Genomic DNA, 69,710 nt, shown 5'->3' on the forward strand with positions numbered 1-69,710 from the left:
ACTTTTAGGTTACCGTCTCTGAGGTGCTATGGCCCTCGGAAACTCGTTTCCTTGGCACTAGCTTCCAGGCGGCTGTTGGCTCCACGCGATCAGGTACGGAATTTATTGTTTAGCCGCCTACAGGCGGCGGTATCTTCTACGCGATCAAGTACTGTAGTATGTACTCTGTATCTTGTGGCTGATTGATTTTAGCCGCTACCCAGCGCAACCTGTCTCCATGCTAACAGTGGCTGGATGCTGTGAATCACGTGGGTCGTCTAAGAAGGTCTTTCTCTAAATAGTTCCTTTTTTGTTACATGTACCTGTTTATGATTTGTTGTACAATGAGATTCTGGACCGCGCGGCGGTCTTTTTGGTGTATAGCTTCTCTAGGAAGCTATTTGTTGTAAAAAATTGTTCAAACTAATCTAACCTGTGCAGAGGTCCGCGCTGCGGTCTGCTCTGCACCTAATTTACTGTGCTCTTGGCTGCGCTACCGGAGCTGCAGGCGGGGCTCTATTCTAGAATGGTAGCCCGGCTGACAATCTTTATTATTATGTATGTAGTTATTAATTGTTCTTATTCTGTGCGCGGCGCTCCGCGCCGCAGCTAAGACTTTCCAAGAAAGAAGTTTTATTCTTGTATGTGGCGCTCTGCGCCGCTATTAGTACATACAATTTTTGTAATGTTACAATAGTTAGCCGGGCTCTAACTTATTATATTAGCCCGGCTGACAAAATCTATCTTTCTTAGCCCACAAGCAATCAAATAGATTCTTCCAGTGTTTCTTTGAACTCCTGAATGACTTCAAAGCCATTGGAACCGAAGTAGCTCTTCAAATTAGGACATCTTAGCCGGCCAGAAACCGTCACTGCACTTGACAATATCAGTAAAGTGAATAGTTCTTCCCCTCTGTCCAACCTATTCTAACATTACAACACTTTATCCTCACAAGCAGGTCTGAATTATCCCTTCTAGCAGGTCGCAATTACTCTTTTTTTAGCTGTTTGCAACCATCCTTCCAACCAGTTCGCCATCCAAAGGTTTTGCTATTCTTTTGTTGCCCTCTGAACAATAAAAAAGTATCTGCTTGTTTTTTTGAAAGCAATAGAAGCTAACCTCAAAAGCATGACTGCATGACTCAATCACATGTTTTTTCATCAGTCGATTTGGGTCCGCTTGTCAGCCTTAGAGTCATCACAGCTGACCTAAAAGCTGCCTGTTCTACCTTTGTTACATATAAATTACTTTATATCTTTTTCATCTTAAGAGATAACCTTGTTTTGACTTCATATTCTGTTTCCTCATGCAATTTTAACCCTAGTTACAACTTATAAATTCCTTGTAACTATACTCCTTCCCTGAGTTACTGAGTTATGGCGCCCTTGCGCAGTTGTGACGTGTCAGCGCTACCAGGCGCGCCAAACCACATGTACATATGTAAATTACATAAGCAAACTGTGAAAATTTTCGTAGTCAGGATCCCCCTTGCCTGAGGCGGATCTACAGACTTCAGCACACCAGAACCACCACCCAGATAACTCCAGGATCACCACCAAAGAGCCTACTATACTCCCAGTATACCTACCGTCACAGGCGCCTAGGATATTGACAGTAAGTAACCTCTTTCACTGAACCTTGTTTATCTCAGAGGTACAACTCTGTGTCTTGCTTGATCTGCTCTTTCTTCTGGTTTTGCCTCCTTCTTGATCACAGGGCTGTCCCTCCAAATCTACAGGCCTTTGCCTCTATCTTGATCACAGGGCTGTCCCTTATTATCACTTGGCCTTCGCCACAAATCTAGGTTTCAGGGCTGTCCCTCAGGTTTCCCATTAAGAACCTTGACTGTCCAGAGAGAAGTCTAAAAAACTGTGGCTGGTTTAAACTTATCTAATCCAGATACCCTCCTGAGAGGAAGCTGTAGCACTTCTAGCACAGATAAGCAGCACTCTTCAGAAGAGTAGCATTGCCAGTGGATGTGCATTCCCACTAGAATAACCTAGTACTTCTCTTCTTCCTTATCCTGCTTGGTTTCCCTTTCTCTTTCTCTTTTTCTCTTATAGTTGTAGTTTCTTTATCCCAAGAAATCCAACCATTGCCCCCCCATTTCTTGTGTCCTGAGGTCACTATAGAGACCCAGGCTCACACCGCTGGGCACACTCCTTCAAGCTCCCCTCCAAACAACCACTGCTTGCAACTGTAATTCAATCAACATACTTGCCTATCTCTACACTCACATTCAATGTCAGCTGCACTTTCTAACAGCTAACTCCTCCTTTTATAATCTGTTTAAGGTACCTTCAAGTTTTGCTTTGCATTGTTTTGATAGCAAATGAGGATTCAATTTATTAAACAACAAGAACTGCTTCTGATGTACAAAAAAACTATCATGATCTCTTCTGCTTTTGATCCGCTGCTGATTGCTATGCAACAATACTTTTTATTTTATATTTTAACTTTGTGAAGAAAATCTCAAACCCAAACAACCCACCTAGACCAGGATGGCAAGGTCCCAGAGCAAGCATTATGATTTGATTTTCTCTACTAACTTCAACAAATTGCTGATTTAGCTTCTCCTTTTTTTCTTCTATGCCTTTGACTGATTCTCTTCCATTCTTTTACATAATATTATGCTACTGAGTGCTATGCTGGATTTTGGTACTTGAAAATCATGCGGGTGACCGGCATAACACAAAGGAACCATAATGCTTTGAAAATACTGTCAAAGGATTGGAACAAGGAATAGAAGAAAGCTGAGGAGCATGCATTTTTCCAACAGGAAGCTACAGGTCTCAATACACCTGATGTGAAGCCCCCGCGCTCCGCGGGGTTTCACATGAAGTGTCACAAGGACAAACCTCGCTCAAGTATATCATGTTTCCCTTCTTCCACCTCCCTAGCCGGTAGAGATCCCTGCCCCCATATCTCTCCCGGCTAGGTAAGCCTTTTCCTCTCCTTTCCTTCTCCCAGTTGCTTCCTTCTCCTCTCCTACTGTTTGTGTACTTACTGAGAGATCCCTGCCCCCATATCTCTCCCGGCTAGACTGTTCCCCCTTTTGCAATATATAGCCCGTGAACTAGAATCTCGACTCAAGGTTCCCCCCTCTGTGTCCCCACTCGACGGACAGTGAAGGACTCCCCTACTGGAGTCCTTACACCTGATCAACTCCACAAGTTGTTTTGATGGCAGCAAGTCAAGTTTGAGCTGCTCAATCTCTATCTGTCAATTCCACTGGACAAAAAAATAATCCAACTTGTCCACCCACCAATGCAAACCCGCTAAACTACGCTGAAATCCCGCTACACTAACACTAACAGGCCCTCTAAAGTAATAATTAGTGTAGCCAAAAAATACTGTGCAGATTTGTAGTGTAGTTGATCACTGTGCTACACTGAAATTTAGTGTAGCTCATCCATCCGCTAACATCTCTACCAAACCTCTATCCATGAAAACTGGTAGTTGTAGTCCTCTTAGTTTGGGCTAAACTAACACTACGCTACCAAGTTTTTTCCGCCAATTTTTTTTTTGTTAGTTGCTAGTTGGCAAAAATTAGCGCTTAAAGTTCCTGTAGATTAGCGTAAAAATAGGGTCAGCCTAAATGCACTCCAAACTTTTACTTCATGCACTCCACACTTTTGGCTTTGGGGAGCCAGCACTCCAAAAAAGTTGGAGTGCCTTGATTTTGTACTCCCAAAACATGGAGTCCCCAGATGGGCACTCCATGTTTTTTGGAGTACACAACTGGGTACTCCAAAATTGACCAAAATAGGGGAGTGCAGCTAGATGCACTCCAAAAAAAATGGAGTGCAAGCCCAAGCACTCCACCTTTTCAGTGAAGGATTTTGGCTTTGCACTCCAGCTAGCAAATACCAAATGGAGTGCATTGGGGTGCACTCCAAGTCTCCTTTTTTTTGGAGTGCCCACAGCAATCACACCTCTTGATGACCGGTCTGGACCGGTCATTGAGGGGACTCACACGACTGGTCATCCAGAGGACTCATACCTCTCAATGACCGGCGCGGACCGGTCATCAGTCACACCTCTCGATGACCGGTGTGTACCGGTCAGCGAGGGGAGGTGCTACTCTCAATGACCGGTCTTTACCGGTCATTGAGGGGACTCCCACCTCTTGATGACCGGCGCGGACCAATCATCAGTCACACCTCCCGATGACCGGTCACCACCGGTCATTGAGAAGACTCACACCTCTTGATGATCGGTCAGACCGGTCATTGAGGGGACTCACACCTCTCAATGACCGGTCATCACCGGTCATCGAGGTGAGTCGCATTTCTTGATGACCGGTCAGACCAGTCATCCAGGGTAATAACACCTCTTGATGACCGGTGTGTACCAGTCATTGAGGGGAGGTGCTACTCTTGATGACCGGTTGGTCTGACCGGTCATCGAGAGGAGATGTTACTCCCCTTGATGACCGGCACAGACCGGTCATTGAGAGATGTGACTCACCTCAATGACCGGTCATCACCGGTCATTGAGTGTTATTTGTCAGAATATCTGTCTCTCTGTCCGCTCACATTCCCCTACCATCCCCAGTCCCCAGTAAATTTTCCAGTGCCCAGTCCCCAGTAAAGTATTCTGTCTTCAGTCCCCAGTACCCAGTCCCCAGTAAATTATTCAGTCCCCAGTACCCAGTCCCCAGTAAATTATCTAGTCCCCAGTCCCCAGTCCCCAGTAAAGTATTCTTTCCCAGTCTCCAGTAAAGTTCCCTGTTCCTGTCCTGTCCTCTGTCCAGTTCCAGTTCCTGTCCCTGTCCCCTATCCCAGTTCCTGTCCTGTCCCTGTCACTGACTTGTTATTACAGATGTTAGTTTATTTTGTCTTGTATGTTACATGCTGTTAGGCCCCCTCTGGATCTTGTGCAGGGGGCTCTCTAGTTGTGTATACATGTCCGCTCCTCGAGTATGAAATAAAATCATCGAGTCAGAGCCCAACAACAAGAGACCCACTTTTGCCCAACCTGAGTCAAGCTCCTCTTTCAAAAACCCCCACTACTCGCCTCCCATATTCTCAGTCAACAAGCGTAACCTCAACATTATTACCCTCGATGACCGGTCTGACCGGTCATCGAGTGGTGTGAGCGGTGTGAGCCCTCTCGATGACCGACCGGTCATCGGGAGCATCGAGAGGTGTGAGTCCCTTCAATGACCGGTCTGTGCCGGTCATCAAGGGGAGCAGCACCTCCTCTCGATGACCGGTCAGACCAACCGTTCATTGAGAGTAGCACCTCCCCTCGATGACTGGTACACACTGGTCATCCAGAGGAGGTGTTATTCCCCTTGATGACCGGTCTGACTGGTCATTGAGGGATGTGACTCACCTCGATGACCGGTCATCACTGGTCATCAAGAGGTGTTATTACCCTCAATGACCGGTCTGACCGGTCATCGAGAGATGTGACTTGCCTCGATGACCGGTCATCAAGAGGAGGTTTTATTAGCCTCGATGACCGGTGTGACCGATTATTGAGGTGTGAGTCCCCTCAATGACCGGTCTGTGCCTGTCATCGGGAGGTGTGACCAGTCCGTGCCGGTCATCGAGAGGTGTGAGTCCCCTCGGTGACCGGCACAGACCGGTCATCAAGAGGAGATGTTACTCCCCTTGATGACCGGCACAGACCGGTCATCAAGAGGTGTGATTTCTGTGATTTGCCTCAATGACCGGCGGTCCGGTACAGACTGGTCATTGAGAGGAGATGTTAATCCGCTCAATGCCGGTCTGTACCGGTCATGGATATCAGGAGGATCAAGTGGGGTGTGTTTGTACATAGCCCAGTTGAAGTTGTAGGCACTCCAGCTCTGGCTGGAGTGCACAGTACTGCACTCCCCTTTTGAGGAGGAGAAATATCAGGAATGGAGTGCTGGGGGAATGCACTCCAATCTGATGGAGTGAGACTCATGGGCACTCATTACATTTCCTGGCCACTGGAGTTCTTTGTGGTGCACTCCAAAGAGTCTTGAGTCCCCAGTTCTGCACTCCAATTGACTTGGAGTACTCTAGTCTGTACTCCAACAATCATTGGAGTGCACACTCCATACACTCACTTTTGGAGTGCTTTTGGGATTTTTTTGGAGTGCATTTAGGCTGACCCTAAAAATACTACTCTAAACTATGCTAAAATCTAAAGGTAGCGTAGCGGCCCATTGTTGGGACTTGTGTTAAGTTAGAGCTGCCCCGTGACCAAAGAATACCGGCGCACTCGCTGAGTGCAGGACCCAATGGCTGCCAGCCTCCGCCAGCACACCCTTGCCAAACAACAAAAGAAGCCAGGGATGACTACAGATTTACATTGTCCACTCCCTGGCTGGGCGTTCGCTGGTTTGACCTGTGTGGTCACCGCCGGGCCCCCTTTGGGGCGGCGTTCTCCCTTTGTGGGGCTTCCAGACTACTTCAGGTCTGTGTGGGTAGTCCCGGGAGCTACTCTGGTAGGTCCCCAAGGCTAACCCGTACGGGCTGAGTGTGAGGAGGGTCTTTCCTTCTCCTCCTTTTCCCTGTACTCAGGAGTGGGGAGGGAGAAGCTGTTTTGGGAAGCGGTGCTTCCCTCTTACAGTGAGACCTGCCTCTTTAGGCGGTTGATCTCACGCGTTGGCGTGGATCACTCTTGAAAAGGCCGGAGCCCGCACCCATAACTCAGGGGGGGAAATCCTGAGCCTGGCTCCGCGCCTATGCCCATCCCTCAGCGGTTGGACCTGCCTGTCCGCTTTGTCTTACGCCAGTCAGACTGTATAGCTTGTCATTGTGCCCTTAATCATAAATTTTAATGTTAGACTTGAACTATAAGCTCCTCTAGGTCGCGTGGGACCTCTATGAGGAGTTGATCCTGCGCCCTGTGACCGTCGCGCCGTCCTCTGGAGAGCGCATCTGCGCGTTTTTTGGCGGATACTACCCGTTTGGCTACCAAGTTTATCTGGTGTTTAATTAGTATCTTCTGAATTATCTTCCATTCGGAATTCACGAAGCGGTCGCCGGATTTCCTTTGGAGGATGACTGATTCCGTGGTCGAGTTGTCGGTCCACACAATGAACATCTTGCTCCCCTGAGCGCCCAGCTTGATGAGCATCAGCAGACCCAGTCGTACGGCAATAGTTTCTAGCCTTGCAATGCGCTCCTTTTCCGAGTCCAAGGTTAGGCCCTTCGCCAGCAGTTCTGCCAAGCGCAATCTGAACTGTGCCCACTTTTGGCCAATCAGAACTCCTATCCCAAATTTTGTAGATGCGTCTCCTACCCAACCGACTTCTGTTGGGTCTGGGTTCGCAATGAGCCTGGTTGCTTGGAATTCCTTCAGGGATGTGAGCCATTCGTGTAAGTCTTCATTGACGTCTCGTGGTACTGGTCGGTGCGACTGTCTGTCCTGCCACTCAATCATCCATTTGTACAGACTACAGATGTAACAGCGTAGTTGCGGTAGCGCGTAAGCTACATGATTCAACCGACCTGCTAATATCTCAACTTCCCCGTAGCCAAACTTTGCCCCTTGTTCAAGGAAGGCTTGAATCTGGTTGATCCTCTTGCTGAGCTTATCTGCCGGTAGTCGGACCGTCTTGTGCCGGCCATTCCATATGAACCCAAGGTATTTCTGCTCCTCCAAGAATGGAGAGAATTTTTCTTTGTTTGTCTTCACGCCTAGTTGGTCCGAGTGTTTCACAATGTCGATCATCTCCAGGTCTGAATGTGCGCTTTTGACAAACAAGTTGTTGTCCACCCACCAAAAGATGGCGAGGACCTTGAATTCCTTCAGCATTATTGACTTCCATGTGTCCGCTGGCCGGCCGAACGACCCGCATCCAGCGACTCCACCAAAAGTTATCCTTGTATCTAGCATGAATTTGTCGTCAAAGGTCCTTACCATAAGGTACGGCCATTCGTCCGGCGCCGTTGGAATTTGGCGGTATGCCTTTTCCCAATCAAAGATGGCAAGGAGGACTGGTTCTTCCAGTTCCCGGATGAACTTGGCCACGGTATTGAAGTCGTCCCAGGTGGTTGGGAAGTTGTTTGAGTCCACGAACGAGTTAACTGAGGGTATGCCCTGCCGTCCGTGGGGGAAAGATAAGTCGTTTATGGGGCGCAGTGAGCCGTCACCGTTTATAACGGCGCCAAGCGGACTTGTCCGGAAGAACTTGAAATGTCGTGATACCTCTTCTTTTTTGAAAGGCCCAAACATCCTCCCTGCCGCTACCTTTGGTACTTGCTTCTCTGGAACGACTGTACACCTTAGATCCTCGCTTGAACATGAATAGATCCTAATCTAGAGCTTGTAGCATCTCAACAAGCAACACCCCAGCCTGAAAAAAACTTATTTTCTCATGCCCATAGCGTGTCGAAAAGAGGCTCCTCTCCTCCCGCCCGGAAACTGTGGCCCAGGAGGCCGTGGTAGCCGGCCGCCGAGAAAACCAAGTTTGGCGCGTTCATCACAGCGCGTTGGGTTAGAAGTTGTTGTGTGTTGCCTTTGTTGTAGCCAAAAAGAGACGTGTTAGCGCTCCCAACCTCTTTCAACCTACATTTTAAAGCACCCATAGGACATAAACGTGTTTGGTTGTTCTGTCAGGATCAGGAACTGTGGGGTGCCTAGAGCCACTGTCTTTGCTGATCGCAACAATATGGTCACCTCCGGCCCGAACAAGGCGTCTGAGGAGAAAACAACATTGGACGTGAGCAGTGGCAAAAGTAATTACCAATAAAGATAAAGAGGGTGGGTAGGAAAATGAGCAAGATAAATAATATTGGTCAGTAATCTAACGGGGATTAATCAGCCAACGGGCAAAACAGAGAAGGAAAAAGGCCTTATGTATGTACATATAAATAGGGAGTTGAAAAATCGACTCCCAGAAATTAAATTATCAACTCCCAAATGGCATTTACGTTGCACGGACCGGTTCACAACGTCCACCCCTGCTCCGCGGGACAAAAAGTTGACCCGCGCGGATTTGGGAGTCGGAAAATTAATTCCTCCCTTGAGAATGGGAGTCAAAAATTTAATTTTACAAAAATTCCACAAATATACAAATAAATTCATATCTCCTCAGTGGAGCACCTAAACCCCCCAAAAATTTTACAGTGGGCAGAATACCCTCTTAAAGCATATGACGAGCTTCAAGGCATTAGCACACCCCATAATATGCATGTGCGGTTGGGGGTCAAATTTGGCTGATTTCCTACTAAGGAAATCCACCAAAGCCTTAGATACAGTGCCCCAAAGTGCACCAAACTTTTACAGTGGGCAGAATACCCTCTTAAAGGTACTAGAGGCCAAGGCGGCTTTGCCGCTGCAAACTTCAAAGTTTTCTCCACCCACTTCACCTCCTTGGCCCTCACCTTCTCCTAAACTTCATGGCAAAGTCACACACACTTGCAAACTTCATGAAATCCTGATAGAGCATAACATTGGTTGCTGGTTATACCCATCTTCTGGGAGAATCTTGAGCCCCTATTAAAACTATTGACATACAATTTGATGCAAACAAGAAAAATTATCCGGCACCTAAAATAATTCAGCAACAACCAACCCAGAAAATCTGGCACATCAGCCTAAATTTACTGTGAGAGATGTTTGCCCGCCAGTAATATATTACGCGCTGAATTCATCCTTTATCCTACCAGAACTTTTATTTATTTAACCCTTCTTCAATACTATCAATAGCATTAACCCCCAGGACACCTCCCATTTTCATTCTGCAAATTTTCCTCTCATTTACTGTGGCTAGCCCCAACACCAGAAGGACAGTCTACCAGATCACTCATAGGAACTCCAGTTTTGGTTCACCCTTTGTTGGTAACTTGACAATCAGATTGCCAACAAAAAAGAGCATATCAGTATTACTGAATGTCATTGGCAAACTGTTACAAGGAGCTTTAGGTACTTCTCCCAGAAATACTTTGTTTTGATACATCAGATTAACCTGTTTCCAGCAACCAGTAAGGGCCTTGGTTCAAATGACAACTTCAATCAACTTTGCTTCTTGCCTAGCTGTAGCAGCAGGTTGGACTTCTACTTGGTATCTCCACCAAAATAACTTCATATGTACATTGCCATAATTCTGCATTACTCCTCTTGCAAGAGTTTGCAACCTAAAGCTGGTGAGGTGTGTGAAACAGACAAGGCAAGGGACGCCAGGGAGGTCAGCATTGATTTTCTGGAGAGGGCAAGTAGGGGGAGAGCAAGGGCAAGGTCAAAGAGAAGTGGCGAGTGCCCTCTCCTGAGGGGACCCCATTGACCCCGCTGAGGAAGAGAGGACTGTGTAGCTGACTATCAGAGTTGTAGGTCCAACGAGCCGTATCCAGACAGACAACAGGATTTTCAGCTCGATAACCCCGGAGATGAGACTGAAGCGGAAAAGATTGTAAGCGAGGGGGTGCGGGGCTATAGGAGCGGTCGCCGGGCGCAAGAGGCGGATGCTTGTGTGAGACAATCTAATGAAAGGGACGCTGGCGTCAGCGGGGGGTTCAAAGACGAGCAGACAATTGGGCAAGCAGTTGATGACAATTTTTACGGTTGTAGATGGTCACTGTGTGGCCGGCCCGGTTGAACTGGTCTGCACACGCTAGTCCTGCTGGGCCGGATCCAATGATTGCTGCCTTCTTGCCCATTCGCTCCACTGGAGGCCGGGGGACTCTCCATCAAAGAACGAATGATTCTGGTCGTTCTCGAGGTGCAGTATGCTTCTGATAAGGTGCATCCAAAGTTGTTCCTGATGATGGATTATAGGAAGGTCGAGGTACGTTGCTGGCGGGGGCGATGGGGCCGGCAATAGCCGTGGGTCTTTTCGTCAATCTTGTCCTGGATGATTGAAGCCGGCTCTTGTGGTTTCCATGGAGCAAATTTGTAGGGGGGTTGAGGTAGATGGTGGCGGGTTTTGTGGAGGCGGAGACGAATGTGGATGCAAGGGCAGAGGGGTGCAAGGAGGAGTGGGGCCTGTCGATGGTTGACGGGGAGCACGACAAGCGAGGGGATTCCTGGGGCGGAGGTTGGCAACTGTTACTTAGTAGGTCCTAGCGGTTGTCTTGGCAAGGGGGTGGTTGGCCGGGAAATAAGCGCTTGCCACACAGGTCAGAGGTACGGAAGGGGTGTGGCGGTGGTGTGTTTGTCAAGGCAGGATGTAAGTGCCAGTCGAGTCTGGTGGATATTGAGGGCTGTGCCAGGTGGTGCTGAATTTTCTACAAAACAGGGTGTTCAATTGCATGTTTTTGTCCCCCAGGGTGTCCTCTGCCGCTGTAATTCCAGCGTGCGGTTCATCCTCAACCCCCTCCGCTGTTGCACTTGCACAGTCTGAGGGGCTCTACTCGGTGTCCCCCCTTTGCATAATGCCTTCAATGCGGCGCGCTGGGGGCCATCCACCCACTATTTTAAACCCTACTAGACAGGGATGGATAGTGGGTTCAGTTTGTAGTGTTTGGATTTTGTCTTAAGAAGGCTTGTTTTTGTGATTTGTTTTTTTGAAACGGGGAACCCTTGTATTTTTTTTTGTAATTTGGTTAATTTGTAGGGGGAACCTTTGATCTTTGTTTCTGTGTTTCTCTGTCTTTAATAAACTTGGATATGATGAGCTTCACGGCATTAGCACACCCCATCATAGGCATGTGCGGTTTGGGGTCAAATTTGGCCAATTTCCTGCTCAAGAAATCCACCAAAACCTTAGCTACAGTGCCCCAAAGTGCACCAAAATTTTAGCTCATCAATTTTATTACTCTCCACTCAAACTTTTAGCATAAAGGCAGTAACTCAAGCACATGAAATAAATTAGAGGCAGCTGGGGACTTTTGGCCCCGCCGCAGGCAATAGTCCCTCCACCACAGATAATAGTGCAATCGCCACAGTTAATAGTGCTTCCAACAAATTCTCCACAGTTTTTAGTCCCTTTGAAACAGTTAATATTGCCTACACCTCAGTTATTAGTTCCCCCGCCACAGTTATAGTCCCCCCGCCACAGTTAAGAATCCCTCCGCCGCCACAGATAATAGTGCGACCGCCACTGCTAATAGTGTGTCCGCCAAATTTGCCACAGTTTTTAGTCCCTTTGACACATTCAATAGTGCCTACACCTCAGTTTTTAGTCCCTCCGTCACAATGACCATAATTTTCTATGTGATGTTTTCCTCAAACGGTTTTGCAAGTTATGTTTTCAAATGGCAAATCTCTCATGTTATGTTTTCCTTGAAGCTCATCATATGCTTAAAAGAGGTTATTCTTCCCACTGTAAAATTTTGGTGCACTTTGGGGCACTGTAGCTAAGGCTTTGGTGGATTTCCTTAGACCCCCAACCTCACATGCCTATTATGGGGTGTGCTAATTCCGTGAAGCTCATCATATGATTTTAAGAGGGTATTCTTCCCACTGTAAAAGTTTGGTGCAATTTGGGGCACTATATCTAAGGCTTTGGTGGATTTCCTTAGTAGGAAATGAGCTGAATTTGACCCCAAACCGCACATGCCTATTATGGGGTGTGCTAATGCCGTGAAGCTCATCATATACCTTTAAGAGGGTATTCTGCCCACTGTAATAGTTTGGAGAACTTTGGGGCACTGTATCTAAGGCTTTGGTGGATTTCCTTAGTAGGAAATCAGCCAAATTTGACCCCCAACCGCACATGCATATTATGGGGTGTGCTAATGCCGTGAAGCTTGTCATATGCTTTAAGAGGGTATTCTGCCCACTGTAAAATTTTTGGGGGGTTTGGGTGCCCCACTGAGGAGATATGAATTTATTTGTATATTTGTGATATTTTTGTAAAATTAAATTTTTGACTCCCATTCTCAAGGGAGGAATTAATTTTCCAACTTGCAAAATCCGCATGGGTCAACTTTTGGTCCCGCAGACCGGGGGTGGACGTTGTGACCCGGTCCGTGCAATGTAAATGCCATTTGGGAGTTGATAATTTAATTTCTGCACTGCCAGCATAATTGGATGGGTTGAGGTTATCCCAGTTAAACTGGGATGAACTCAACCAATTTAAACTTGGTTGATCTCAACTGATTAAATATAAATTCAAGGTACCCCCCTTGGGTTTATATTTCATTGGATGAGATCAACCCATTTTAAATTGGTTGAGTGCATCCTAGTTAAACTGGGATGTCTTCATCCCAGCCAAATATGCTGGCAGTGCTGGGAGTCAATTTTTCAACTCCCTATAAATATGTGGGTGGAAATCCAGCGTGATCGAGGTGTTGAGGCGTGTAAAATTTGTGTATCTTTATGAATTGGTTTACTTTTCCGGGCGAATACAGCATTGTAAAACAAGGCTCACAATCTGTATCCCGTAAAAATACATTTCTGAGTTCGAATGATGAAATTCCAAAGGTGGTTTCACAAGGTTTGTGAAACATCCAGTGTAATATTATGTAAGCCCTCTGTACACAGTATATTTACATTGTATGTATTACAATGTATAATTTACAAGGGCCGAGACAAGTCCGAAAGCCCTGGAAAAATACATATTACCCCATACATCCCATAAAATTCCAACGCATACCTTTCACAAGGGTTATGCCTTGTGAAATAAGTTTTGTAAAATTCACGGACCCGGTAAAAAATGCGATTTTGTAAGACGTTGATGTTTTTCTGGTTCGTAAGAGCCGTGAAGAAATGACGTGTTGGTGCGCTGCTGATGCGGAATAATTTTTGAGAGCTAAGGTAGAAGGTAACACTGTCTGGTGGCCGATTTGATTGGGTAGGTTAATACTGCGAATGAACGGGAAGTGACCTTTCATCAACAGGCCGACGGGTTTGTGCTACGAAGAATAGAAAGCGTGTTAAGTTCGTGTCTTCAGCGGGGCACCGAAGGACCCACTTACAGCAAAATCCCGCCATCTACGTTCATTACTAAACCGTCGCAGTATTGACCACCTTTACCGCAAAGCTATGAACACTCGGGGGGAATGTTGAGAGCGCTTGAAATACCCAGCTCTGCTAACAAAGCAGAGAGCGAGACACTCACGTAGATAATGGATGCCGCCATCTCCTCTAGCTTCCCCGGACGCCCTGCTGGAATTTTGTATTTCGAAGCATCAAAAGACTCCGAGATATCGCTTTTGCCTCGGCTAAAAAAATAATTTCATCGTGAGATGCAGAGATTCGATCCGAATGAAGCATCGAGTCAGACAGAACGCAGCCAGCAACAATCAAGTGAAGGCTGATTTTACTCAACTCATCGCTCTCGCGTTTGGCCGTCTGATTAATAAAGTTCGGGCTCAAATACGAATCAGCGGTTCTCCAAATCTGGTATCTCATACATTTCTTGAATTCTCGCATACCATTTCAGAGGGGAAAACGCCGGGCGCGATAGAATTGAAGCGGATCTTACTATTTGCGAGCTCGCATGCCATCATTCTAATTGAAACCAGAGGCACGGTCAGAAACATACACAGAGTCGAGCGATGCACTTTGGATTATCACAAGTTCACAACGGAAGGCTTACTTGGTGAGATGAATAGCAGCTGCTTTACTAGCATTGTAAGCAAAATGATTTTGTGATATTTTGACCATTCCGCTCTATGGAAATGGTATTGTATTTAAATCTCAAAGCTAACCCATGTACCAATCGTTTATCAAACTCACAATTGAGGTGATGTTAACTACTCCACTTCGGTACTTCATGTTATTATTACCCCCCTTTTCCAGCAACGGCAAGAAGGCGACGGTGGTGAAAAACACGCCGGAAACGTTGGTCCTCCAGACTGAATCCCATTGGTCAAAACTTTCATTCTTGAGGAACTTTTGAGAAGCCTCTTCAATCGAATGTCCGTTACTAAAAGCCTCGGTCTTTGGACCAGAGATTCCGGCGTTGTTTACCTGGAAGTTGAGGACGAATCTAATTGAGCATCAGTCTCGTGCAGCTTTGGACCAATAATCTCCACTCAATCATGCTACGTGGCAGTGGCACGGTTATTCCAATCTACCACAAACCAAAATTTGTATGCCGTTAGGCTCCTTCTCCGAGATATCCTTTATGATTTTCTCTAAATCAGATTTATCGGTAACGTCTGCCTGAAGTCTTTGGTGGGACACAAAATATCAAAACATCCTCGATTTAAATTTCAGACAATACGAGTTGGACTGAGGGGAAAAGGAGACCAATTTCCCTCGACTCACCCGATTATTTCGCCTTGGGCGTGTTGGTGGTAATTATCAACCGCTTGCTTCAATACTTCCTCTCTCCTGCCTGTGATGTAGACTTTGGAAACAAAAACAGCCGATTATCTTTGAGAATATAGTCTTTCTTAACTGATAAGGTGAAAAAAGGGAGGGAAAAGCGCAAGATATAGGAGAATTCCGGAATCTTTTTCCCAAGGAAAGGAAATTAGTTTTGCGATCGTACCTCGAGCACCATGAGCTGCCAAGGCTTGGGTGCACATCAAACCGATTCTGTTTGTTGTTTTCGAGCAGCAACGCAGTTCAATCAGTACTTCTTAATTGATAGGGTGGCGAGCCCAGGTGAAAATCCTTTGGCGTCAAGGGGTGGAGTATATCTACGCAATTCATGGCAGAAAGAAGAGGATAGGGGAAGATTAAAAAAAAACAGTTGACCCACCCGGTTCCGCCACCTGTGACGACAGCGACAAGACCTTTGAGACCAAAAAGGGTTTCGAGGGAAAGGGCTTTTTTCAGCTCGTCGGAGGCACCATTTGCTGCAGCATCAGACATGGTCGCAGATATCAATCAAAGACTATTCTTCGGATTTTCTTATTCTGTTTGCTCGTGAATTGGCACTAGCAAAAATTATGGCTGGATGGTTTTTTGAAGTTGGGAAAGGACAAAGGCTGGAGGATGGGTGGAAGATGGCGGATGGTCAACGAGACTCGAAGGTGGAAGTCAAGAAGGGCTGGTGAGCTTGAACCGTTTGGAGGAAATCAGCTTGAAGCTTCGGTGATCAGCGACTTGAGGATCATGACGTCATCGGTGGATTTCCTTGATTGCGAAGATCGTAGCCATTTGAATCGGCTTTCGTAATCCAACAAATGACTGAATCGGTTCGAGCGGAAGACAAGACAAGGCCCAGATGGGTGAGTCAACCCGGCTTGTTGCTGGAGAACTGCCGGGATGTAAAGCATTGCGGAGGAAAAGGTCATGTTCCAGCCTTTGGAGAAGGTCGAAGAGAGGGCATTGGGCTCAGTGTCAACTACCTTAATAGATGATCAAATTCAAAAGCCCTATGGATAATGTGAGTGAGTCCATAGTTTGTAGATAAATATGTCAACTTTTGAGATGTGCGGCTCAAGAGGAGACCCCATCCGCCTGTTATGAGCGGAACTGCAAATTTGATCAAAAGATTTATGATTATGAAACCGGCAAGAAAGAGCAGCGAAATGAAGCAAAGGCCGGGAAAATGGTTCAAAAAAAGACAATGTTTAATCTAAAAAGCAAGATGCTTTCCATTCTAATCAATGTTGTATATCTAGAAAAACAAAAAGTAGAGTCAAAAATGAGGACTCAGAATAAATTAATCGTGTTGGTATCACAAGGAAGACACATCAAAATCATCAATTTCATAGGTCTAGAACTCATCAGGGTTAAGAGGCTTTGAGATCTGCTCAAATAAATGTCTTTGGTTGCGGTTGAAATAATTCATATGGAATTTTTCGCAGCTGAAAAGCGATGAATGGGAGATTGATGACATTAAGCATCCCAAATAGAGCCCTGCATGAGAGTAATTTTTTTAGTTGGTATCAGTTTGGCTCTCATTTAATCAGAAGAAGAAAACTGCGACGTTTCAAGGGAAAGATTATATATAGTGAAAAGCTCACGAAAACGGGTATTCCGCGTGCTCTTGATGTCCTCAAGACACTTTTGTTTAGAGCAGGACTTCCAATAAACAGCGCAACTGTGATCAGTCAAAAAAGGAGAGAATGTGGGCAATCCTATGTGGAGTCGAGTCCTTCGTTTGGAAGAAGCATACCTTGAGCGCCCCATTGTTTGTAAACTCTTGCTAATTCAACGTTGACATCTGGCCTTCCCAGTGGTCCTCTGGTATCCCAAATCAAAAGTCGCTCGGGCTGGATCTTACTCTTGATAAAATTCATAAATTCGATCCCATAAGTCCTTTCTAAGTCAGCTCCAATCCAGACGAGGAACCAGTTATCGTGCTGAATACATGTTGATCCAACAGCTCCGATACCCGATCCCGTACAAATCGCCACTCCCCTGTCGAAGAGTCTAGAAAAATAAGGCAATCCGCATGGCTTTTGATTTTTTTTTTTTTGAAAAGGATAGTCGAATAAGCAACTTGATCCAGGATATCATGCTTAGCTTTCATAACCGTTATACTTACCTTCCATGTTTTGGTGTACAGAGTTTCTGGTTGTTCTTCATTCATAGCTCGTGTAAAGCCCCCTTGAACTGCCATGACGATGTAATGACAATCCGCATGTTTTCCTTCACTATTTTGAAAAGAACCAAAGAACAAAATGAGAAACATAACTCTCCCAGCAATTTCTTATCACTTGACTTCCATTGCTCACCTAACTGCACCAAAGATATGCCATTCTCTTAATCCACCCCGGGATACTCGAGTGTGGAGACCAGACGTCAAACCACCAGGTACTCGGATTACCGAAGCTTTATTAGAAGGCTTTCGGACATTAAGCAGAAAAACCGTGAAGTCAATCCATCATTCCATGAAGCCGACTTTCTGCGATGGATATGACTCACCGCCTGCACTGTCACCGGTACATTACGGACAGTGACCCATTGGCCTACGACTCTTTAAATGATTTAAAAATCATTGTTTACCCTACATTGGGCAGTCTTGATGTCGAATAAACGGAAAACTTACAAGGGTATTATGGCAATCATAAACCAAAACTCCTCTTGCCGTACTAAGTATCTTCCAGATGCTCGCCACGATTGCGTGTTGACGTCCCACCAACTTGAAGCGATGACAAAAATCAAACCAGTAATTATTCCCAGCCTAAAGGTTTTCATGGAAATGTATCGTCAAACAAGGTTTATAGTCTATCGAAATCAGAGCAGTAGCTTACCATCCCAAAAACCGATGGGTTATCTCGAAGGTGCTAAATAAAAGGAAGTTCAAAAAACTCCGTAAGAAACAATTTCAGTGGCTTGGAAGCAAAGAAATAATGCATACTTGTGGTGCAATCCTCTGATCAGTGGTGTTGCAAAAAAGCAGGTTGCAACAGTAACGAGCATAGAGAGAAACAATGACACGAGGACCAGATAATGGTAAAGATTTTTGTTCATGATGTGATAAGCCCAAGACAGAATGAGCCATAGCATTGCAGAGATGCCGCATCCACTATGCAAACCACCTGAAGCGGTTTATAGTGTTGTTTTCGGGTCAATGTCCATAAGCTTTCTGACTAAACGAATAATGACGCTTACCAATGTGATACAAGATTGCAACAACGGCAACTCTAAATTTCAAGGGAGTCCATCCCCTGAACGACTTGATGGAGATCCAGTAAATCAATCGCATCACCCATTCGGATCGGATCGCAATAGCCACCAACATATTTCCGGTGACGAACGCGGAAGAATGGGTTCTGACAAAGTGCCATCCACCCAACAGATTAATCAGGACCAAGCAGGCTTGAAATATGATCACAAGGAATAACATCTGTCGATAAGGGCTGAACCATGTCCAGAACTTAATTGAAATGCTGACCGTAACTGGAGCAGGCTTAGGGGCTGGCCTTGAATTAGGAGGCAAAATTATACTTTTTTCAAATGTTTCTCGAGAAGATAGACTTCCCTTTTCATCACCATTGTAATCATGACTTGGATAACTTGTTCTTGAGGAGGATGAAAATGATTGGGATGAGAAATTTTGTCCGGTAATGAGCAAGGATAACGGGACATTTTGATTGGTCTGCGTCTTGTCAGAATCTCGACTATTAGCCGCTTTCATAATGATCTCAGACCGGTGATTAATAGGTTTATAAATTGTGAAGGGATTGAGTTGGTGCTAACAGACGGTTAAAATATTATTACTATTGAGTCTCCTTTTCTAATTCTATAAGCCTTCGGAAATTTAGTCGGATATGCCTGTCTGGAGAATGTGATGTTCAATTAAAAACGATGCGGGATAGGTTATAAGACTTCTGAAAGCACCGAGAGCGTGAATTAATTTGAGTGAAAGAGACTAGAACAAGTCAATGACCAACCAAGAACGCAATCTTCCCAAGCAAAATGATCCGTGGTGGGTAATGATAGGCAAATGAAGGTCCAAGACTGGTTGATTGTAAGCAAAGGAACAGGGTTATCCTACTCCACATTTCGATCACAACGTTGGGGCCCACCATCAGCATTTTCTCTCTTTAAGGACCAGGCTCTTCTCGCCCTGTTTCAAAAAAAGAGCGATTTGAGAATTGTTGAATCGCTCAAGTTCAAAGAGGTCACCCATCACTTCCGTCTAGTTCCAGGCCTGCTGAAGACTCTGCCGAACACCTGAATCAGGATTTAGGTCGGTCGACTTGCTGAGATGGCTATCATTATGTCACCTCGGTCGGAGGAGTTGATTAGGAAAGGGCATGGGTTGCGGAACAGCCTGCACCACATCCCGTTGTTGTGTAATTTCTGGGTATGACGTGCGGAGCCGTGCATTGCCAAAGTTGTGGAGGCGCGGACGATAGACTGGGGATTCTCCAACGCAAATTGGCACGGGTTTCCAGTCCGTTCGGCTCATCTTCTATCTGGGGTTTGATTTGAAGTTCAACGATGGTCAAAAATGAATGATCAGGACTAAAATCTTATCAAGTCCTTCCGATACCAGTGGCCACCACAAAACGGACAAGTGTTCCGGAACCCGCATTCACGCCGAACCAGGCAGTCTTCGAAATTCATAAGGCGCCGTTAAATTCGGTGATAAATTGTGTGATACATATATAGCAGGGGGTAACACCTCTATGGCGTTTGGGAGTGTAACATTTAGCATCCCAGAAATCTGGTGCACTGGGGGTCGATCTGGAAAGAATACAGGTCCCCGAAGATCCCCGAAGTGATCCAGAGTTCTAAAATTCAGATTTCCCTGCAAAATCTGATATTCAGAGTTGTTCAAATTTGACAGTGGATGACTTCGCGTCAAGATCTGGGAGTCTCCCAGAAACAATCTAGAGCCCAAAAAGCTAGATTTCCCTGCAAAAATCTAGACTTTTCGGGTCCAAAGCGGCATCTGGGAGGGTGCCAGATCCCAAGGGAAGTCACCCAGTTGCGGACTTCCCTTCAATCTGGAAACCCAGATTTTGCAGGGACATCTAGGCAGATCTAGGATTTGGGACAATGCAAAATCTGGAAAAATCTGAGCTCCCAGATTGACTGGAAGTCCTTGGAAGTCATCTATTTGATGGCTTGCTTTAGAGGGGCCTCCTAAGCCTTGTTTGGTGGTAAAAATTTGATCTCAATCAACTTTCACCAGATGATCCTGTGCATTTTTGTTACCCAAAAGTTTCATTGCCCAGCCAGAAAGGATTGAAAAATGCCATTTTCCACCCCGGGGTTTCGGGGTGCTCAAGAGGGCCGTCCCGAACCCTGCTCCCCGGGGTTAGACCTCGGGGTGCGAATGGGGCGCCAGTTCGCTCACAGCCTTTATCCAATAACTGGCCAGTCGGTTGCAACCCATCCATCTGTTATCTTCCTCTCACAATTCGCCGAATGGATGGACCTTCAAAGACGGTGACCTCGTGGTCAACGTTGGAATTACAACTGAGGAAAATTCTTTATCGTTAGTAAATACCAAGAAATCGCGCCAAAATGTCCCAGAAAAGCAAACATCCCTGCAACCTCACCTATTTCACAGCGCTGAAGATTAACTTTTCAATTATAAACTATCAAATAGATCACCGGACCAGTGTGTCAGCTGCGATCTCATCAATGGTCGCGACGATGGCGGCATTCCCACTAGATTCCATCAAGTCGCGACTTCAAGTGAACAAATATGATTCAGTGGTGGATTGTGTCAAGAAGACGTATGTCGAGGAGGGCCCCAAGGGCTTCTATCGAGGTATAGCCATCCCCATGCTCACGGTCAGTTCATCAACATCCACAATGGGCTGGTAGTCGATTCAAGTCTTTTCTAGATGATTGTACAGAGCACTACCTTGTGCTCCCTTTCCCGTTGAATTTTGAGTGCAAAAACTTACCATCCATTCCCCCGCCACAGATCACGATTGTACGGACATTAAGCTTCACTATCTACAATGACACAAAGCAGTTTCTACACCAGCGCCAACTGGTCTCAACCTCCTCTGCTCGTGACATTGCCCTCTCAGGTTTAGCTGGGGGAATGTCGTCCGGGTTCCTAATATCGGTTGGATCCTGCGCTTTTGAGTTGGTAAAAATCCGATCACAATTAGAGTCCGCTATCGCGTGAGTGAATGCATCCCCCAGCTTAGATCCCTTTCTATGGAATCCTTGGGCGTAAGCAATTGTGTGTACATATACTTAACCTTTTTTTTTGTATAGGGCTAAGCAAAATCGACCGTTGAAGGATATCAACACTTGGAGAGGCGCGAGAGAAATTATCAGTTCACATGGGCGTTAGTTTTATTTTGTCTCTGCCAAGTTCTACTGCCGGGGCGTTTCCCCAACCTAATTCAGCAAAAAAGTTGACGTTAATTCAATGTTAATCCAATACTGAGAAAGAATAGTAAAAGGTCTGTATTTCGGCTTCAATCTGCATTGTCTACGCGATACGCTCGGCACAGGGCTGTACTTCCTGGGATACGACACTGCTCGGTTTTTCGCTGAGAAGAAGATTGACGAGATTGAGTATCGAAGATCGCTGGACTCAAATTCAGAATACGGCTTCGTCTTGCCAAGGTCTGCTTTGCCATTCTTGTGTGGCTCGACTTGTGGTGTTACCAGCTGGGTGAGGGATTTCAGACTAGATTTATTTAAAGAGAATCCAATTCATGAAAATCATTTTCTGCGATATGCTCTTCTTTTGATGGCAACTGACCTCAACCGGGACCTATCAAAAGTTGATAATCTATCCCTTGGATGTCGTCAAGAGTAGATTGCAAAGAGATGCATTAGCGAGCTCAATAGTCACGACCCACCCAACTCATAATTCACACAGCATGAATGGTCAACAAACAAGACTACCTACAACAAGAAACTCGTTTGGATTCAAAGCTGCCTGGGATCTATTCCGACAATTGATCAATAAATCTAATGGAGGTGGAATCAAAGTCTTATATTCTGGCCTGTCAATATCTGCCTTCAGGAGCTTCTTTCAACATGGTGTCATGTGGACTATTTTGGAGAGTGTCCGTAATCAAATTAAACTCTCGTGCGAGACTTGACATTTTATGTGGAGGAAACCAAATCTTCAGCAGTTTTCTTACTACCTTCTATATGACATAATCAATGCACATGCTTTGATATTCAATTGTTGTGTTTTGATTCCCCGGGTGGTATGTATCCTTCTTCTACCAGTCACCGCTTTCCCTCTCCAAAAGATAGAATCACACTCAGTCTCTAGCAGTTGTTTGCTCTCCCCTCTTTTTTTACTTAATTGTCTATTTTATGAACCTGTTTACATAGTTTGTGCGGAAGGCAACCATGTGAAACTTATGTAGAACTACAATATAGATGGTGTGTACTTTTGTTGTTAATTACTTTGCCATCATTTTCAATTTATCATTCACCTACCACGCGTCCAAAAGCATCCTGCTGTAGCAAACCATTTTTCACCCTTGAAACCTCACCCAAACTACAGCTATAGTGAAAAACTTGGCTTCTTTCGGAGGAATTTCCGCCAGAAATTCCTTCTGGATTTGCCAACCTGTGGGTATCCAACAACAAGGTTGGACAGATCAATATCCATCCACGCAAGCACAGTTGCTTACTGAAGGATGCTACCGGCCAAGCCATTTGGTAGCAAAAAAAATGTTGGTCGCTGGGGGGACCGGCACCACAACACGCAGGTGTGTTTATCTGAATGGGAGTCCGTGGTGAAAATTGGTCAAGGATTCTGATTCTGGAATCAAAATTAGGGAAAACCAGCCAGAAGTCTCTGATTGAGCTTGCCTGCTTGTGATATTATTATGGGCATCCTGCATATATCAACATGTCCAACATTGTCACTTTATTGCATACAAGGTTGGAAAATCCCATAGGAATTTCCGGTGGAAATTCCTTCCAAAGCATTCAAGCTTTTTTGGTATGGCTGTAATAAAGAAACAGTTGGCTCCATGTCCTGCATGAATCAGGGGACTCCCAAGTGAGGCACACATTTTCAGACCTCATCTCAATTCAAAAGGACCCTGATAGACCTCCAAAATTAAAAAAACACAAGTCATCAAAACAGAAAAAACAACTGTTTACTGGGGAATACAATGCTACCATTCAACTGCACTGGTGGGAGTTTTAGCTGGCCAAGATCAGCAAGACAATCCTGAAAAACATATTACCCAACTGACTTTGCCACTGAAAAAAGTTGTATGTATTGCAAAAACAGATATGTTGTGAGAGATCCTAAGGAAAACAGGGCTCCTGTTAGCGCTGCTACTCTAATGCTAAGTGGCCCAGCGTTGTTGTTATCTGAGTAATTCTGACCTGGTGCGGACATCTAGTGGTAAATACATGATCTTTTGCAATATGATTTGGCACCTTGAGTTGAGTTGCGCGGCCCTCCCCAAATAAACCAGACTTGAAAAGAACCAGCAAATCCGACCGCTTTTGAACTCACCACCCTTAATTCACTTTAGAACCCAGCCTATCTGCCAATCCCAGGACCGCTTTAACCACTAGGCCTTCACTGGTGTATCCATCCAATACCAACACCATACAGAAACCATTATACTGCTCAATAACTAAAAACTTTGAATTTGAAATTAAAAAATACTCGGTTGTATTAATATCAACAATCCCAGGGGCATCTAAATATGAATTCTCAAGCTCAAGTGCTCTAGGCTCCGCGCTGGGTCTCCCTGCAAAATTTAGGGCTGCAAAGTGCGCGCCACCCCCCTTTTTTGGGAAAAAGGGCGCGCCCGGGTGCAAGGGTGCGCGGGCGGCGTACTTTGGTGTGCACCTACCCCTGGCGCCGACAACCATAGTTACCGGTTCCGCTCTTCTCTTCACCAAGTTGGACCAATACCAAAGGGACCTGAGCTAATCAGTGACATGGATCTTTTTGTCAAACCACATTGCCTCCCAAACTTAGCCAAGTCCCTCTCTTGCTGGAGGGACTGATGACTTTTCAGGAATCTTTGCATGGGAGAAATTTGGGTTTTGGTGTTGTTTTTCTTTGAACGACCAGAACTCAACTTGTTTCTGGTGGATGGTACCCCTACATCTTCCCTTCCATCAGATATAACTTTAGACCCCCTTTCCTCCATCTTCCTTCCTCTATTATTTTTTTAAAAGTCTCATTTTTGAAGGAATGTACCAGATAACACAAAATTTTTCCAAGCACTGTGATGCTAAAACTGGGTTGGGGACCCAAATTGTCCGCACGGGTTTGCGGAGGTTGCGGGCTGCGGATTCCGCAAAGCTGGTGCAGAGCGACACAGTGCAGAATATGTCCACAAGGCGGAGCGCGGGGCTATGTACACGGCGCGGCGGCGGAGCTGGAAACGACTTACACATGCCTGCGCGGACTGGCTAGTATAGGCTGTGACCGGGGGAAGCCTTGACAGCCAAAGCGGGCTATGTCAGCGGGTGTAGCTGGGGCGGAGGCGGCGTGTGGGATCCCAGCATTGAAGGCTAGAAAGGCGAGGAAGCTAAGGAGAGAGAGTCCGACGGTGGGCAATGACGTGCGGCGATGTGGACAGAAGATCCGAGTGAGAGCCGAATGGGCGGATGACGTGTGTGGTTGTGGGAGTGTGGCTTGGCGAATGGCATGCGGAGGAGGATGGTTTTCTTTCTCACAATGTTTTTCCTTTTTGTACGGAGGGGGGGGGGGGGGGGATTTTTCCCCCATCATCTCATCATTGTTTTTCTTTACGGATTTTACTTCATTCTTGTTACTCTGGTACGGATTCCTTACGGCGGAGATGTTACTACTTGCGGCGGAGTTGTTTTGACTTGCGGAGTTGTCTATAGTGTACTTGACGGAGGATTTCACGGTGTTTACTGCGGCTTTTCTACGTGTTTTGTGGTTATTTATACATTACTTTTACTTGCTCTTTGATTATTATACCCCTATACTTACTTGCGGAGCGGAGTGGAGTTTCTCCAGATCCCCCAACATTACCCGTGAATTATCTTGGAGCAGCGGAGGTCCTGAAATTTCTATGCAGTGACCTCCTTTGTTCACCACAGCGTGCTCAGTCAATAGAGAATCTGAAAAATGTGTATAATATGAGAAAAATCATGTGATGTATGAAAAGTTGGTCTTGTGAATGGTGGTTGAGAATTACTTGCAATACAGCAGAAGTAAAAAAATGAGGACTGGGTTCTCTCACACAAGAATTTCTGACAAGTTGTAAGTCCCTCTGGCAAAGCCTCAGGCAAAAGAGGGACTTAGTTAAGCTCAATTGCCTCCAAGCTCTGCAAGCCCCAAAGCAATGAATTTGTGTGAGTTTTTTTTTTTTTGTTGCAGTGCAGTTTGATTTAACATTGTCAACTATTTATAACTACCAGGAACAATGCTAGCTCATAGCTAATAAAAAAAGATGCCTTCATGGCTACCAGTGAGTTGGACTTTGGGATTTACAATGAGAAGATAGAGGAAAAGGAGAAGTAGGAAAAAAAAGAAAAGAAACAGAAAAAAGGAAAAATAACAAAGAGGAGTGGTTGTAATAATAATCTCCTAGATGGACTCTCCCGGGAAGCCGGGTAAGCACAATCTCGTGTCAGGAAAGTGTCCCGTGTATAGTAGAAATGGAGCCACTTGTTCAACACCTACTGAGTTGTGAGAGATAATGAGCGCAGTTTGTGTGCTTTCAATTTGTTGTGTAGATGATTCCGGCGGATGGAAATTTTTTTGCAGTAGACAATATAGTGCCCAACTGTTTCCTGGACATTGTAGCTATCACATACTGGGTAGGCCATTTGCTTGCTGCGGAAGAGGAAGTTGTTCCAAAGGGAGTTTCCCGAGCGCAACTGGTGTAATAGTTTAGATAGAGGGAATTCCAATGGTTTGTGGTTTGGGTGTCCCAGTGATTTGTTGAGAATTGAGGTAAACATTTTCTGTATGCTGTAGTCAATTGGTAGGGTTGGGGACCAATCCTCATATGCCTTGCCTGCCAGTCTGTCTGCTTTCTTGTTGTCCTGAATTCCCCAGTGGCCTGGGCACCACCAAACACAAATTGGAATGTCAGCACAAATGGTCAAGAGTAGTTGCAGGAGTTATATGAATAAGTACTTCCTGGATTTGGGAGCAGTGGGTTTGTTCAGTCTGTTGATCACTGCCTGACTGTCCAATAGGATAGTGATCCCCTGTGTCCTCTCCTGTTTCACCAGTTCCAGCCCCAGCTCAATTCCTAGCAGTAGTCCTACGTGTTGAGATAGTGTATTAGCATTTCTCTATGTAGTATGCTTCTAACCTATACACCCACAACTCCTATAGTATACAGTCTAGTTGTTCACTTTACTGTTATCCTTTCTCACTGAATGATTATTACAAGTTGATTCACTGGCCTTGGACCATGTCCTCGACACCTCGTCAATCTCTCAGGTTTGGTCTATCCTGGCGCGCCCCGGCTGCGCGCTGCGGATGCCCCTGCGCATGCGCCTCGCAGTTGCTCCACTGCCGCCATACCTTGGACTCTGCCCACCTCTCGCCGCGCTCCCGGTAAACGCACATAAATAATTTAATTGGTACAGCACTGGAAGTATGGTGAGTCAAGTCGTCCACCCTCCAATGGAGTAAACAGCTTGCCGAAGTGTGAACGTGTACCCGACATATAGGCGCCCGGATTGTGCGAAAAGACTGGCATTGATGAAGAAGAAGGTATGACCTGCTGAGTTGAACTCGATCTGATGCAGCCGTACTGATAAATGCCTCTTGCCTGTTGTTTGACTACAGCTGCTCTCTATGATCGACAGATAAGGCTTTGGGGTGTCGAGGCTCAAAATCGGTAATTAAACATTTCTAGAATAAACTCATATCTTTCCTAATGTCATAGCAGAAACTGAATCTCCGACATTTGCACTTGTTCGAAGGATGAGAAGAAGCTCAGTTCTAATGATCAATCTCAGGGGTATTTCCACCGAAGCCTGTAAGAACATCGTCCTAGCCGGAGTAGGCTCGATTACTATTTTAGACCAAAATGATGTATCACCAGAAGATTTGGGCGCTGGGTTTTTCTTTCGCGAGGAAGATGTCGGCCAAAAAGTAAGCACCATTCAACTCTCCAAGTCCTTTACCCTTGACTAATCATTTGTCTACAGCGTGTGGTTGTTGCCAAAAAGAGAGTTAATAGTTTGAACCCCCGAGTCAATGTCATTGGACTCACGGATGATCTTGAATCCAAGATCGACGAAGACGGCTTTTTGGCCAGCTTTGACATTATCTGTCTGAACGATTCCAGGTCATCGGTGATTGTCAGTAAGCCTTTCCCCTATCCCATCTGCTCCGGAGTATCAACAATTTATCATATTCGTTTTTTAGGAAAGAGTCAACTCCCTTTGTAGACGCGTTCAAAAGCCATTTTTCGCAGCAGCCAGTCTAGGCGTCCATGGCTATATTTTTGCCGATTTACTCGATCACATGTATCTAAGGTTTGGCTTCCCCTCCCTCGTTGTGCTGGACATATTCTGAACATTTCTTTGAGAACAGTGAAAAGGAAAAAACGCTGGACAACGGTGAAATCAGAAAAACTTCAGAAAAAAGAAACCAACAGTTTTTACCATTCGATACTGTCCAGAAATCCCAGCTCAACCATGTCACACCAAAGCGAATCAAGAAGGTATCCCCATTACTATGGGCTTCTCTTGGTATGTCATCCGCGATTCTCCCGCCCCATAATTTTCTGATTGCTTATATTCACTCTCTCCAGTCTTATTCGAATTTCAATCAAAACACAACGTTGACTATCCCGAAGGTGATGAGCATGCTTCCGACTTGGTCAAAATCTCGGACGAACTCCTGGAGACCCGTGGAGTTGACAAATCACTTGTCCCGCATGACCTGTTGAGGTAAAAACTTCTTTCTAGCGCAGTGACTCAACCCCGCGTTTGATATACTGATCTTCTCTTACTCTCAAATATTTCCCGAAATTGACATCTTAGGCAGCTGGCAATAACATCTCGGGCCGAGTTCATCCCCTCTTGTGCAGTAATTGGCTCGATTTTGTCGCAGGAAGTTTTGAACGCGTTGGGTGGAAAACAAGCCCCACTGGCGAATTTCCTTGTCTTTGATGGTGAAAAATGTTCAAGCGATATCTACGCTCTTGGGGTTCAGAGGACTCAACCGTGAAGAAAGTGTACTTTGTCAAACACTCGGATTGTTTCCAAATCTATTGTCACTTAACTTAGGCTGTTAAATTCTTATTCCGGTATTATCTTTTACCAGTCTTTTTTTCGTTCTCTGTCTCCGTCTCCTTTTTCTTTTATTTGTCAGTCAAAGTAAAAGGAACGAGCGTTGAGGGGGGCTGGACGTATTTGATCTTGCTATTGGGTTAACAGTGTGGGCCCACTATAAGTGACCCGTATTTGCTTTGTAATTAAAACATGAAGAATTTACTCAGAGCGGCCTGCTAGTCTACAAGAAAGACTGCATTGCCACTTGTTTCCGGAACGAATCCAAGCATCTACTTAGCATCGTTTCCCGCAGCCATCCGTACATCTGGACAACTCGTCTCCAGCCATCATGCTTGTTTAGAGGGTCTATTGGCCTCCGACTCCATAACCTCATCAAACCAGCTGGTGAACTCGTTATGCATGTGTAACAATTGTTGGGAAAAGCACTTCTGGATGTAGCGGCGACCCCATCCCTTCCTGCCTTGAAAAGTATTTAAATATTTATTTATGTATGTCCCAAACATGTCTCCCATAGCCTGACTGAGATGTGGTCATTGATATAGTGATCTTTTGAGAAACATGCCATTTATAAATGACTGCATGTCAGACTTCCTTCGCGTTCACCGCTCGAACAAGTGGATGAGGATGCCAACGAGCTTCAACGCTTTCCAAAACACAAAACACCCTGCCCTACAGCCCCCCACAGCTGATATATTTATGCTAAGTCACAGGTTTATGGAACATTTGGATCTAGCAGCCGAGCGCTCATGGAAGATACAACATCCTTGTGAGTGGCGTCTTGACGGGATCCATATGTAAAGATCCATAACCCTGGACATAGGCATTCGGAGGTCAAATGTACCCAGTCGTGTGCGCTCATTTTTACAAAGGGAAGTGCTAACTCCCTGATCCTTTCGTGCTCTGAACAAAAGTGCGGCGGAGAGGGTTGACCTGATGTTCGTGAATGGCGTTGGGTGAAATAAGTCATTTACTCCCATCCCTTCAGCTCTTGACCAGCTCGCCATCTAGTGTTGTTCTGACCCGAATTCAACAAGGATTGTTACCAGTAAATAGCCGCCTTAGACTTCAGCCATCTTTTCTTCAGCATAGACGGCTGGTAATTCTGAATCAAACCAGACAAGCTGAGGAGGTGCTTCCGTTTTACTATAGATAGATAAGGCAGTTTCCTATCCAGCTCTGCTCCATTGCCCATCATCCTTCTCCCACACTTCAGTGTTTAATCAGCTGCCCAATAATTTCTTCGCCATACGGAGAGCTTCCCCTCTACATTACTAATCATGTCACCCATAATTATCGACCGATTAGTAAATCTAGAGAACTTGAACTTAAACTTTGCAAGACCCCAAGCCCTGTACGAAACCTCACCCGCCAACTCATCGACTCCTCTCATAACAGCAAGGACCGTAGTGATTTTAATAGATCTGATAATCGTCGTATTCATCTCTCTTTTACTGCTATTGGGCTACTTTCTCTATCGTCGTCAACTCAAAAGGAAACAGAAATTCACCAAATCCATCGAAACTTCCGAGGCAGAAATGGCCTCAGAATCGAAGGGAGCAGGTTTGTACTCTACTTCTTTGTACTCACAACACCTGTGTACTCATGTTGCCTGTGCCTTTCCCTCACCAGTAATTATGGACAACCATTGCACATCTGCAACGACCGTCGTAGAAAAGGAAGAACCGACATCAAAAATCTAAAAAGGTCCAACCTAAGTTTTCAAACCAGGTTCCTGATTGGCCAATGCCGGACACCTCGACTGTTTTACCTCGTTCTTCGTGACCTACTCTTATCACTCTTACCATGTATTGAGAATAAAAGGCTTCATTCTAATTTAATTCATTTCTGGATAGAACCTCCGTCACCTTAATTCTTTATTGCCCCAAAATCCCGATTCTCATGGCCAGTAATGTCAAGGTGTTTGTCGTATTCGTTTTTTTTTTTTTTTTTTGCTCTCAATCTGCTCCCCAGGGGATGACCAATATAGTATTATGTGCAATGAGGTGCATGTCAAGAAGGCTCCATCGTGCTCCATCATGTCAAGTTCAAGACAAGGCTTTGGATTACCTGCCGTGTTTACCAACTAAGAGACAGTGGAGGGGTATTTGGTATCCTTGCATAATCAAAGAGCTATGAGATTCTCCTCCTGTACCGCATCCGCTGGAGACTGCACTGTTGAAACATTGGTCAAGTCCGCAGGGAGTACTAATTCTATGGAAATAGGACGAAAAATCAAAGATATGAACCATTTAAGGGACCCTAGTTCCAGCTTCCTGCCGTAACCTGCTGGGATGGGAATTACGTTAAGTTTGATTCCCGGGGCATGGGTCCGGGAGCTTGAACAAATGAAACAACAACAAAAATGAAAGTAGACTGTTCTTTCCCAATGCGCCTGGAGTGGACAGGAATGGTTCATGGCAAGAAAATAGTCGGCATATTGGGGCCACAATGATAGAGTGATCTGGTGCTCCATCCTGCGGGCTGGGAAGACGATCAAAGGGTGCATGGGTGTCCGGCCGGCTTGAGTCACACCGCCTGAATCTTCCGTGAGTAGGTAGTGTCGGCATAGAGTCTGGACAGGTTCTGTCGTCCGGCGCTGCAGTATGCAGAGCCGGGTAGGGGTGGGCTGAGGGATGTCCGGGGAAGATCGGGATGTTAGCTTGCCCTCTTCTGATGGTCAAGCTTTGGGAGAGTCCTCAGTCAGTCGACTGTTGCTTCTCAGATGCGGTCAACAAGCGTTTCGCTGTACTTTCCTAGGTCGTCTGAGACACTGGCTTGCCAATCGCCATCGCTCTCGCAGAGCCACCTCGATCGGGTCGATTATCTGTCGAGTGTCGACAGACGAAAAAGGATGGGCTTGAGTTTGACCTCGATGGAATCGATCGTCGATGAAGAAGAGGATGTGAAAGATGTTATGTAAATAAGTGTATTCACATAGAAATCTGTTGGTTCTCAATACAGCATCTGTGAACGTCTCGTCTCCAAAGATTTATTAACCTTGTTGGTTCTGCCTCGAGTATGCTCGTTACCATCCCATTTCTTTCCGGTTTACTTCCACCTATAGCCTCAAGCCGAGTTCAAAGGTTCAACTTGCATTCAAGATCTGACTTATATACATCTCGCTCAGCTTAGGACGATCGCTGAACCGCAGGAGAAAGTGTGCATGTATGTATGATAAGGCTTGCTTGCGTCCCCCTTGACCTCCAATACATGCTTGGGAAGAGTCCTGACCGATTTCCGTTTTGATTGACAACTTTTAAAACAGAAGCAGAGCCGCATTCACTTGATACTCGTCGTCTCGTCTTGCCGGAACGGACCCTCGCGTTCTGATCTCTTTATCACGCCAGCAAAGACCGCTCAAGGTTCATCTTCTTGACCCGATTCAGCTTCAACGTGAGCTTCATACTCTATTACCACACTCTCACCAACCCTTTTCATGGCTCTTACTATCTTGGAATCTTGTTCGTCCCAGTACAAACCAAGATGTCTCCGTCGACTATTCCAGTTCGTATGTTTCTAGGTACACGTTTGAGCCGACCGCTGGCTGACTATTTGCATGCCCATTTATCAGCCACTCCGTGCCGCTCTGAATCGATACCAATTTGAGCCAAGTTTAGAGGACGTCCAAGATCTTATTCTTAACCAACAAAAGGGGAACTGCCTGCCGGTTTTCGTCTCCCTACCAGCAGATCTGCTCACACCGGTCGCGGCTTATCTGAAACTCACCAATGGGGCACAGTGTCAATCAAAAACCTCATCCTTAACGAGCGATCAGGGCGTCGAAGGCGTCGAGAGTTTCTTACTAGAAAGCGTCGTAGCCGGGAGTCACCAAGCTCGTTACAGCTTTGTTGGTAGCAGTCAGTCCTCTATTCTCCCCCCAAGAAAACCCTTGGGTTTTGATCTGCTTTCTGGGCCTAGGTAGCATCGAATCTGTCATACACATGGACTGATAAAGAAACTGTTACTATAGATCCTTCGAAAGTCATCAGGACGGGTGAAAACTACGCGTTCAAGGGTGACCCTTTAATTCCGCTGGAAGAAGAACTCAATAAATACAAATATGTACCCGTGCCCGGAATCCCCCCATTCACTGGTATTTCGTTTCTAAATTTGAGTCTAAGACTTGGCAATTCCTTCACTGAAGCGTTTCTCGTTCATGCCGGCCTTGCCCTGATTTAGGCGGTGCGATCGGATATGTTTCTTACGATTGTGTGTTTCACTTCGAACCTACCACTCGGCGCCCCTTGTCGGACCCGATCGGTATGGCGGAGTCGGCGTTCATGATTTGCGATACGATTGTGGTATTTGACCATACCTTTCAAACTGTCAAGGTTGTCTCCAACATCATCATCCCATCTGCCTCGTCTGCGACGGCGGAGCAGGTCAGCGCAGCCTACGAACGCGCAAAGGGGAAGATCGTCGATGTGTGCGATCGTCTAGAATCTAACCATGTTCCCCTGCCAGTACAAGAGCCGATTCCATCCAAAGATGAACGTCAACCAGCGGTCAGTAATGTCGGTAAGCAGGGCTACGAGGGCTTTGTTAGCAGCCTAAAGAAAAATATTTCCCAAGGTGACATCATCCAAGCCGTTCCCAGCCAACGGCTGAAAAAAGAAACCCGACTGCATCCGTTCAATGTTTATCGGTGAGTTCCCTAAACTCAAGGTGTTTCCAGACGCCAGAGAAGAAGATTTTAGGATCGCTTAACATTTTGACCAAGGCAGGCATTTGCGTCGACTCAACCCTTCCCCATACATGTTTTATATCAACTGCGGGCAAGCGGTCCAATTAATTGGGGCGTCGCCGGAATGCCTGTGTAAAGTCAGTCCTGGTGGAGTGGTTGAGAACCATGCGATCGCGGGGACTATCCGGAGGGGAAAGAACCTGGCCGAGGACGAAGTTTTAGCTCAGGAATTACTTGGATCGATCAAGGATCGTGCCGAACATGTCATGTTGGTCGATCTGGCTAGGAACGACGTCAATCGGGTCTGTCGCCCAGAGACTGTCAACGTCGACAGCTTAATGGCTGTTGAAAAATTCAGCCATGTCATGCATCTCACAAGTCAAGTCAGCGGCGTCTTGAGAGAAGGGCTCACGAGGTAGGTCACTACCACACTTCATCCTTTCTGTATACATTGATGTTCACAAGGGCAGGAACTGATAAATTTAAGTCGGCCACACAACACAATCCTCCTCGCACATACATGCTCAAAATAACAGGTTTGATGCGTTTAGATCCATCTTCCCCGCTGGGACGGTGTCAGGAGCGCCGAAACTGAAAGCGATCACCCTGGTCGCCGAGCTGGAGAAGGAGCGGCGAGGCTCCTATGCGGGATCGGTGGGCCGTTTCAACTTTGAGGAGTCCGCGATGGACACGTGCATTGCGATCCGGACGATGGTGGCAAAGGATGGGGTAATCTATCTCCAGGCCGGCGGCGGTATCGTGCACGACAGCGTTGAGGAGGACGAGTACATCGAGACTATCAATAAGCTGAAAGCTAACGTCACTTGCATCGAATCCGCTGAGGGTTCGTGGTTTACTTGTCGGAGTTATCTGCACCCACACTGATCAGCTCACGATTGATCAATTTGCTTTTACTCCGCTTTGACAGATTATCATTACAACTTACAGCAATTATCAACCACCAGCAAACAGGCATGATAGCCCCAGACTTTTGAATTCAGGTGTATCTACTTTTGTTTTTACTTCTTATCATTTTCGAGGATTGTGTGGACGTATTCACCAGCATCATGCATATCTATACCGTAAAATCATATCCCTAATCTTTTGTCTATGAAGTTCCAGATCGCCTAGCCATTGCGGATTTAGGGAGACCCACTCACTGCCTGAGCTGATTGACCGGACAGACAAGTCTGATGACAGTCCAGGCTTGCCTGTCCGATCTATTTTCGGACATGGCTGTCCGATAAGAAGCTGGATAGGCCGGTTCAACGAGTCCACAGTCAGGTCCCGCCCCTCGGGCAGCCTAGTTTTATCTCTCGTCAGCCTACAATGCCTGTGGTCTGACAGATATCCATGCCATTGATTGACCAGGAAAAAAAGAACATCACTTACGTTTTCTTGCCTTCGCTTTGTTTTCTGTCTTGCTCATATTGGCATATATCACTTCAGGACAAAATGAAAGCTGTCATACCTTATGGATAACACACATCCACATATTCTCTTCACTTGACCGGTTTCGGGCAATAACCTCAATCAATAAGATGATGAATTTTGTCCGCGTGGAATCCCACCATCATTCAGTTGTCCATGTTCTCCAAATTATTGCTTATCAACACAATGAATGGCTCATGAGGCCTCTAGGCTTTGGGCTGACCGCCATACCTCATACACACCAAACCCTTTCACAAAATAAGGAAAGGTGAATGGATGACATAAATATGTGTGACAGTGGAGGTTCTTACATGAACAAGAAGGCCCAATCATCACTCCTCCATCACATACTCATCTGGCTGGGCCTCTGACTCGGACGAAAGTATTTGAAGAGCTTTTGGGCATATTTCAATGCTTTAATGTGAATTCACAGTCTCTTCCGGTTGGTATTGACGTTCGAAACAATCAGTTTGAGAATTGATCTGAAACTCTGAAAGCTTGCAAATATAAACAAATAAATGGACTATTCACAGTTGAAAGAAAGCAAGAGATGAAACAGATGAAACGTATAACTGACGAAAGAAATGAAATGAGAACCAAGAATGAAGAATGAAGAAGCAAGAAGGAGACCCGGGGTATGATGTCTGATCAGGATCGGTGGCTGATAGGTCTTTCAAATTCTACCCGATCTTGAATTCTTGACAAACAACAAGAAGCAGCTTAAAATAAGAGGGGATCGTGGGTTTGATTGAGCAGGTTCAAATGGGGATGGCGGCAGTGTGATCTGCTTGGGGGCCCAGTTGAAATTCGACCACGTCATGGCGTCGCGAGTCTACTTGGCCGAGCTTGGATAGCCCCATTTTTGTCGAAGTTCGAAAAGAGTCGACAGTTCAAGAGGAGTTTGCAGGTCTATTTTCTCTTCCTTCCCCTTATCCATCCAGTCAATTACAAATTGAATTTGTCGCTCCAGTTCATGGGTAAACATTTGGCTGATGATGAAAATACCCGTACCCGACTCCGGCCAGACGTGGATTTTCTTTTCTTTTGGATCTCTATTGGGCCGCTTCATTCCAACTTCCACCACTTCTCGCACACTGTCCTTCAAATGCGGGTCGCTCACCACTTGAATAGCCTGGTCGACTGGACAAAATTCCCGGAAAATCTTATATATTGTGTTCCCCTTTTTGAGTTCTTTCCAACGTCTTGGCAGGCGCGTTGCATAAAGATAATTACTTTCTGCCGCTTCTATCTCTTTTTTCCGATCGGCTTTGTTCAGGTACAGATTATTACTAATCTCTACCAGCTTATCGTCTTTTGCTTTTTCTGCGTTCTTATCCATTTGTTCCATTTTGTCTTGAAGAGCGTCGGCCAGGGCGAAGATGTAGTTTGAAAAGATGCGGTTCTCGTGCAATTGAATAGTTTCAAGATTATCAAAACCGTGAAAAGTGGTGTCAGTGGGCACAAACATTGATCCCTGGGGAAGAAGGTTCCTGTATTTTTTCATGGATTGTTTGTCTACAATTGCGTTCATTCTGGCGTTTGCTATCCACGGACTAGTTATGATAATTGGGACTCCCATCGCTAGTAACCTGTCTCCTTCTTCTGGGGCTTGAAGATAGTTGTATTTTATGAGCCAGCTCGACGGGTCAGGTATTCTTTCAACCGGTCCGGTCCAGATTATTGCAACTTTTTTTTCGAATTTCTTGAGGATGTCGACCAATCCAGCAGGAGCTGTTTTCAAGAAGATGGTAGTGAATTTGTTTTCTTTCAGGGTTTTACGCAAGCTTTCCTCAGCTTTCTTTAATTCATCTCGGTATTCTTTTGTGTTAAGGTCTAGACTAGCAGCTCTTAAATTTTCAATTTGATCTTTGACAAGCATGGGGCCTTCAGCACGATCAAAATCTGTGAAGCTTCCTATCGTGTTTGCATGAAGTGTCATGATTTCTGGCATTTTTATGTTAAACCTATCTTGGAAATATTTCCACATAATACGGGCGCATTCCTTACGAAGTTTCCAATAACCGCCGTGTAAGAAGACTTTTTTGGGTACCACCCCCCTCAGTATTCCAAGAATATTTTGCCAGAGATCGTCACTCTCGCCATCCTCTACATGAATAACATTGCCCTCTTTAATTGATTCCTGTATTTTCGCGTACAACTTGTCGTAGCCACTCTTCGAGTCCTTCAAGTGAGTTCTTGGCGTAATCTCCGGCTTCGATTTGAAAATCTGTTGAGCACAGGGAGATAAGGCCGACCTGAATGTGAAAATTTTCGAATAAGCACCCTAGCACTCTTCATTCAATCTCAACCAATTGTCAGGAATAAGAGATTGAAGCTCACCCATCGGTCACGGTGGACTTGGCCATGTCACTCGCTGTTCAAGTAGAAAAGATAAGTTAGTCTCTAGGCTCGGCTTATCCACTTGTTTTACTCTTGCAAAAATCGTGACAATTGCAAAATGTATCCTTACCTTTCGGAAACATTGCACCTTTCGTGGCATTGATAAAAAATCCAAGGGAGATAGTTATCAAAACGGCCAAGGTTGTGAACCGTTTCAGTGATTGGCATTTCTGCATTGTAGTTCGGAGAGCCGGATAGCACCCGCAAGTTAATCTGATAATGTTATTTATTTTATTTCTGTACTTTGTCGATTGAAGGAGTGTTATAAAAGAGAGACTCGAGGTAAGTGGAGGGAGGGTACCTCGGTGCTGTTAACAGCTGAGCAGACTGAGACCCAATGAAGCGACAGGAGATGGGCTTATTTAAAGCTTTTCGGTCAACTTGCAGTCTAGTTCCACCCGATGATACGGCATTGGTTGTGACACGTATCTCTTTGAGTACATCAGTACAATGTCCGGTTCATCATTGCTCCCGAGAAGCTAGGTGAACTGTTTCGGTTTCAGGGGGCCCCTGCTTCACGGGTCGGAATTGGGCCACCATTCTTCCGGATAAACTTCAAGGCTCCGTGCTCTGGCCGGGGATATGTAGCCTTCCCAGCAGGCTGCCATGCCGAGCTCACCCGCAGCCTTGTTTCCTAACCTTCACCCCTTCAGACACTTTGTATCCCAAAACATGTATTTCACCAGGCGGTTTGACAATCAACTTCGGTTCCTCCATGCGCGAGGACCTGCTTCATCTAGCTGGCTGATGTCAAACTTCACACCATGAATTTTGTGTGTACGTACTACCACCCTGTGGGTCAAATGGGCTTATCAAAGTCCTTCAAAGTCCCTCGCTTTGGAGGGCCCTTGTACAGCCTGCGCTGGCACGAAGCACGATTTCCAAAGGAATGGACTTTCCAAACTTATCATAAGTCCCCATTCTCTACGGGGGCGCATAGCTTGGGTGGAAATTGGCTGGTTGGGAGTCCCTGCGATCCCCGGGTGGATCTGCAGCAACCCGTCAATTGTGGTGGTAAAAATCATTGCACCTGTGTCATCTCAGCCCTGTCACCAAAATCATCTGCCCTTGAGTCATTTCAAAACCCTTCACCTGGCCTCTAAGTTTAATCCTATGTACATAATATTCATTTCATCACCCACCACATCATAGTTGTTACCTACATCAGCAAGGTGCTGTGAGCCCCTGTCAACTTCTTGGATACATAAGGCATGCTTTGCCTGGCTTTTCTCAGATTGTGATGGTTCCATCAGCTTTGGAAGTGGTCAGCTGTCAAAAGTAACCAACAAGATTCAAGCATGAGGCCCTGCAAGTTGTAACCTCAAAGAAGGGCAACCTGTGTATGGTTTTTGATGGGACTGTTGGGACATGTAATGAAACATGCCTTTTTTGCATCAAAATCCTACAGGATCAACACCTGTCCTTGGAATCTATGCGTGCAAGCCTCTCTGTGAGACAGAGTCCCTGTGGGGATGCTCTTTGGTTCTCATTGAGACTTGTGTTAGGTTTGGGAACTTGCAGGCTATTGAGTCCATTTGGTGTGAGGGCTTTCAGCCTTTTGGTGGGAGTTTTTTCCCCTGGTCTATCTGGTGTCCTCCACCAAAGAATATTTACAGGCATAAAATCTTCTCTTTCTTATGCCATATGGTGTCCATAACCTCTTGTTTCTCCCCTTTTCCTGCCCCCCTTTCCTCTTTCAAGGTATATTCTTTGAGTTGTGAATTCTGCACAGTGCAGATGGAAGTGAAATGCCAAATTCTATCCTCCATCCATCTCAACTGCTGGGTAAGAACAGCACTCTCCCCTGATAGCAAATCTAGCCTAAGATGCTCAGATATCCAACACTTTCCACCTTGCTATCTTGCAATGAGCTTGCATGTTGTAATCTTGGTGAAACTTGACACCAGCCAAGTTGGTGAAAGCAGTTGTTGGGAGAATCCACACCAAAATTAAATTTTCCACTTACTCCCCAGTCCCTAGACAAGGAGAGATGATACTCTTGATAAGGTCCTGCTTGGCAGTGTTGGCTTATGTCAGTTCACACAATTGAAGCAATAAATATGGCCAAGACAAGTGCTAGGACTAAAACCTCAATTCTTTCTGCAAACATCTTTACATTTACCACTAAATAAAACAGTTGATCAACAGTAATCAACTGTCACTAGTTGACATGCAAGATTGTATAACTGCTGATGTAGCTCTGCCCAGTGTCAGTGTATTAAAGCTGGGTCAAAGAGTAGCACCCAAAAGCTTACATGTTGCTGCTGGATGTTGAGCAACTTTTTCTTGCAGTGTGCATGTCCACAAAAAAATGACACCACAAAGAAGGCAGCAGGGTCCAAAGTTTTTTTCATCATGTGGAGACTTGTAGCAACGGTGGGTTGCTACTTTACTCTACGATAACCGGGGCTGTGGAGTAAAGTAGCCAGCTGCACCTAAAATTTTTACAGTTATTGTTAACGCTAGCGCGCGGATAGCCCCGTCATGGTTATTGTAACTGGCCTTTTTTTGTACAGCCGTTACTAGTAAAGTAACGTGTTATCGAGAAAATCAACATTTTATTAAGCAATTAAGGGTCAAATTGGCCCTTATCAAGCAGAGTAACACTTTATTGAGCAGTGAAAGGCCAAATCAGCCCTGAAACGGCCCTTTCTTGCTCAATATGTTGATAAATACCTGCTGCTCTGCCCATAGATATTGTAGCGGCCTTAAAAAAAAAACACCCGCCCGGTGCGATATCGATATCACACCACATTTCCCCATTGCTACTGGTCCGGTTAGCGTAGAGGGACCAAAAATTGCTACGATAACGTTACGATATCAATAACCGTAAAGTAGCGACCCACCGTTACTTGTAGAGGTAAAATCCAAAAGATTTATTTTTAATGATTGCATATTCTTTTCAATGTGTCTGTACATGGAAGGGGGCAGGAGTTGGGAATGTATAAATCTCCCAAAGCAAACAAACTAAGCAGGAATGATATCCTGCTGACATTTCCCCCTGTACCCCTTCCTCACCAACAGCATGACAGAAAAAGAAAAAACCAAGGGAGAAAAAGAAATGAGCAGGAGTGGATATACATAGAATCATATATAAAGTATTGATATTGTGTGTGTGTGTTGGGAACAGGGGAAAAGAGAAAGGGGTGTGTAGCTAAAAAAGATAACATGGAGAATGAATGAAGGGATCATCAACAACAACAAAATAACAACACAGAAAGGAGAGAGGAAAGAAGGGACGCAGAAGGGGAGAGGGGGGCAGAAGAATGAGGTGACCAAGTATGTATATCCATGCACAATAGAAAGATAGACAGGGAAGTGTAGACAAGATTGTGAAGGAATGCGCAGATAAAGCAGTGTAGATGTGGGGTAGAAGTGGAGGTAGTGGCTAGGAGACCAGTCAGAAAGAAAGTGGTGGCAAGATTACAATTTTTTTCGGTCGTTTTTCTTTTTTTGTGGGACATCTCCGGGCGAAAGGGATATCCCAAGCAGTGTTTTGGGACGGGAAGTGAAGGAACTCGTCCCAGCGACCCAACAAAAAGAGAAGGATCGAAGCGAAGCAGAGGTTTTGGAGTGTTGTGGATCGAGAGAATTGGGAGGAGAGAGGAGTGTTCAAGGGATCCAGTTGCGGAAGAGGGAGAAGGGCAGATGGCCGAAGAGCCGGTTAAGGAAGAGGACGAGTAAGCGACAGGGAGACGACGATGACGATGACGACGACGAAGGACGGGATAGGGTGGGAGCCAGGAGCTGGACGTTGGAGAGGACGAGTTGGTTGTTATGTGGGGAAGCGACCTGGAGCCGGTAGTTATTGATGGCTTTTTGGAGTAGGTCGTGGAGGAGCCTGTCCTCCTGTTCCCGGCTAAGACTCGAAGATCTGCGAACGAGGCTGCGTTTCTTAGCGTCGGAGCCCTGCGGGTCGGCGGCAGCCGCTTTCGGGGCAGCGGCAGCGCCGCCGGCCTTGCCGTCGCCGCCACCACCGCCAGAGCCGGTGAGCAGGTTTGAGAGCGCATCCAGACTCTGCGAGCCTCCCAGGACGGAGTTGAAGTCAGACTGCTTCAACGGACATGAGAATGTGTTCGAGCTGCTGAACGTCGGGCTGATTGTGATGGCTAGCACTTTGAGCTTCAAGGTGATGTCGAACGAGATCTTGATCGGACGTAAGCATCCGCCAAGAAAAACAAATAAGTACCTCCTGTATGGTTTATGAGAGAATGAGAGGGGGGAGAGGAGACTTATTTTTGGCGTTGCCGAGGAAGCCACATCGGCTGGCGATGTCGGCTAAGATGGCCCGATTGGGGTCGAGCGAGGTGGTATAATTGATCTGGAAGGGGAAGTTGATGGTGGTGTTGGAGTGGGGCTTGATGTCCACGTTCTCTAGCTCGCCGCCGCCCAGCGCGGCCGTCTTGTTGAGCGGGTAGTAGGCCTTGGCGGAGATCTTGGAGAATGAGGCGCCAAAGAAATTCGGATTTGTCACGCCGATCTGGGATTCAAAAATTCAATCTTGTTAGAAGATTAGGATGGAGGGAGGGGGAGGTTGATGGTGGGCTTTACGTTGAGATCAAAGTTCAGCAGGAAGCCGTTCGGTTGCAGATCGACTTGGTTGCCAGCCGTCGGCGGAGCGATCCCGTTAAAAGTAGCATTAGGCGGCCTGACCCAGACTAAAAAAGCAAAAAAGAGCCACCGAATTAGATGAGGAATAAGAAGAAGATGGGGAAGCAGGACTGACGGAGAAATCCAGCGACGATGCCGACAATGAGAAGGACAATGACGATGGTTGTGCAGCAGCAGCAGCGCCGACACGACTGCGATTTTCCGCCCCGAGTGAACGCCCCGCTGTGTTCGTCGGATCTCCACATTCTGAGGCCGGCTTTCTCAGGGATCGCGCCCTCGGCAGCCATCTGAAGAGACAGGGAGTCAGAGCTGCTTGGGGGAAGAAAGATGTGGGAGGTGGGTAGGTACCTGTGCGGCGACGCTCCCCCGGGTGGGATTGGCGAAGGTGCTGGTGCTGCTGAACTGGTTCATGGCGGGGGGCTCGCTGGGGTGGTTCATGGCGGGGTGAGGGCTTGAGGGGGCATAGAGCTCGGGCTGGGGATACTTCTCGTCGAGGGCGTAGGCGGGGTCGTAGTCGGGATGGTAGGCTTCGTCAGGATGGTAGTGGTGGTCAGGGGGGTAGGTGGTGGGAGGATGCTGGTGGTCGGGATAGGCGTGGTGATATGAGTCGGGCGGGGGCGGATACTGGTGGTGGAAGTCTTGCGGATGGGGCTGGTATTGGTCGATGAAGTCATCCTGCGGGTAGTATGGCTGCTGCTGCTGCTGCTGCTGGTGGTGGGGGTAGTGTTGCTGGCCGTGGTCGTATTGCTGGTGCTCATCGTTGTGGTAGTATGGGCGAGACATCCTGCTGGTGGAGATGGTCAGGAAGAGCTGGGTGGGGGGTGGGGGGTGGTGGGGGAAGGGGACGGGGAGGCGGCGCAAGGAGACAGGCGAGGGAGTTATAGGGCAGAAACCGGACAAAACCCTTTTCGGCCGAGCCAGCCGCCGCTGATCCAGACCATCGGTCGTGATGAAATTACTCCTGCGATCTGCTGAAACACTGCATCCAGCCCAACAACTTACTAACGGCGATTCTTCTCAGCGTAGCCCAAGACATCCCACACCCACACGGCTTCACCAAAGAAGAATGTTAACATCGGAGAATTCTTCATCCCAGAACTGAAGACAGTACAAAGTGGAGAAGAGAGAAACAAACAGGAGCGGCCCTCAACCCGGCACCACTTGCCAAACAGGAAGATATAATCAGAATAAATTATTGAGAGTACTTTTTTCTGTGGCTAGGTGGTGACTGAAACTGACAGTTGCAAGAAGAGCAACAAAGCTGCCAATCAACACACTGCTCCAATTATGGAAAGCATTGGCACTTGGAGACCTCAGCTCTTCTGACTCAATAAGCAATTTGATAGATCAGTGTCTCACTGACAATGATACTCAGAAGGTAAAATAGCTAGCCTGGATATCCATCCACCTTGTGGTTGTGAGCATGGTGAGAGGTAACATTTGGCAGATGAGATACAAGCCCTGCTGAATTCCATGACAGGATTGGTAGCATTATTAATCTACAGAAAACTGTCCTATTTTATCCTTTCAGGTGTTCATTCTTGACCATTTCTTTTGAATCACTCTCTGGTTTTCACCTGCAGTTCCAAACAGGACAATTTCAAGTAAAAATCCAGACAGTTTTCTGAAGATGCATAGTATCAGTATGTAGGGATGTAGAACTGGTGTTCCAGACAAGGCTGAAACGCTGCGCTGCGCTACAAAAAAGCGGTCTTTTAGCGCAGCGCAGCGGGGGACCGCTGCGCGGTCAGCCCAAAAAGCGGTAGCGCAGCGCCAGTCCCGCTGCGCTACCGCTGAAAGTAGCGGGGACCCGCTTTTTTCCCGACCCAAAAAGCGGTAGCGCAGCGGGCGGGGCCACTCCTTTCAGCGGCGCGCAGCGGCCACCAAAACAGCTGCGCTTTGCGCTGCGCTGCGCTTTTTTGGCTGGCAGCGGGGGAGCGCTACGCGGCCAGCTCAAAAAGCGGTAGCGCAGCGATGGTTCCGCTGCGCTACCGCTGAAAGTAGCGGGTCCCTGCTTCTTGCCAGACCCAAAAAGCGGTAGCGCAGCGGGCGGGGCCGCTACTTTCAGCGCAGCGCAGCGGCCACCAAAACCGCTGCGCTGCGCTTTTTGAAGCGCAGCGCTTTCACCCTTGTTCCAGATGCCAGTCAAAATAGCTCAGAAGCTAACTTCATTGATCTACATGGTTTAGTATGTCCATGTTGCTACACACCAATTTCAAAGCCTCCTCTGAGCAAGAACAAAGCAACAATCAAAGATCCAACTAATCTAAACAAGAGTGCAGCACACAGTTTATTGCATTTACTGCTGACAGTTATTGGGGTAAATTGGGATTTTGGCTACAAATTTGAGCTAATTCAGCCGTAGCTGGCAGCTAATCAGCTATATTTTAGTGGTAGTGTGTTTTAGCAGTGGCCTATTACACTAATGCTAAACAGCCATATTATTAGCAAAGCCCACCACACTGAAATTTTAGTGCCACTAATTACTTTTAGAACAATACATAAATCACTTCTTTCAGCCTGCTAGTATGTAGATACCACAATTTGAATAGTGCAGAAATCTGTTTGTTAAGGGTCAGGTGGGGATTACCATGGCCAAAAGGATAATCCCCATCTTCAGGATTTCAGGACCAATTCCCGGCAAACACAGTAATTAAACTGCTGAGTAAATATGACAGACTGTGGTCAACCATCAGCATTGGCAATCAGGGAAGCTGAAAGCAAGCTGATAACTGGAAATACCCTTTACAGCAATCTACAAAAACAGCAAGCCCAATCATTTCAGCCATGGATGTTGATTGGTTGCCAGAGATTTTTTTTTTTTTTTGAAAAAGCAGACTCACATTTGCAGCCAGGCCCACCAGGGTGACCCTTCTCCTCTTGTCAGACCATCTGGCAAGGCCATGAAACAAGGCCTTCTGTTGGTATTTCTCTGATTATCCTCCCCATTAAATGATTGGTCAAGAAAGGCCATCACTAGATGGACAGGAAATGCCTCAACAGCCAGAAGGGATCTGGGGCTGGCCTTCTGGTGGTAGAGCTAGGCAGGTGTGAATTGAGGCTGGAACCCAAAAAGAACTAACATGGGGGAGCCCCTGGGTGCAGGTGATTGGTGATTGTTGCAGGGCTAGAGTACCCTCCGGAACCCCAGGTGGCTGGTTTGTAAGCAATGCGTGGGCTTGAGAGGTTAATCAGGCTGGTTTGTAAGCAATGAGTGGGCTTGAGAGGTTAATCAGAACTTCTGATCAACCTCTCAAGCCCACTCATTGCTTACAAACCAGCCACCTGGGGTTCCAGTCAAGCCCTTCTGATTCAGAAGGGCTTGAGCCTTGGGGAGGTCAATTGGACTGGCTTTGGAGGTTTCTTAGACAGGCTTGGAATGATGATTTTTTGGGATTTTGTGTCTGATTGGCGGAGAGAAATACAGGTGAATAGGGTTCTGGATCCTAAGTTGCTAGTTTGCAGGATGAGGAAGCTGTCTTGATCTCCAGCCTCTAAAAATATGAGTGTGCAGTCTGTGACATGTATGTATGTGACAAACTAGATACATATCAGAGCCCCCTACTACAGCTGGTAACATGGGACTGGGAGGTTTACTCAGTTTTTTTGCCCTTTGTGCTCTGATGAGGCAATCAAATTATCCCTATGGGTCACCTGGATGGCAACAAGGACAGACCAACTGTGGAAATTGTAGCTTTCAGTCCACAACCACAGTCTCAAAAAAATTGTGACCCGGGTGGTTTTCGATATGGGGCTCAGGGAAATTTTCTGACCCCCACCGGAAACCCTTTGTTCTAGCTTTAGTGTGAGGTTAAACACGCAAGGGTTGCTGCCCCGTTTGGAGCCGATATAATCCAGGCGATATATGATTTTTTTTGCATGACATCCTATGTGACATCTGATCAGGTCCGCCAAAACTTGATCAGATGTCACAAGCTTCCAGATTATATCGCGCAATTATATCGACTCCAAACGGGGCCTGAATTTTTCCCGGAACACCCCAATAACCACCGGGTGCATAGCCCAGGCAGTACCCGCCAGAGGATAGCAGGAGTCGGACCCGTGGCAGATTCAAAATGGCCATCTCTAAACATACCAAGGTGGCAACATTGATGGACCCAGGCTACAGAACCAATCAGCATTTGTACTATTTTTGGGATTCAAAGTTGGCCAGGTGCAACTTGCAAAAAAACCCCAAGCTGCCCACGGATGGCCCCCGCCGTGTTCCGGGCAGCCCGCGGGCCGACCCGACCCAAACCTGACCGATCTGCCGCGGCCCGCAGCTTGAGTTTTGGAGGTTTCAGACCGATCTTAGTCTGATTAAATGAAATTGAATATGTTTTATTCAATTTGATTGCAGTTGATGAGTCTCCTGTCACTCACACTGACCCTACGTTTATTACCTTTGACATACAGCCACTACCGAAGAATGATATTCCAGAAACTCCAACCGGGCGGTGGTGGCCTTCGAAACCGATCAGTAACCCCGATAGGTCGTATTGACGCGTCACAGGCAAGGACGATCGCCGAGGAGCAGACCAATTCCCTGGAAGAAGGCCTCAAGCAAGCCAACCAAGCAGGAAACGCGTTATCCATCCTCTTACAAGATGATTTCCATGCTATCACAGCCTACGGTCCACTACCCAGTGATGTTGTTACTATGGTCGTCAACGTTGGTAAGTGTCTTACTACAATCCAAGCTTGCCAGATGAGATGCTGATTGCCCAGATGAAATTTTCTCCAGATATTAATGTCGATGCTATCAAGGGATACATTGACCACATCACTGGCTTTGCGTGTGTATGGTCCCGTAATGTCTGCTACGTGTGGAATTTTGCAAGGGTTCGTGGATATCACTTCGGTTTGATTGGAAGTGCTTGGTCTGACCAATGTTCTTTTGATACATATCTTCCTCTCAGCGCATGGCAGCCGTTCCCACATGTTATGCATTCCCTTGCCCGCTTTCGAATACCTCTTCGGTTCTTGTCAATACCCTGGCCCCTCTGCCACTAGCATCGCTTATATCCCACTCTTCAAATCTCTCGAACACCACAAGACGCGAGCCTGGGCTCTTGTTAGTTTCACCAACTGGAGAGTTACGCGCTTGGGATTCGCTTTCACTCTCTCTATCGGGTGTCGATAAATTTGCGACGATCCAAATTCAGCTCCAAGACGCGGAACTAGTGAGATGCCTCCAGCCGCTCATATCATGCCCTGGCTCGTTCATCTTGGCCACTTCACACACCCGGCTTTTCCGTATTTCTATCTCTCCTGGAATCAGTGGACGGCCAACGGTGATTTCTAGTCTGATGTCAAGGTCAACCACTTGGGGGACTAAACTTGGCTCATTAATACGATGGGGGCAAGCCTACGATCCCAAAGCTGGAATAGTCGCGCTTGCCGTCAGTCCCCCCTTGGAAGGTGATACCAGCATGGGCGGCGGAGAAGCCTGGGCCCTGGAAGTCACGGGCAATCTCCAACGATGGAAGTTGGATTTCAGTAGTGGAAACGAGAGATTTGTTTGGGAAAAAGAAATCAACTCTATTGTACTCGAAAGCTTGGGCTGGACTCCGGGCGTGGACGTTTTGACCATGGCGGAGCGCATCGAATTCACATTATTGGACATTAAGCTAACTCAGTGAGTCTGTTGCTACATACTTTTTTTGGCAAGAAGAAATTTGTTGTTGTCCAAATGACTGATGTCATTTTGCTCTTCAGTACTCGCGACTTGGCTGTATTGGTCAGTTATATCGATTCGTCTCAAGTTGACCAGGCGCAAAGTAGCGTACAGCCAAGGTCATATGCTATAGTGATCTTGGAAGTCCTGTCAAGCTCTTCATTACCTGTAGTATCACATACGGTCAAAGCCAAACATCGCGAAGTGAGTCCATCTGATGATTCCTGAGCGACTGAAAGCCAACGTTTATCCTGTATACCAGTACCCAGATCCTCGACCTGAAACCACGCCGTCCTTGTCTTTACCTAGTGGTGGTCCAGCTGCGTTTATTGTGTTTCCTGAACGAGTTGTCTGTTTGTCTTTAAGCGAGGGAGCCGACTTTGAGGAGATTGTCTCACTCAATTCACAAGGCAATAATCGCATAATCGGCAATGGTGCTGCACCTCTTGCGATTCGCGCCATCCAGGACAAAGCGGACAAGCCGCCAGCGTTGAAGCTTATCACTACATCAAGCGGAATCCTTGAAATCGAACTCAATCCCGTTGAATTGGAGAAACTCGGGTTGGTCACACCGAATCACCCACCGCATATCCAACCTGAGGCTGATCAAGGAAATCCTGCACGCAATCCTAAAGAACTAGCATAGTTGAAGAGCAAGTTGCCCGAGATACTTATCGACTCAAAACCCAATTGGAACAAGCCGTGTTTTTTGGCGATAACACTGCGGCAAGTCTTGACCTACTTGCATCCCGTTTCCACGCCAAATTCTAGCCAACTGACAATTATTGGATTTCAGAACCCTGTGGAGTTTCACTTACAGGCAGATCTAATAGGGGATTTAGCCACAGCAGCGGAGCAACTTAGCAAAGAGATTTTGTCATCAAGTCAGCACTGTTGTTATTTGACCTCGTTTGAACTCGCGATCTAATCTGGCACAGCGTGACTTTTAAAATGGGTTCGATTCAGATGCCCCTCATCTACCGCCGATCGTCGACCTTCGAGTCCAACTAGCGGACCGGATTGGCCGACTTGAGTTGCTTATCCGCTTTATCAATACGACCGGGATGCTTAACAAAGTTCCGAAGCCTGGCAAGAGACGGTTGCTTTCGGATTTAGAATTACTTGCCGCAACCAACGCACTATGGCTTCATCATAACAAAAAAATCAATGCACTGTCTCAAAGCGGCCGACGAAGTCGGACAGTCTTGAGCGAAGTGATCATGTCCTACATGAACTCACTCGGCCAGAATCCGGATGAGGACCTGATTCGCTCGTTCTTCCGTAATCATGTTGGTACCCCGCGGCGTTGACGTCTCGTCTATCCAGTAAATTGATCAAATTTCTCACGGGTTGATTGTAGGCGTCCGCTATCGTTCACATCTTGGTCAACGTTCAAGCAAAATTGAAATCGACTTTATCCCACAAATCCAACAAATTGCACACCCGCTCATCCCAACTGATGACAGCCAACGAGATCATATTGGTAAGAAACAATCAAAATCAAGTTTCTGAGACCTTTAGATCGTCGTCCTAATGGCCTGCTCCATTAGACAGTGTATAATGCAGCCATTGTTAATCGACAGAAGCACAGCAAGACTTATGACTTGGAGAAAGATACTACAACGGAGCCCTGGACGAGCACGCCGAACTTACTTGATATATTACAATCTCATTATGAAGCAACCCTGGAAATCCTGCAGCAGCGAGCTCGTGAATTTGGACCAGCCATGGATGATGATCAAGGCCGATTCGGTGCTGACTCGGCCACTTTGTTAATGGATGAGGATGAAGACGCCAATGGGGGCTCATCGGACCAGAGTAAATGGCTGCACCATACTCTCAAAGATCAACTGACCGAGTTGGTAGAGAAGTCACTGGCGATGATGAAAGAAAGAAGTGCTTTTACTGAAAGGTAAGTCACGCATGTCGTTCTGTTCTTTGGAATTGTTCTTGTGCTAAGGAATTTTCAAGGATTGTTTTTCTATCAAACCTAGTACCCTAGGCACCAACCATCCCGAAGCCAAAAGTCTGCAAGAACGCTACTTACGTCTACGTCCACAACTGATATTCGGTCTAGGTAAGAATATTCTTGAGTCTTTCCGGATCGTTTCCTGGTGCCAAGCTCATGATGCTTTGGAAATCTTTAGTGAAGGTCAAGCGGCAAGCACGTGCTATAACACTCGCAGAAGAGCAGCGCGACTTCCGAACTCTTGTCGAGCTATGTCACTCTCTGGCATCCAGTGAAACAGAGCAAAGAGAAAGAAATTATATCTTAAAATATAAGGAAGAGTTTGCATTTCAGTTATATCAATGGTATGTGGAACAAGGTGTGTAGATTTTCCAACTCACTACGTCCGGGTTTTATCTTGATTGTTGATGGTTATATTTCCAAGGCCGATATCACGAACTTTTGAGCCAGGATCCGGTTTACGCTCCTTTGATCACATCATTTCTTGACCGCATGGACTATGGCAAGTTTTCGTGGATTCATGATCTTGCAATCGACCGATTCGATCATGCAAGTCAAGTTCTACTCAATGAAGCTGAATCAGAAAAAAACTTGGCCGACCAAAAGGTTCGTCTATCGCCTTGTTTCCTCATGATGTCAAATACATTTCTCATTTCAAGACTTGTCGAAATCACATCTCAAAGATCATGTTGAGTCTTGGTAAACTATGTCAAGTAGCCCAGATAGACGATGGCGAGCATCTCGATTCGGAAAAAATATTTCAGGACATTGAAAGTATGTCGGTTGCATCTCATTATTTTTCAGACTTTCCATGTCGTGCAGGGGATACTAGGTTGATGTTTACGCAAATGATAGTTGTGGATGACAGATTGGATATTCTCCAAGCACAATTGAAACTGTCTGATCTGTGCAAATCAATTTTGGAATCTCAACCGCAATACTCGTTACTATCCCTCGACCAACAGATCGACATTTTAAGAAAACATCTTGCACCCAATCTGGCCGACCGTCCGGCTTTTGGACAAGTTCGTCTATCAATCAACTCGCAATAGGATTATTCAAATGGCTAAAGTGAAGAAACGTGATCTAGTTATTTGATAGATATGTTCGTCAGATCATTGCGGGTGATGCTCTGAAGATCGAAGACTTGATCGAGTTTTACGGTTTGAAAGCTAATCTTGACGAGCAAGTTGAAGATTTTGTAATCGCCTTGGATGTGTTCTCTCGAGCCAAGGTTAGACCATCATTGTTTGTGACCGTAAAGCCTTGCACTCATCTGTGATGCATTTTTTTTAAAAAAAAAAAACGATTTCCATTAGGATCTGGTCCCTGGTCGAGCACAGCTAGCACTCAAGAGCGTGTGGAGAAGAATTTACATACATGAAGAGTAAATGCCCCCGCCGAATTTATTTCAAATGCACATCACTTCACTGAAATAAATATTTGCTTTGTAGTTGGCAAGCCTTGAAAAAATCAAGCAATTTGTCCGATGAAGATTTGATCACTTGTCTGAAAAGTACTGCGCTATACCATGTCCTTTCGAGTTCGATTGACCCAAATGGTACGAAGATATGTTGATCATTAAAGTTGTGCTGAGGTAACTTACGCGTGTTTTCTATTCGAAATGATTACGACCAACAATAAAATCAGACTCGGGAAAAGTCGGCCTGCCAATCTCGTCGCCGAATGAATCGTTCTTTGATCCCACCATCAGCTTGGACGACGACCTGGCGATCAGGTTTCCCGATCACTCGTTGTCTGAATTAGAACAACTGAGTAAGGCTTACCAGTCCGAAAATAGGAAGCTACAAGAAGCTATTGAGTCTGGCGGCGTGTGGGAATACTACGGCGAGATTGTTCGGTTGATTAGGGAATCTGATAATCTTTCTGACATTGGCATAGGTGATGTAACGATGATGTCAGAGTAAACCTTACAAAAAAACTGCACCGAAGAAAAAGAGTTTCATAGAGAATAATGCTTGAGCTTCCTTACATTTTACATCCAAAAATGAAATGAAATGCTATATTGTATAATTATAAAGCTTTTGTTGAACTGTGAACAACGCCAGCAGTACCGGAGTCAGGGTAACTGTCCTCTTGTAAAGAAACTCTTGTTGATACTACAGTACCACCCATAATAGACATCAGTCACAGTGTTGTCCATCCCCCTGCCTCATTTTGTGTATGTTCTTTTGTACCAACATAGCTACTCTACAACTTACAGCACCCAACCCACAAAGTTTGAGGTGGTTTACACAAAAGGGGCCGGCTTTAGGCACTCCAAATACTACATGCACTCTGAAAAAGGAGTGAACTTGTGTCTACTCCAATAAATTTTGGAGTGAACAAAGGTTTACTCCAAAAGTGGGCTAAATTGGAGTGTTCCGAAGTTCACTCCAATTATTGGAGTGTTCCAAAGTTCACTCCAATTATTGGAGTGAAAACTTGTGCACTCCAAAAAAAAAATGGAGCATAAAATTAGGCACTCAAACTGTGGAGTTGATTTCAACCCACTCCATTTTCTTTTTGGAGTGTGGACCACTGGGCACTCCAAAAGAGCGTGGCCAGTGATTCCCATGGAAAAAGAGCAGATAAATAGACTCAGACTCACTGGAATCTTTGGGGCCTAGTCTTAAGGGGAGGAATGTGAGTGTGGTGGAAGTTTGTCTGTAGGGGGGAGGCAGAGTCTCCAAGGGTCAAAGCATGACTTGGTTGGAGTTTTGTCCCTTTTTTTCTTCGGCTATTAGCCGAAGAAAATAATGCATTTTTCTTTGGCTAAAAGCGACAGCAGAGCTGGCCGGGCCAGCTCCACTGGAGCTGGCGCGCTGGCTGGCGCTGGATGAGCTGGTATTGGTATGTATTGGATACATTACTGTATCCAATACAAATACATAGCGATACATATCCGATACATAGCGATACATATCCAATACAAATACATAGCAATATGTATCCGATACATACCAATACGTATCCAATACATACCTGTACAGTGTACTGAAAATACATACCGATACATATCCGTGTATCCGATACATACCAATACGTATCCGGTACATACCAATACGTATCCGAGACATACCAATACAATGTACTATACACCTTGCCACATTTTTTTTAAAAAAAACTGCCCTAACCCCAAAAACCCGCCCCCTAACCTGCCCCCTAACCCCCAAATGGGGCATGGGGGCAGTGGGAATTGAACCAGCAACCTTGCTGTAAGGAGGTTTGCAGCGCAGCTGCAAACCACTAGGCTAACAACCATTGGTTGCGCTGCCCAGGTTTTGTGGCTAGGTTCCTATGAACTCAGCTCTGCCAGCCCGGCCAGCTCCAGCGCTCCTTCGGCTTTTAGCCGAAGAATTATAGTGCCACAGGTGCTTGGTTGATCTGGAGGAGTTGCTTGGAGTGCATGCATGTATTTAAAGTAGGTGTGCACTCCAGTATACTGTACACTCCAATCCTGAACCAAATCAAGTTTCAAGATTGGAGTGCACAAGTTTCCCCTCCAATAAATGTTGGAGTGAACTTATGAACACTCCAATTTAGCCCACTTGTGGAGTGAACAAAGTTTCACTCCAAATATATATTTGAGTGAACTTTGGAGCACTCCAATTTAGCCCACTCTTGGAGTAAACCTTTGTTCACTCCAATATTACAAGTTCACTCCTTTTTTGGAGTGAAATAGTAAATATTTGGAGTGCATAAAGCCGGCCCCTTTACAAAAACCTACCACCCACAAAAATACTAAGGGTGCGTACCATAGCGGAAAAAAAATAGATTCTCAAGCGAGTTTCAACTTTTTTTTGCGAGAATCTATTTTGAATCAGAATTGCGTACCATAGCACACAAATTCTGGGTAGATTCCAGAATTGATTCTCATCAAAAAACAAGTGTTTCCAGAAACAGGTGTCCCCCTATTTCTCCAGCTTCGAGAAACCATTTCTCTTTGCTGGGGACGGTGTGAACTCCACTCATCCCGGCCATCGGGACCCTCCAATTGCTGACCACTCACCCCGGCCATCAATCGGAGGGTATACATTCCACTCGATGACCGGGATGACTGGTCATACCCGCCACTCGAGGACATCTCATCCCGGCCATCGAGTGGAGTACACACCCTCCGATCGATGACTGGGATGACTGGTCAGACCCTCCACTCGATGACCACTCATCCTGGCCATCAGGTGGAGCACCCTCCGATTGATGACAACTCACCCCGGCCATCAATCGGAGGGTATACATACACTACACTCGATGACCGGGATGACTGGTCAAGTCCTCCACTCGATGACCGCCCATACCGGCCATCGGGTGGAGTACACCCTCCAATTGATGACCACTCATCCCGGTCATCAATCGGAAGGTGTGCGCTCCACTCAATGACCAGGATGACTGGTCATACCCTCCGCTCGATGACCTCTCATCTGGCCATTGGGTAGAGTACTTCCTCCAATTGATGACCGCTCATCCCGGTCATCAATTGGAGGGTGTACTCCACTCAATGACCGATTCTGACCGGTCATTGATTGGAGGGTATAGTCCACTCGGTGACCGAACACTGGTCATCGAGTGGAGCATAGCATACCCTCCAATCAACGACCGGTCAACATTGGTCATCCATTGGAGGGTATACATATTCCACTCAATGGCCGGTGTTGACCGGTCATCAAGCGGAGTATGTACACCCTCCAATCAATGACAGGTGTTGAACGGTCATCGAGCGGAGGGTGTACTCCACTCGATGATCTGTCTTCCCGGTCATTGAGTGGAGTAGACTCCGATCGATGACCGGTTTTGAACGGTCATTGAGTGGAGTATGTATACCCTCAACTCGATGACCGGTGTTGAACGGTCATCGAGCGGAGTATGTATACCCTCCACTCAATGACCGGTCAACACCGGCCATTGAGTGGAATATGTATACCCTCCAATGGATGACCGATGTTGACCGGTCGTTGATTGGAGGGTATGCTATGCTCCACTTGATGACCAGTGTTTGGTCACCGAGTGGAGTAGTTTGCTGGGAAGTGACATCAATGGGAGGGACTGCTGGGTTAATGTGTTGATGTACATAAATATGTACAAGAAACTGGTTCCTGTGGTACACCAATTTAGGTGAACCTGTTTCTCAGAAGTCAAAAAAAAAAAAAAAGGCAAAGTGCTTTTTTGATTCGCGCGGGAATCCATTCCAAAAAAACCCGAAACGTATGGTACGCACCCTAAATTTACCAAACCACTGGATTTCCAATCATTGGCTAAGTTAACAGTTACCCCCCCCCCCTTTAGGGAGGGACTTGTGTACATATTTTCTTTGGATAATAGACAAAGGAAAAAAGTGATGAAACTCATTCAAATGGGGCCTGAGTACAGCCAAACTCAAAAATCTTGAGGTCAGGTAGGCTCATTTTGCAAGTAATTTCATTCAAAATGAAGTTGTGGAAGCAAGGAATTTTTATGGAGGTTTTTAAAATGCTGCCAAATTTACACAGGCTCCATGAGATGGGTTGATTGGGCTCATTTCCCTCCTCACAACACATAGACCCACAGCAGCAAGGTACTTGCTGAAGTTTTTAGCCTCCACACTTAAAAAAGCCTTCTGGTGAGAGCCCCAAAAAGGCAACCTTTCAGTGTCTCTGTCTCACAGAAAGGCCTCTCATTGGGAATGGAAGATGTTTTGCATTGGGGTGCTCTGAGACTGAACAACTGGTCCCATTGAGCTATTGGTTGGGTCAGAGATCTTTGAGGCTTTTTAATTTTGATGCAAAGGCACAATTGGGACCCTGGCATATCCCCATAAATTTATCTAAGTTTATTAAACCACAGTTTTGCCAAAAAAAAAAATCAAGGGTTTCCCCTATATACAAGCAATCAAAAAAAAAATACAAGCTAAACTAATAAACAAACAAACAATGCAGATTGTAATCAACTAATATATGTACAAAAAAAGCAAAGGATTTAACAAACTCCCAGCCTGTGACATGCCACAGGTGAAAAGAGACCGGTGTTAACCCGCTCAGCCTGGCGCAAGTGCGTGGGGCAAAAGTCGGGGCTGGAAACCCCTCAGCCAATTGCAAGTGCAATCGGGGAGGGGGAGGATCACCACCAGTGCTCTGCAAATGCACAAACAGGGAGGATCACCTGGGGCATAAAACTTGGTGCAGGAGATGCCCCCTTATATGCTCAATATGTTGTGATTGCAGACCGCTTCATCATCACCTTGGCCCAGGATGGCCCAGAAAGCCACTGTGACCGTTGCCAGGTGATGTACAGCGCTAATTCCAATCGTACAGCCACTGTAACTACCCCTGAAGCCTAACCAGCCAGTGCCCAGGCATTCCACAATGAGACGCCGGCAGGGAGTCTTGCCAAAATCCTCTTCATCAATGTCTTCTCCTTGCCCATTACGCCCGGCCTTTGAGGACCGTCCTCTCCGTCTTGCACAGACTCTTACCGGTAACTCATAGCAAACAAAACTCTTTGACCTTTACTGCTGCCTGCCTCGTCATCAATGCAGATGATGAAGACAACCGCAGACAGAAAAGGCTGTGTCGGTTTGATAGAACCCCAGCAGCTACCTTGGCCGTCTATGGCCTCATGTCACCCAGTTGCTCCAGAACACGCTCGAGATCATGCGACAGGAACTCAATCGCTTGGTGATGTCCCCCCATTTAATAGGTCAGTCACCTCCCACACACATTCTCTCTGCACAGGGCTACTTAGACTGCTCATCACATTCCTTATATATATCGAGAACAACAAAAGGCCACGCTTCAGCTGACCCCGGACCAATACTTGAGCTTTGGCGAGCTGACGAAGCCCTCACAGGCGCTGATCAGCAGGCTGAAAAGGGCCGATCAGCTCGACCGGATCCTACTCACGAGGGCCTCAACCTTCTTCGTGCTAGCGTGTCTGTACATCCTCAAAAAGCGGATCCTGGACCGCAGCGTCTCGCTGCTTCCCACCCTCCTCTCTCCCCTCAGCCGGACGACGGCTCAGATCATCACAAATAACGAGCAGGCCGCCGTCGCCATCGCCTCAACTGGTGCGCAGGATGTCCTGCTGGGCGCTTCAGCAGAGGCCGCCGCCGCCGGTGTGACCACCTACACAGTCGCTTTCATCCCAAGCCTCGCATCCCCCGATTTACCCCCAGCCGTCGCCGAACTTCCGCTGACACCCACCCCCGCCAATCCATCTGTCCCCCAAATGCCAGACATTGAACTACTTCATGAAGAGCTTTAAAGTTGCATACTTCCCTTCAGGACTTGTCCAGCTGACCATGACACTTACCAAGATTTCGTATTCTTTTGTACTCATAGTCTCATACAAATACCCTGTTCAGATTGCTACCCCAAATCTTTGCATTGTATTTCCTGGGCCTGACAAGCAGCTTTCATCCCTCTTGTTTGCTCTCCCTGGCGGTCATTAGCCTGTGGATTTGGGCAATGAAGGACACAGAGGTTGAGAAACGGACGCTCGCCAGGATGCTCCCTGGGGGGCAGCTCGAGGCCCGGAACATTGTCGCCAGCAGTGTCGCGCTTGTTATTGTTTGTGTGCGGTTCTTCCTCTGATTTTTTACCAGCGCGACGGCCCCTTCCCGAATAGGGAAGGATCCTAAGACGTATTAGCCTGTTTTGCATATCAAATATACATCAGAAGGACATACTACTGACAATCATCACATCACTTCTGTAGATTAAAATGGAAGCCACCATTTGAAAACTCAATTGACTTCCGTTTAGAACTCAGTGTTTTCCCTTTTAACAGACGGCCCAGAGGAGGCAGACTTTTATGCAAATACACTATTTGTTCTGATGATGAATTGCGGAGAGAAGGGAAACAGTTTTTTGAAACACTCGAGATGTCCGATGAAGAATGGATGGAGTTGAGTGTGATTCCTGCCAAAAATTGGGCGCAAATAACACAGCTATGTGTGATTACTGACACCACCAATGTTTTAACAACCAAATAGACGAAAACAAAGACGTGAGCAGCTTGGTCATCGAGTTGTTGACGTTGTCTGGGACGCGCCTCAGAATACATGGAAACTACTGAGGTTCAGGGATGACAAGAAAAATGGTAATTATCGGGCCATTGTCTTTTTGATCCTCAACAGTATTTGCCATGGCTGCCTTTGCCCTCCCCTCGGCGGCAGGAACAATTAACTGGACGGCCGCTGCGCCCTCGTGTGTCTTTCAAAGGCTCCATCGCTCAGAAGGCTAAGGAATCCATCCGCAGCCACACACTGGCCTTGAAGCTGCTCATCATCCTTGCCCTTATCACACGCCAACACCTAGCATCCCCCTCCTCCAGCTGGGCAATGTCCAGAAATATCTGTTTGTGGTTGCCGGTTGAAGGACAAGGACACCCAGCACTATGACAATCACAAGATTGAATCAAAAAATGTTGTTCCCTATTATTCAAGCCCCACAAGGAAAATTTGTGTTGTCCAGAAACTAATACACCAATTAGTTAAGGGTAAGGTCTTGATTTAGAACACATCAGGGCTCATAATGGACCATGAAACTGTGACTTTCATTGTCCACTTACTAATTGAGATGATGAGAAGTTAAGCTAATACTGTCTAAATTTTATGCTGCAAACTGAGGTCCAAATGTGATTGGGCACAGTTTGAATTGAAGATCTACAAAAGAATGCAACCCAAAGATGTGGGGTTCATAGCTTTGCGGTTGTAAGTTGTATTCCTGGTGGAACAGTGGCAGCGGGAGCTGTAATGTCAACAAGGGCAGGGATTGCCAATGGTCAGGGTTTTGGGCAAGTATTGGGGTGTGGAATATGGGGGGTAAGGGAATGGAGGTGGAGGTTGGAACCCTGAAAGTGCAGCGGCGTAGCCGCCTTGGACTCTAGTTTAATGTAAAATCCAAAATTTTGGCTAAATTCATACATTGGAACACTGAAAAAAACTCAAGAAACTGCTGCCAGTTGATATGCAATATTACAAATGTGAAAAAAAATCAAGAAACTGCTGCCAGTTGAGATGCAATATTAAAAAGGCCCCCAGTGGGAAGGCACTGGAGAATAGCTTCTTTTGGGACAATTCATACATTTTTATGTGTATAATTGAGGCAAAATCCCCCCACAGAACCCCAAAAACCTGCTGAAAAGCCGGGTTGTTTAACTAAATTTTGGTAGAAATTTCAGTTTGATTCCTACCACTTGGGGTTTCAATGCCCATTCATACCACCTTCATGGCTACCATTTTGCAAAAAAATGGAAAAATCCATACATTTATAGATTGGGGCAGGCTTTAGGCATGCCAAAAAATTCCCAGATGCACGCCAAAAAAGGCGTGCACTCCTGACCACTCCAAGATTTTTGGAGTGCAGGATGGTTTACTCCAAAACCAGCCCCCATTTGGAGTGCACAACCCTGCACTCCAGGTGGTATGGAGTGAACACCCCGCCACGCCAAAACCAGCCCTCAGCTCCCCTTGACCGCCGGTCTGCGGCGGCTACACATGTCCCTCTCGATGACCGGGACCGACCGGTCATCGAGAGGGGTGTGTCCTCTTGCTGACCGGTCCATCCAGGTCATCGAGAGGGGTGTGTTTGTCCTCTTGATGACCGGTTGGTCCTGGTCATTGAGAGGGGTTGTGTCCTCTCAATGACCGGTCTGTGCCGGTCATCAAGAGGGGTGTGTCCTCTCGATGACCTCAAGAGGGGTGTGTCCTCTTGATGACCGGTCCGTCCCGGTCATCGAGAGGGGTGTGTTTGTCCTCTCAATGACCGGTCGGTCCCGGTCATCGAGAGGGACATGTGTAGCCGCCGCAGACCGGCGGTCAAGGGGAGCTGAGGGCTGGTTTTGGCGTGGCGGGGTGTTCACTCCATACCACCTGGAGTGCAGGGTTGTGCACTCCAAATGGGGGCTGGTTTTGGAGTAAACCATCCTGCACTCCAAAAATATTGGAGTGGTCAGGAGTGCACATCTTTTTTGGCGTGCATCTGGGAATTTTTTGGCGTGCCTAAAGCCTGCCCCTGATAGATTACCCACCTACACCACAGGAGCAGCCCAATGTTGGTTCATCATAGGACCTGGAGGTGACTCTAACATTGCACTCTTGCGTACAGGACCCGGTTGGCACATTCTTCACCAACCATTGGTTTTGGTGGTTTTGGTGGGGAGGATGTTTGTTTAACTCTGCCACTCTGGTCAGGTAATGTTGATTCAATTTTGTCCAGTAAGTCGGCCAAGTCAGAAGAAAATTGCATGGCTTGAAACTGCCACCCTCAGGCCATAGGTAGATTGATAATCTGTGCTTGACCCAATACGCAAGCAACCTTTCTTTTGTGATAGCGTGGGTTTTTCAACATATGTACACCACAGGAGCAATCGAGGAAATCTCAAGTGTTCCCTTGACACTCGACAAAATATTGAATGTCTGCTGGACGCTTGAGGGAGCAAAAAGTCCGTTAAACCCACAAGACATGGGCTTTGCGTTGAGGGTTTTGTGACGTCGTCAGATCCCTCCCTCAATGCAAAGTTTGTTTTAACATTGGGGCGGTTCTGGGACTGCCTGTTTTTTGGATGTATCAGCTCTCTCAACGCTCTTCCAAAACGTTCGGAGAACAGCGGCCCGGAACCCAATTGTTCTTCCAATGCTCCAGTTCTCTCAACATCTGGTAATCTGTTGAGGGAACTGGAGCATTGGAGGAACAGTTTGGTTCCGGGCTGCTGTTCTCCAAACGTTTTGGAAGAGGGTTGAGGGGACCCTTGCGTCCAGTCAACATTATGCTAGAAAATTAGCTTAAGGGCATGAAAGCACCTTTTGCTTTTTGTTTTTGGGCTTTGCATGATGCCCCATAAAGTATCTGATAAGTTTTTTTTTTTTTAAAAAAAAAGTACTTGAACAAAAACTCAAATTGATGAGTGTGAGGTTCATAGTGGAATCTCATAGGAAGCTGGTACATATCTTGAAAAACCCGGCTCCCGACAAGAATGATTGCTGATCGCTTATCAGGCTAAGCATCAGTCTTGGCTGATCAGCCTTGCCCTCAGGGTGGCAGGTTCAACTCTTAGTCGTGCAAAACCCTTTCGGCCCGGGCAACTTACTGGGCAACGTTTGATCAACGTTACCTGGCCAGAGTGGCAGGGTCAAACACATGTCACATCCTCCCCACCAAAACCAATTGTTGGTTAAGAATGCGCCAACCGTGTGACAACGTTGCCCTGCAAGCAAAAGCGCAATGTTTGAGTAACCTCCAGGCCCTCCAATGACCTAATGTTGGGCTGCTCCTTGTTATGGCCTGGTGTTATACCTCTCCGGGGGAGAGTTGATGCCCGCTACAATTGTGTAGTTGGGTGGTACCTTTTCTTCCTTCCCCGGGGTTTTTACACTCCTGTGGTGTAGCATCTCCTTATGAGATTCCACTACGAACCTTACACTTATTGATTTGAGTTTTGTTCAACTATTTTTTTAACCAAACAAAACTTATCAGAGACGTCGTGGGGCATCATGAAAAGCCCAAAAACAAACAGCAAAAGTTGATTTCATGCTCTTAACCTGAAATCTTCTAGCAGAACGTTGACTGGACGCAAGGGTCTCCTCACCGCTCTTCCAAAGTGTTGAGCAAACAGTGGCCCGGGCTCAGAACTCAGGATGCAAATGGGTCGGGTTGGCCCAGAGGCAACCCACGACCTGGAGGGTCTTGGGTTGGGTTTGGGTAGCCTGACAGCTGAAAAACCAATTGCCGACCCAACCCGGAGAGACCCAATTGTCAATTGGGTTTGGGTTTGGGCAGGCCGATTCCATTTTGGGTCGGCCCAATGACCCAACTATGACCCAATTAAGTCAGCTGTAATCGCCAATCGGTGACTTAAGTCTGAGATATCTGATATTCCCTCAACCCACAGTCACACAATCACCCATCCTGCCCCAAGTCCCAACCATGCAACGGTCCAAGAGGAAACAACCGGCAGCGGTGAATTCCAGTTCATCTGATGAAGAGTCTCTGATTGAGGTTTCCCAATCCCAAGTCACCACCAAGGGTCAGTCTCAGCCGCCAAGCACTCAAGAGGTTGCAAAAACCACCAAAAAGGATCCTGAACCATTGAGTGCGCAAGAATCTCAATCTACCAGTCGAAATTTGAAAAAACAAAAGACAACAAGCAACATTTGGGAGCACTTCACCAAAAAAGAATCCGGCAAGTCTCCTTGTTTTTGTGTTTGTGGGGGCCACTTTTGAAGCTTTCTGATAATTTTCTTTTTTTAACAGCTCAGGGTACCAAGGCACACTGTCATTACTGCCGAGACCAACTCAAGGGTAAGAGCTACAACGGCACCAAGCACCTATGGCGTCACCTCAAACGTTGCAGCTCCTACCTCACCTCCAGCAAGCAAACCATGTTGAAACTCTCGGCACCCGCGGATGGATCAAAACCAACCAAGTGGATATTCTCTCAGACGACCTTGCGCGAGCTTCTTGTCACAATAGTTATTTCTCACAAACAGCCATTTGTCTTTGTTGAACAGCCGCTATTCCGCGCCTTTGTTGCCTCACTACAACCAAAGTTCAAATTCTTTACTCAAACAACCCTCAAGACAAAAGTCATGGCTTTATATATACAACTCTATGAAAGAAAAGCTAGCTGTTGAGATTTCTGGTGTAGATCGAGTTGCCTTAACAACTGATCTCTGGACCTCGTCTAACCAGTCACCTTATATGGTAATTTCAGCTCATTTTATTTCGTCGGACTGGACGCTGAAGACTCACATCATCTCCTTTAAGGAGCTTCTCACTCCTCACACTGGTGTCGCTATTGCTGAACAACTCGTCAACGTGATGAACAAATGGAAAATATTGGATAAGGTGGCATCTATCACTGTTGATAATGCCGCAAGCAACGACTCTGCAATCACTCGAGTAATATCGTCTATTTCAGCCTGGATAAGTCTTCCCCTTGAAATGAAAGGAATTTATTTCCATGTCCAATGTCTTGCGCACATTATTGACTTGGTTGTGAAGGATGGCCTGAAGATCTTCTTGGAAGCTATCAACAAGATTTGGGACAGTGTTTGTTACACCAAGAGCACCCCTTTGCGTAAACAGTCCTTCAAGGAGGCAATCAATCTTGTTGGAATGGACCAGCGAGCTCTCCCATTGGTCAATGTTCCCACCCGCTGGAACTCCACTTTCCTCATGATCAAGTCGGCCCTCCCATATAAGGAAGCGTTTGATCAGCTTGCCATTCAAGACGCTAACTACACTCATTGTCCTACCTCAACCAAGTGGGAGGAGATTTCAACTATGAAGGATTTCTTGTCTGTTTTCCACTTGGGTACGTCATTCCTTCTTTGTGATCATTGAATTCCCACAGATCAATTAGCTGACATTTCATTCACTGCTTGTTTGATTTAGCTACTTTAAAACTTGGAATGTCACAATACCCTACTTAAAATCTTGCCTATAAAACAATGAAGAAGATTTACAAACAGCTCAAAGAATCCTGAGAAAATGGCTCGCCCGAAATAATTGAAATGATCCAGCCAATGCAAGAAAAATTCGACAAGTACTGGCTTCCAATGGAAGACTTCACGGCAATCAACCAGGTTTTCAATCCCCGTTGCAAGTTCCAGCACATAGAATTTATTCCATCTGAAGAGGTTGGCAAAGATCAAGCTACACTCACCATCAACAGAATCAGAAAAACCCTTGCCAGCTGGTTCGATGACGTGATTGGCAACAAAAACAAGTCTTTCTCCAAAATTCACCCGAGCCTTGATTGCGATGAAAACAACTTAACCATTCAAAACAACGCTACTGCTGATGAAGATGATCAGCGCTTTGAGCAATACCTCAAGAGGAAGAAGGTGGCCCAATCGGTATCTACTACGGCTGAGCTGGACTTGTATCTCCAGGAGCCTCCAATTCTCATTGAATCAGCTAATTTTATGGTCCTCACCTGCACCAGGAAAAAAAATAGTCACTTGATGGCAAGTGACATGATGCAGCTTTGGTTTCTGCTCCAGAGCTACTCCAGCGCTGCTCCAAGTCTGCTCCACCAGCACTTGTAGAGCTTGCAGGACTGCACCAGAGCACTCAATGTGGCACAGTCAGCTGATCCTAATTTTTTCCCAGGAACAGCTGATGCTCATCATAAGCTGAGCAGTAGGCATTGACTGAGCCTGGGCCAAAGCTGAGCATTGGCTGAGCCTGGGCCACAGCTGAGCATTGGATATTCCAAGCCTGAAACAAATCCAAGTGTCAGCTGGACCAAGAATATTCCAAATCTGAGCATCAGCTTAGCCAACAATGGTCCAAAGCTGAGCATCATCTTGGAAAAGGCTTGTGCAGAGCTTAGGATCAGCTGGTACAACACTGTTCCAAAGATTAACACCAGCTGGGCCAAAATTTTTCAAAAGCTGAGCATTGGCTGAGCCAATGCTGGTACAAAGCTGAGCATTGGCTGAGCCAAGGCTGTTCCAAAGGTGAGTATCAGATTTTTTGAGACTATTCAAAAGATTAATATCACCTGAGCCAAGGCTGTTCCACAGCTGAGCATCAGCTGAGCCAAGGCTGGTCCACAGCTGAGCATCAGCTGAGCAACAGCTGAGCCAAGGCTGGTCCACAGCTGAGCATCAGCTGAGCCAAGGCTGGTCCACAGCTGAGCATCAGCTGAGCCAAGGCTGGTCCACAGCTGAGCATCAGCTGAGCCAAGGCTGGTCCACAGCTGAGCATTTTCTTAGCCAATGTTGGTCCACAGCTGAGCATCATCTGAGCCAAGGCTGGTCCACAGATGAGCATAAGCTGTTACAGGAGTGGTCAGACTCAGAATCTGAGCATTGGCTGGGCTGAGATTTATCCAAAGCTGAAAATCAGCTGAGCCAATACTGGTCCAAAGCTGAGCATTGGCTGGGCCAATGATAGTCCTAATCTGAGTCTAAGCTGAGCCATGACTGGAATAAAGCTGAAAATAAGCTGGGCCAGGACTGGTTCTGATCTGGTCAACAAAGCTGAGCATGAGCTGGGCACCAAAGCTGAGCATAAGCTGGGAGCTAAAGCTGAGTATCAGCTGACCAGAAATGGGGATCAGTGGTGCCCAGCAAAAACTGAGGATCTCCTGTGGAAATTCTTAAACTGGTTAGATGGTGGTTAGATGGTGGGTAGATGATGGGTAGATGGTGGGTAGATGGTGGGTAGCCCGCTGGAGCTGGCATGATGTCACTTGTCATCAAGTGACTATTTTTCTTTCCTGGTGCTGGTGGAGCACCCACACTGATCAATTCCCAACACTTGCCATACTTGCAAAATCTATTCTAATGACTCCAATGACTTTGATTGCATCAGAATCAGCATTCTCCACAGGTGGAAGAGTCCTTGGCAGTAATCAAAGCCGAATGCAACCGAACACTCTTGAAGCACTTGTATGCGCGCAAAACTGGATCTGCGCTGAAGAGGGGATCATAATGAATGAAGATGATGACTTTGATAATGTATCTCTCATTGTTTCTGGCTCATCTTAGTATCTTTTCTTTGATTTTATCTTCGTAGGCTCCCCTGTTGTATATACATGAATGCGCCAGGACCAGATTGCTAGAAATTGGCACAAATTTATTTCCTTTTGCATTCAACAGCCCAAAACGCTCGGGTCACCCCTGACCCAACCCTGACCCAACCCTGACCCAACCCGACCCGCTGCATCCTTAATCGGGTTTGGGTTTGGGCAGCCTGTTTGAGATTTTCACCCGACCAGTCCGCATATTCCCTCCTTGAAGGATTGTTCCCGCGCGCGCGGGGGACATCCTTCAAGGGTGTGTTACACCCAACAGCGGTGTGAAGGCCCACCTACAAGTCTTATCTCAATTGGCAAGATAGCCTAGCATAAGACCGAGGGGAAAGACAATTCTCTTAGAACTCTAATGAGAATTGCTTTATCAATAATGGAATGAGGTGTTTCTCGTGTCGAATAGTTACTTTAGTATTTTCCGATAAGAATGAGAAATAAAGAACAAAGATAACGAGATGAAGAAAGAAAGAAAAAGGGGACAAAGAACAAACACAAGGTAAAATATATAAGAATGATGACGAGCTACATTTGTAAAACAACTGGGTAATAACTAATAAAAACAAAAATAATTTATCTTGAAACTGGCATAACCATTTCATAATTTTTAAAGCGCATGACACTTACATATTATGAAAGCTCCTATTTGTAAATCTGAAAGATGTCTAAATATTAATCAACAAAATGTTCAGTCGTTACAAATAAGACTTACCTTATACCTACGACTCTCCCAAAGCTACAGCCGCCTTTTTACCTCTCTTTTTCTTTGCAAGCCCAAACAACTCACCATGAACCTCCTGAAATTTCTTTAAGCGTAAATTTAGCTTCTCCGGAAGATGTTCTTCTGCAACCCACATATCATTACCTATGGTAGAATTACTCCACAAAAGCAAATATTCATACTTACCCTTCTTTACCATCCGCGCGTCCAAAATCGACTTCAGCAAACCCCAATCCACCACTTCTTCATCTGTATAATATTTTTCTTTAATACCTTCAACTAGACCGTGGTTGACAAGAGCATTCGGACCAACGTATCGCACTATAAGAGACACATTGAAAACAGGATGTAATTTCGGATATTCCTTTTCAATATCTAACCGTACCGCGTTAGTTCCTACCATTTCAACGACTTGAAATGGGCCTATGTATCTATAATCCAGCTTAGAATTCAAACGTCTAGTTTTTATAAATTTCCGTAATAACAATACCCACTCACCTTTCTTGTAAACTGGAGCCGGTTTCTTCTTTAAATTATAATACTTTGCTTGTTTCTTTCTAGCTAAATCTAAACACTCCATCGCTGTCTCCTGTGTCAACTGCAAATCCATAATAAAATTGTCCAAATCTTTGCGACCACAAGATTCAGTTATAATATTAAATCTAGGATGATGTCCATACGCGAAAAAAAATGGAGAAACTTTCAAACTTGCCGAATCCAAATTGTTAATTGAAAATTCTGCCATGTCCAAAGCACAATCCCAATTGTCCTGATGATATGAACAGAAATGACGTAAATAATCCTCTAATACTTGATTCATACACTCTGTTTGTCCATCAGTTTGCGGATGATACGCCGTAGAGATGTCACTTCTCACCCGGGTACCCGTTGGGTACCCGGGTACCTGCCTCAAATTTCCAGGATTCTGGACACCCGCACCCGCACCCGGCACCCGTTGACGGGTACCCGGGTGCAAAAGGCAGGTACCCGCGGGTACCTGCAGCCATCCCTCTTGATGACCGGACAGACCGGTCATTGAGAGGGCTCTGTCCCCTCGGTGACCGGACAGACTGGTCATCGAGAGGGCTCTGTCCCCTCGATGATCGGACAGGCCGGTCATCGAGAGGGCTCTGTCCCCTCGATGACCGGACAGACCGGTCACCGAGAGGGCTGCAGTCCCCTTGATGACCGGACAGACCGGTCACCGAGAGGGCTGCAGTCCCCTTGATGACTGGACAGACCAGTCATCAAGAGGGCTGCAGTCTTGATGACCGGACAGACCGGTCATCAAGAGGGCTGTGTCCCCTGAATGACCGGACCAACCGGTAATCGAGCTGCAGTCCCCTCGAGGACTGGACAGCCCTCTCGACCGCCAGACCGGTGATTGGGCTGCAGTCCCCTCTGTCCGGTCATCAAGGGCAAATTTGGGGCGGGTACCTGTGTGGGTACCCGGGTACCCGCCTTAAAAACCCAGGATTCAGGATACCCGCACCCGCACCTGGCACCCGTCGGCGGGTACCCGCCCACGGGTGCCGGGTACCTGCCGACGGGTACCCAGTGACATCTCTAATACGCCGTCAACAAAGAACTCTTAATACTTAAAGCTGTCATCAATGACTTCCAAAACTCACTTACAAATATTGCCCCCCTGTCAGAAACTATCCTTTCAGGCAACCCGTGTAAACAAAAAATATTCTTTCTGAATAGATTTGCCAAAACCGCGGATGAAGACGATTCTTTGCAAGGAATGAAATGCGTCAATTTACTTAACAAATCAATGACAACCAAAATTGAATCAAAACCTCCCAAAAGAGGAAGCTTAGTTATCATATCCATACCTATAGTGTTCCAAGGCTTTTTGTCAGGGACCAACGATACTAACTGACCATCACTTAACTGCCTCCGCGCTTTCACTTGTTGACAAGAATCGCAAGATTTGACATAATCAATCACCGAAGCTTTTACCTGCGGCCAAGAAAAGGTGCGCGTGAGTGTCAAAAGTGTCCTAGCCACCCCTGGATGACCCACCGTTGGTGCATCATGATACATGGTCAATATTCGCACTCGAAGAGATGCCGGGACTAAAACCCTACCCTTAAACCAAACAACGTCACCTTCTTGACTCACACCCTTCAACTTCAACTCAGCATCCGTATAGTTGCGCTTAAAGAAAGCGAGCAATTGTTTGTTAGGACGTTGGAATCCCATGTCATGAACACCGTTAAACACGACACGTGAACTGTTATCCTCAGCCACCAACTCTTCACAACTGACCATCTTCTTTGATAACGATTCAGACTCTAAGATATCCTGCCGAAAACCCACGAAATCATCTCTTTGACTTGGACCGTCCGCTGGATTTTTTGAACCCGCAATATGATAAATTAACATATGAAAGTTATCTAAAAACCCTGCCCAACGCGCTTGCTTTGGAGAAAGATATTCAGCAGTTCGGAAATGTAAAAGATTAGAATGATCAGAGAAAACTTGTACCGGTTATGTTGTCCCCATTAACCAAGCCCTCCAATCCTCAAACGCAGCCACTATTGCTAAAAGCTCAATGTCGAAAATAGGCCACGAACGTTCACAATCAGTTAGCTTTCAAGAAACATAACTCACTGGAAAAATCTGTCCGTGAATATCCTTCTGACTCAAAACTGCTGCTATGGCAAAACCCGATGCATCGCAATGAACAATTCACGGTTTATCAAAGTCAAAATTCTTTAATAAAGGTTCTTCTAAGAACAACCTCTTCAGCTCTTCAAAAGCCGCTAACAAGTCGTCCGTCCGAAAACCCACAGTATTTCCAATTTTCTCTTGAGTCAATGTCGTTAAAGGGCCCGCTACCTGCGAAAATTTTGGAATAAACTTCCTGTAAAAATTAGTAAATCCCAGAAATCTTCGCAAACCCTTCAAATTGGAAGGATAAGGCCAATCTTGGATTGTTTCTAACTTGCGTTTATTCATCTTTAAACCCTCATCCGTAATATCAAAACCTAGAAACGTAACCTTAGGACAAAAAAACTCACATTTAGACAAAGAAGCCTTTAAAGAATATTCTCTCAATTTTCCTAATACCTTGCGTAAATCATCGAAATGTGATTCTTCTGTTCGTGAAAAAATCAAAATGTCATCAATGTATACAAAACAGAAAACGTCTAAATACTCACGCAAGACGTGTTGTATGAAACGCTGAAAAGTGGCGAGAGCATTGGCCAACCCAAAAGGCATCACAAGATACTCGTATAAACCCCACGGGGTACGAAAAGCTGTTTTCCACTCGTGACCCTCAGCGACCCTTAAAAGATTAAACGCTGCTTTAAGATCAATTTTTGAAAGAAATCTACAACCATGTAAGTTATTTAGCAACTGAGAGATAACCGGAAGAGGATAGGAATCCCTGATAGTCATACCATTTAGCAACCAATAATCGACACAAGGTCGATCAGCCTTTCCTTCCATCTTAACATAAAAAATTGGGGAGGCCGCTGCAGAAGAAGACACTTGAATAAACCCTTTCTTTAAATTGTCATCAATATAGCTCTTCAGTTGATCTCACTCAGTCTTACTTAAATTGTACATTTTCCCGAAAGGGGGAATAGCATTGTCTTTCAAATTAATTTCACAATCAAAACCTGAACGATGAGGTGGAAGAGAAGCCAGACTTTCAGACACAAAAACATCAGAAAACTCATCTAACAAACAAGAACCCTTAGGCGGTTCCTCTCCTGAAGCGGAAATCTCGCAGCCATGAATAACAATATCTTTTCCAATCCCACCAATAAAAGTATTGGTGGCACTCAACCAGGTACTGCCTAAGATAATCAACGCTGAAGACAACTTAGTGACATGTAAACGCACGGAAGAGTGAAGAAATTTGCCCTTAACAGTAGGGATCAAAATAAAACCATCTATAAAGTGAAAAACGTCGCCAGAAACAGGAGCGGAACCATCGAACGATCGAACTTGAAGCCCGAATTCTAAATCTTTAATCTTTAATTTACGGACTTACTTCGCGCACTGCGGAAAACTCTTCGCGCACTGTGGGGGTCGTCGTCTCGACGTCCAGCCCCCAGTGCGCGCTTCTGCCATGGCTCTTCGCGCACTGCATTTTCCGCCAAAAAAACGGCTTGAATTTCTTGAGATATTTTTTGATGAATCAATAGAATGGCTTTTTATGATCCCCCTAAAAAATAATCAAGTCATTTAGGGGTTGCCTTGAGCCTAGAGGAAATTGACATGAAAAAATCATATTTTAACGCGGCAGGGACCTGTAATATCGCTTCCTATGCCCCAGTAGCCCCAAAAATCTCACAGTATCATG

The 69,710-nt window shown here is 46.1% G+C and overlaps 12 protein-coding genes across 12 annotated transcripts; 7 read left to right on the forward strand and 5 right to left on the reverse strand.

Annotated features, from left to right (window-relative positions):
- Positions 1-13,699: 13,699 nt before the first annotated feature.
- Positions 13,700-15,633, reverse strand: PtA15_7A213 (uncharacterized protein; the record flags this gene model as incomplete). Its single annotated transcript, XM_053170797.1, has 11 exons — positions 13,700-13,721; positions 13,785-13,849; positions 13,928-14,030; positions 14,138-14,160; positions 14,244-14,319; positions 14,408-14,481; positions 14,548-14,781; positions 14,896-14,983; positions 15,082-15,163; positions 15,308-15,354; positions 15,521-15,633. The coding sequence occupies 11 exons, from the start codon at positions 15,631-15,633 to the stop codon at positions 13,700-13,702; spliced, it is 927 nt and encodes a 308-aa protein (XP_053022042.1).
- Positions 15,634-15,839: 206 nt separating this feature from the next.
- On the reverse strand, positions 15,840-16,058 carry PtA15_7A214 (uncharacterized protein; the record flags this gene model as incomplete). The annotated part of the gene is made up of 1 exon (XM_053170798.1): positions 15,840-16,058. One exon carries the CDS (start codon positions 16,056-16,058, stop codon positions 15,840-15,842), a length of 219 nt encoding a protein of 72 aa, XP_053022043.1.
- A 547-nt stretch (positions 16,059-16,605) lies between these two features.
- PtA15_7A215 (uncharacterized protein) lies at positions 16,606-18,853 on the reverse strand (the record flags this gene model as incomplete). Its single annotated transcript, XM_053170799.1, has 10 exons — positions 16,606-16,626; positions 16,734-16,810; positions 16,886-17,168; positions 17,258-17,366; positions 17,448-17,557; positions 17,638-17,689; positions 17,762-17,896; positions 17,967-17,999; positions 18,074-18,254; positions 18,328-18,853. 10 exons carry the CDS (start codon positions 18,851-18,853, stop codon positions 16,606-16,608), a joined length of 1,527 nt encoding a protein of 508 aa, XP_053022044.1.
- Positions 18,854-20,595: 1,742 nt separating this feature from the next.
- PtA15_7A216 (uncharacterized protein) lies at positions 20,596-22,247 on the forward strand (the record flags this gene model as incomplete). Its single annotated transcript, XM_053170800.1, has 6 exons — positions 20,596-20,665; positions 20,780-20,967; positions 21,104-21,309; positions 21,406-21,479; positions 21,591-21,811; positions 21,924-22,247. 6 exons carry the CDS (start codon positions 20,596-20,598, stop codon positions 22,245-22,247), a joined length of 1,083 nt encoding a protein of 360 aa, XP_053022045.1.
- Positions 22,248-26,725: 4,478 nt separating this feature from the next.
- On the forward strand, positions 26,726-28,309 carry PtA15_7A217 (uncharacterized protein; the record flags this gene model as incomplete). The annotated part of the gene is made up of 9 exons (XM_053170801.1): positions 26,726-26,728; positions 26,800-26,842; positions 26,918-26,969; positions 27,055-27,226; positions 27,283-27,435; positions 27,503-27,612; positions 27,671-27,828; positions 27,891-28,029; positions 28,123-28,309. 9 exons carry the CDS (start codon positions 26,726-26,728, stop codon positions 28,307-28,309), a joined length of 1,017 nt encoding a protein of 338 aa, XP_053022046.1.
- Positions 28,310-29,651: 1,342 nt separating this feature from the next.
- PtA15_7A218 (uncharacterized protein) lies at positions 29,652-30,074 on the forward strand (the record flags this gene model as incomplete). The annotated part of the gene is made up of 2 exons (XM_053170802.1): positions 29,652-29,934; positions 30,004-30,074. The coding sequence occupies 2 exons, from the start codon at positions 29,652-29,654 to the stop codon at positions 30,072-30,074; spliced, it is 354 nt and encodes a 117-aa protein (XP_053022047.1).
- A 1,022-nt stretch (positions 30,075-31,096) lies between these two features.
- On the forward strand, positions 31,097-31,661 carry PtA15_7A219 (uncharacterized protein; the record flags this gene model as incomplete). Its single annotated transcript, XM_053170803.1, has 4 exons — positions 31,097-31,290; positions 31,362-31,374; positions 31,439-31,539; positions 31,640-31,661. The coding sequence occupies 4 exons, from the start codon at positions 31,097-31,099 to the stop codon at positions 31,659-31,661; spliced, it is 330 nt and encodes a 109-aa protein (XP_053022048.1).
- Positions 31,662-31,857: 196 nt separating this feature from the next.
- On the forward strand, positions 31,858-34,036 carry PtA15_7A220 (uncharacterized protein; the record flags this gene model as incomplete). The annotated part of the gene is made up of 7 exons (XM_053170805.1): positions 31,858-31,878; positions 31,946-32,231; positions 32,345-32,467; positions 32,554-33,019; positions 33,099-33,473; positions 33,595-33,902; positions 33,987-34,036. 7 exons carry the CDS (start codon positions 31,858-31,860, stop codon positions 34,034-34,036), a joined length of 1,629 nt encoding a protein of 542 aa, XP_053022049.1.
- A 1,285-nt stretch (positions 34,037-35,321) lies between these two features.
- Positions 35,322-37,065, reverse strand: PtA15_7A221 (uncharacterized protein; the record flags this gene model as incomplete). The annotated part of the gene is made up of 3 exons (XM_053170806.1): positions 35,322-36,744; positions 36,830-36,863; positions 36,960-37,065. 3 exons carry the CDS (start codon positions 37,063-37,065, stop codon positions 35,322-35,324), a joined length of 1,563 nt encoding a protein of 520 aa, XP_053022050.1.
- A 4,025-nt stretch (positions 37,066-41,090) lies between these two features.
- PtA15_7A222 (uncharacterized protein) lies at positions 41,091-42,283 on the reverse strand (the record flags this gene model as incomplete). Its single annotated transcript, XM_053170807.1, has 4 exons — positions 41,091-41,369; positions 41,441-41,547; positions 41,616-41,787; positions 41,849-42,283. 4 exons carry the CDS (start codon positions 42,281-42,283, stop codon positions 41,091-41,093), a joined length of 993 nt encoding a protein of 330 aa, XP_053022051.1.
- Positions 42,284-45,929: 3,646 nt separating this feature from the next.
- Positions 45,930-51,074, forward strand: PtA15_7A223 (uncharacterized protein; the record flags this gene model as incomplete). Its single annotated transcript, XM_053170808.1, has 19 exons — positions 45,930-46,176; positions 46,245-46,342; positions 46,420-47,138; positions 47,219-47,381; positions 47,440-47,738; positions 47,813-47,903; positions 47,974-48,061; positions 48,144-48,466; positions 48,538-48,660; positions 48,728-49,089; positions 49,172-49,254; positions 49,325-49,504; positions 49,571-49,752; positions 49,830-49,920; positions 50,002-50,171; positions 50,237-50,380; positions 50,466-50,533; positions 50,601-50,707; positions 50,797-51,074. 19 exons carry the CDS (start codon positions 45,930-45,932, stop codon positions 51,072-51,074), a joined length of 3,816 nt encoding a protein of 1,271 aa, XP_053022052.1.
- A 4,701-nt stretch (positions 51,075-55,775) lies between these two features.
- PtA15_7A224 (uncharacterized protein) lies at positions 55,776-56,385 on the forward strand (the record flags this gene model as incomplete). Its single annotated transcript, XM_053170809.1, has 2 exons — positions 55,776-55,821; positions 55,898-56,385. 2 exons carry the CDS (start codon positions 55,776-55,778, stop codon positions 56,383-56,385), a joined length of 534 nt encoding a protein of 177 aa, XP_053022053.1.
- Positions 56,386-69,710: the final 13,325 nt, after the last annotated feature.

This window comes from Puccinia triticina, chromosome 7A (assembly GCF_026914185.1).
Source record: "Puccinia triticina chromosome 7A, complete sequence".
Classification (NCBI taxonomy): Eukaryota; Fungi; Basidiomycota; class Pucciniomycetes; order Pucciniales; family Pucciniaceae; genus Puccinia; species Puccinia triticina.